Raw genomic sequence first — 72,089 nt, 5'->3', positions numbered from 1 at the left:
CCTGCACTGGGGGACCGTCACTGTATCCTTACAGCCCCCCTTCCCAGCACTTGTTCTGCATCTACCTTGCACTTGCCACCAGCTGGCCTTTATTATTTTTTACGCTACTTACCTTGTACTGCACTTCCCCCCCCCCCTTCCCCTTGCAATTTTCCCCTTCCCCCCACCCCTGCACTTGCGCGATCTGAATGACACCTGGCCTAGTAGGATCGTTGTCTGTCTTCCCCTTGTCCCCCCCCCTGCCTCGTCGCGCCTTGAAACACTTGTGTATAGGCGCGTTACAAATGCCATATCATATCATATCACATCATTACCTGGAAAAGAGTATCCGTAATAAATAATTGCGAGAGACTTTTTACCATGGATCCCTATGAAATCAGCATGCTTTTACCTGGAAAAGCGAATCCGTAATAAATGGAAAAGTGTATCCGTAATAAATGATTGCGGGAGACTTTTTACAATGGATCCCTATGGAATCAGCATGCTTTTACCTGGAAAAGCGTATCCGTAATAAATGATTGCGGGAGACTTTTTACAATGGATCCCTATGAAATCAGCATGCTTTTACCTGGAAAAGCGTATCCGTAATAAATGATTGCTAGAGACATTTTACAATGGATCCCTATGAAATCAGCATGCTTTTACCTGGAAAAGCGTATCCGTAATAAATGGAAAAGCGTATCCGTAATAAATGATTGCGAGAGACTTTTTACAATGGATCCCTATGAAATCAGCATGCTTTGGCCTGGAAAAGCATATCTGTAATAAATGGAAAAGCGTATCCGTAATAAATGATTGCGGGAGACTTTTTACAATGGATCCCTGTGGAATCAGCAAGTTTTTACATGGAAAAGCGTATCCGTAATAAATGATTGCGGGAGACTTTTTACAATGGATCCCTATGGAATCAGCATGCTTTTACCTGGAAAAGCGTATCCGTAATAAATGATTGCGGGAGACTTTTTACAATGGATCCCTATGAAATCAGCATGCTTTTACCTGGAAAAGCGTATCCGTAATAAATGGAAAAGCGTATCCGTAATAAATGTTTGCGAGAGACTTTTTACAATGGATCCCTATGAAATCAGCATGCTTTTACCTGGAAAAGCGTATCCTTAATAAATGGAAAAGCGTATCCCTAATAAATGATTGTGAGAGACTTTTTACAATGGATCCCTATGGAGTCAGCCTGCTTTTACCTGGAAAAGCGTATCCGTAATAAATGATTGCGAGAGACTTTTTACAATGGATCCCAATGAAATCAGCATGCTTTTACCTGGAAAAGCGTATCCGTAATAAATGGAAAAGCGTATCCGTAATAAATGATTGTGGGAGACTTTTTACAATGTATCCCTATGGAATCAGCATGCTTTTACCTGGAAAAGCGTATCCGTAATAAATGATTGCAGGAGACTTTTTACAATGGATCCCTATGGAATCAGCATGCTTTTACCTGGAAAAGCGTATCCGTAATAAATGATTGCGGGAGACTTTTTACAATGGATCCCTATGAAATCAGCATGCTTTTACCTGGAAAAGCGTATCCGTAATAAATGGAAAAGCGTATCCGTAATAAATGATTGTGGGAGACTTTTTACAATGTATCCCTATGGAATCAGCATGCTTTTACCTGGAAAAGCGTATCCGTAATAAATGATTGCAGGAGACTTTTTACAATGGATCCCTATGGAATCAGCATGCTTTTACCTGGAAAAGCGTATCCGTAATAAATGATTGCGGGAGACTTTTTACAATGGATCCCTATGAAATCAGCATGCTTTTACCTGGAAAAGCATATCTGTAATAAATGGAAAAGCGTATCCGTAATAAATGATTGCGAGAGACTTTTTACAATGGATCCCTATGGAGTCAGCCTGCTTTTACCTGGTCCAACTGGGGTCCTTCCTCTCTGACATCTTTTTCTCCTCCTGTGGTGTTCCCCAGGGATCTAACCTCTCTCCCTGGCTTTTCATCCAGTATCTGGCACCCCTTGCCCTCCGCATCGCCGCTCTCTGCCCCAACTTCCAGTGCTATGCGGACGATACCCAGCTCATTTTCAGGCTACCCTCGGCCTCCTCCTCTCCTTCCCTCATCTCTGACTGTCTGTCTGCTATCCAGGAATGGTGTGCCGCCAATGACCTCTGCCTTAATGCCAGTAAGACTGAGATTCTACTTATCGGCACACCCACTCCCTCCTTCCCTGCAGCTCTCTGGCCGGCCTCCCTTGGCCCCCTTCCTGCTCCTACCTGCAAGGCAAAAAACCTCGGGGTCATCTTCGACTCCACACTCTCCTTCTCTCCTCATATATCAGACGTCTCTAAGAAGTCACACTACCAGCTGCACCTCCTCAGAGGTATTCTTCCCTTCCTCTCCTTCCCCCAGAAGCTCACTGTCTCCCGAGCCCTGGTTCTCTCAAAGCTGGACTACTGTAAGAGCCTCTATCTTAATCTGCCTGCCTCCACTCTCCGCCCACTGCAACTCATCCAGAACAGAACTGCGAGACTTTTCCTTGGCCTCAAGCCCAGGGACCGTATCTCTCCAGGACTGAAATCTCTACACTGGCTCCCAGTGGCTGCGAGGATTAAGTTCACAACCCTCTGCATTGTCCACAAGGCCTTCTGGGGCCTGGGGCCCAAATACCTTCAACTCTCTCTTCCTAAATATCTTCCTTCCCGATCCCTTCGCTCATCCGTCTCCAACTCCATCAGGGTCAGCCGCTTCGCGAAGCAACGAGCTGGGGGTATATCTCTCTCTGCAGCAGGGGCCTCCCTCTGGAACAGCCTTCCTGCCTCCCTGAAACTTGAGGAGAACCACCTCCGGTTCCGGAAGCACCTCAAAACCTTCATCTTTGCTTCTGCTTTCTCTCTCCCTCTCCCCTGCTGAACAGCTTTTAATTCTTCACTGAATCTGCTCTCAATCTGCAACTGGGCCACTCTCAGTGACCTCGGTCCAGGGCCCAGCCACTCTCCACTTGCACTGCCTCCCTGTCACCCCCCTGCACTGCGGGACCGTCACTGTAACCTTACAGCCCCCCCTTCCCAGCACTTGTTCTGCATCTACCTTGCACTTGCCACCAGCTGGCCTTATTTATTATTTTTTACGCTACTTACCTTGTACTGCACTTCCCCCCCTCCCCTTCCCCTTGCACTTTTCCCTTCCCCCCACCCCTGCACTTGCGCGATCTGAATGACACCTGGCCTAGTAGGATCGTTGTCTTTCTTCCCCTTGCCCCCCCCCTGCCTCGTCGCGCCTTGAAACACTTGTGTATAGGCGCGTTACAAATGCCATATCATATCATATCACATCATTACCTGGAAAAGCGTATCCGTAATAAATAATTGCGAGAGACTTTTTACCATGGATCCCTATGAAATCAGCATTCTTTTATCTGGAAAAGCGAATCCGTAATAAATGGAAAAGCGAATCCGTAATAAATGATTGCGGGAGACTTTTTACAATGGATCCCTATGGAATCAGCATGCTTTTACCTGGAAAAGCGTATCCGTAATAAATGATTGCGGGAGACTTTTTACAATGGATCCCTATGAAATCAGCATGCTTTTACCTGGAAAAGCGTATCCGTAATAAATGGAAAAGCGTATCCGTAATAAATGATCACGGGAGACTTTTTACAATGGATCCCTATGGAATCAGCATGCTTTTACCTGGAAAAGCGTATCCGTAATAAATGGAAAAGCGTATCCGTAATAAATGATTGTGAGAGACTTTTTACAATGGATCCCTATGGAGTCAGCCTGCTTTTACCTGGAAAAGTGTATCCGTAATAAATGATTGCGAGAGACATTTTACAATGGATCCCTATGAAATCAGCATGCTTTTACCTGGAAAAGCGTATCAGTAATAAATGGAAAAGCGTATCCGTAATAAATGATTGTGGGAGACTTTTTACAATGTATCCCTATGGAATCAGCATGCTTTTACCTGGAAAAGCGTATCCGTAATAAATGATTGCAGGAGACTTTTTACAATGGATCCCTATGGAATCAGCATGCTTTTACCTGGAAAAGCGTATCCGTAATAAATGATTGCGGGAGACTTTTTACAATGGATCCCTATGAAATCAGCATGCTTTTACCTGGAAAAGCGTATCTGTAATAAATGGAAAAGCGTATCCGTAATAAATGATTGCGAGAGACTTTTTACAATGGATCCCTATGGAGTCAGCCTGATTTTACCTGGTCCAACTGGGGTCCTTCCTCTCTGACATCTTTTTCTCCTCCTGTGGTGTTCCCCAGGGATCTAACCTCTCTCCCTGGCTTTTCATCCAGTATCTGGCACCCCTTGCCCTCCGCATCGCCGCTCTCTGCCCCAACTTCCAGTGCTATGCGGACGATACCCAGCTCATTTTCAGGCTACCCTCGGCCTCCTCCTCTCCTTCCCTCATCTCTGACTGTCTGTCTGCTATCCAGGAATGGTGTGCCGCCAATGACCTCTGCCTTAATGCCAGTAAGACTGAGATTCTACTTATCAGCACACCCACTCCCTCCTTCCCTGCAGCTCTCTGGCCGGCCTCCCTTGGCCCCCTTCCTGCTCCTACCTGCAAGGCAAAAAACCTCGGGGTCATCTTCGACTCCACACTCTCCTTCTCTCCTCATATATCAGACGTCTCTAAGAAGTCACACTACCAGCTGCACCTCCTCAGAGGTATTCTTCCCTTCCTCTCCTTCCCCCAGAAGCTCACTGTCTCCCGAGCCCTGGTTCTCTCAAAGCTGGACTACTGTAAGAGCCTCTATCTTAATCTGCCTGCCTCCACTCTCCGCCCACTGCAACTCATCCAGAACAGAACTGCGAGACTTGTCCTTGGCCTCAAGCCCAGGGACCGTATCTCTCCAGGACTGAAATCTCTACACTGGCTCCCAGTGGCTGCGAGGATTAAGTTCACAACCCTCTGCATTGTCCACAAGGCCTTCTGGGGCCTGGGGCCCAAATACCTTCAACTCTCTCTTCCTAAATATCTTCCTTCCCGAGCCCTTCGCTCATCCGTCTCCAACTCCCTCAGGGTCAGCCGCTTCGCGAAGCAACGAGCTGGGGGTATATCTCTCTCTGCAGCAGGGGCCTCCCTCTGGAACAGCCTTCCTGCCTCCCTGAAACTTGAGGAGAACCACCTCCGGTTCGGGAAGCACCTCAAAACCTTCATCTTTGCTTCTGCTTTCTCTCTCCCTCTCCCCTGCTGAACAGCTTTTAATTCTTCACTGAATCTGCTCTCGATCTGCAACTGGGCCACTCTCAGTGACCTCGGTCCAGGGCCCAGCCACTCTCCACTTGCACTGCCTCCCTGTCACCCCCCTGCACTGCGGGACCGTCACTGTAACCTTACAGCCCCCCCTTCCCAGCACTTGTTCTGCATCTACCTTGCACTTGCCACCAGCTGGCCTTATTTATTATTTTTTACGCTACTTACCTTGTACTGCACTTCCCCCCCTCCCCTTCCCCTTGCACTTTTCCCTTCCCCCCACCCCTGCACTTGCGCGATCTGAATGACACCTGGCCTAGTAGGATCGTTGTCTGTCTTCCCCTTGTCCCCCCCCCTGCCTCGTCGCGCCTTGAAACACTTGTGTATAGGCGCTTTACAAATGCCATATCATATCATATCACATCATTACCTGGAAAAGCGTATCCGTAATAAATAATTGCGAGAGACTTTTTACCATGGATCCCTATGAAATCAGCATGCTTTTACCTGGAAAAGCGAATCCGTAATAAATGGAAAAGCGTATCCGTAATAAATGATTGCGGGAGACTTTTTACAATGGATCCCTATGGAATCAGCATGCTTTTACCTGGAAAAGCGTATCCGTAATAAATGATTGCGGGAGACTTTTTACAATGGATCCCTATGAAATCAGCATGCTTTTACCTGGAAAAGCGTATCCGTAATAAATGGAAAAGCATATCCGTAATAAATGATCACGGGAGACTTTTTACAATGGATCCCTATGGAATCAGCATGCTTTTACCTGGAAAAGCGTATCCGTAATAAATGGAAAAGCGTATCCGTAATAAATGATTGTGAGAGACTTTTTACAATGGATCCCTATGGAGTCAGCCTGCTTTTACCTGGAAAAGTGTATCCGTAATAAATGATTGCGAGAGACATTTTACAATGGATCCCTATGAAATCAGCATGCTTTTACCTGGAAAAGCGTATCAGTAATAAATGGAAAAGCGTATCCGTAATAAATGATTGCGAGAGACTTTTTACAATGTATCCCTATGAAATCAGCATGCTCTGGCCTGGAAAAGCATATCTGTAATAAATGGAAAAGCGTATCCGTAATAAATGATTGCGGGAGACTTTTTACAATGGATCCCTATGGAATCAGCATGCTTTTACCTGGAAAAGCGTATCCGTAATAAATGATTGCCGGAGACTTTTTACAATGGATCCCTATGAAATCAGCATGCTTTTACCTGGAAAAGCGTATCGTAATAAATCGAAAAGCATATCCGTAATAAATGATTGCGAGAGACTTTTTACAATGGATCCCTATGAAATCAGCATGCTTTTACCTGGAAAAGCGTATCCGTAATAAATGATTGCGAGAGACTTTTTACAATGGATCCCTATGGAGTCAGCCTGCTTTTACCTGGAAAAGCGTATCCGTAATAAATGATTGCGGGAGACTTTTTACAATGGATCCCTATGAAATCAGCATGCTTTTACCTGGAAAAGCGTATCGGTAATAAATGGAAAAGCGTATCCGTAATAAATGATTGCGAGAGACTTTTTACAATGGATCCCTATGGAGTCAGCCTGCTTTTACCTGGAAAAGCGTATCCGTAATAAATGATTGCGAGAGACTTTTTACCATGGATCCCTATGAAATCACCATGCTTTTACATGGAAAAGCGTATCCGTAATAAATGGAAAAGCGTATCCGTAATAAATGATTGCGGGAGACTTTTTACAATGGATCCCTATGGAATCAGCATGCTTTTACCTGGAAAAGAGTATCCATAATAAATGATTGCGGGAGACTTTTTACAATGGATCCCTATGAAATCAGCATGCTTTTACCTGGAAAAGCGTATCCGTAATAAATGGAAAAGCGTATCCGAAATAAATGATTGCGAGAGACTTTTTTACAATGGATCCCTATGGAGTCAGCCTGCTTTTACCTGGAAAAGCGTATCCGTAATAAATGATTGGGAGAGACTTTTTACAATGGATCCCTATGAAATCAGCATGCTTTTACCTGAAAAAGCGTATCCGTAATAAATGGAAAAGTGTATCAGTAATAAATGATTGTGGGAGACTTTTTACAATGGATCCCTATGGAATAAGCATGCTTTTACCTGGAAAAGCGTATCCGAAATAAATGATTGCGGGAGACTTTTTACAATGGATCCCTATGGAATCAGCATGCTTTTACCTGGAAAAGCGTATCTGTAATAAATGATTGCGGGAGACTTTTTACAATGGATCCCTATGAAATCAGCATGCTTTTACATGGAAAAGCGTATCGGTAATAAATGGAAAAGCGTATCCGTAATAAATGATTGCGAGAGACTTTTTACAATGGATCCCTATGGAGTCAGCCTGCTTTTACCTGGAAAAGCGTATCCGTAATAAATGATTGCGAGAGACTTTTTACCATGGATCCCTATGAAATCAGCATGCTTTTACATGGAAAAGCGTATCCGTAATAAATGGAAAAGCGTATCCGTAATAAATGATTGCGGGAGACTTTTTACAATGGATCCATATGGAATCAGCATGCTTTTACCTGGAAAAGAGTATCCATAATAAATGATTGCGGGAGACTTTTTACAATGGATCCCTATGAAATCAGCATGCTTTTACCTGGAAAAGCGTATCCGTAATAAATGGAAAAGTGTATTAGTAATAAATGATCGCGGGAGACTTTTTACAATGGATCCCTATGGAATCAGCATGCTTTTACCTGGAAAAGCGTATCCGTAATAAATGGAAAAGCGTATCCGTAATAAATGATTGCGAGAGACTTTTTACAATGGATCCCTATGAAATCAGCATGCTTTTACCTGGAAAAGTGTATCCGTAATAAATGATTGCGAGAGACTTTTTAAAATGGCTCCCTATGAAATCAGCATGCTTTTACCTGGAAAAGCGTATCCGTGATAAATGGAAAAGCGTATCCGTAATAAATGATTGCGGGAGACTTTTTACAATGGATCCCTAGGAAATCAGCATGCTTTTACCCTGAAAAGCGTATCCGTAATAAATGATTGCGGGAGACTTTTTACAATGGATCCCTATGGAATCAGCATGCTTTTACCTGGAAAAGCGTATCCGTAATAAATGGAAAAGCGTATCCGTAATAAATGATTGCGAGAGACTTTTTACAATGGATCCCTATGGAGTCAGCCTGCTTTTACCTGGAAAAGCGTATCCATAATAAATGATTGCGAGAGACTTTTTACAATGGATCCCTATGAAATCAGCATGCTTTTACCTGGAAAAGCGTATCCGTAATAAATGGAAAAACGTATCCGTAATAAATGATTGCGGCAGACTTTTTACAATGGATCCCTATGGAATCAGCATGCTTTTACCTGGAAAAGCGTATCCGTAATAAATGATTGCGAGAGACATTTTACAATGGATCCCTATGAAATCAGCATGCTTTTACCTGGAAAAGCGTATCCGTAATAAATGGAAAAGCGTATCCGTAATAAATGATTGTGAGAGACATTTTACAATGTATCCCTATGAAATCAGCATGCTTTGGCCTGGAAAAGCATATCTGTAATAAATGGAAAAGCGTATCCGTAATAAATGATTGCGGGAGACTTTTTACAATGGATCCCTATGGAATCAGCAAGTTTTTACATGGAAAAGCGTATCCGTAATAAATGATTGCGGGAGACTTTTTACAATGGATCCCTATGGAATCAGCATGCTTTTACCTGGAAAAGCGTATCCGTAATAAATGATTGCGGGAGACTTTTTACAATGGATCCCTATGAAATCAGCATGCTTTTACCTGGAAAAGCGTATCCGTAATAAATGGAAAATCGTATCCGTAATAAATGATTGCGAGAGACTTTTTACAATGGATCCCTATGAAATCAGCATGCTTTTACCTGGAAAAGCGTATCCTTAATAAATGGAAAAGCGTATCCCTAATAAATGATTGCGAGAGACTTTTTACAATGGATCCCTATGGAATCAGCATGCTTTTACCTGGAAAAGCGTATCCGTAATAAATGATTGCAGGAGACTTTTTACAATGGATCCCTATGGAATCAGCATGCTTTTACCTGGAAAAGCATATCCGTAATAAATGATTGCGGGAGACTTTTTACAATGGATCCCTATGAAATCAGCATGCTTTTACCTGGAAAAGCGTATCTGTAATAAATGGAAAAGCGTATCCGTAATAAATGATTGCGAGAGACTTTTTACAATGGATCCCTATGGAGTCAGCCTGCTTTTACCTGGTCCAACTGGGGTCCTTCCTCTCTGACATCTTTTTCTCCTCCTGTGGTGTTCCCCAGGGATCTAACCTTTCTCCCTGGCTTTTCATCCAGTATCTGGCACCCCTTTTCCTCCGCATCGCCGCTCTCTGCCCCAACTTCCAGTGCTATGCGGACGATACCCAGCTCATTTTCAGGCTACCCTCGGCCTCCTCCTCTCCTTCCCTCATCTCTGACTGTCTGTCTGCTATCCAGGAATGGTGTGCCGCCAATGACATCTGCCTTAATGCCAGTAAGACTGAGATTCTACTTATCGGCACACCCACTCCCTCCTTCCCTGCAGCTCTCTGGCCGGCCTCCCTTGGCCCCCTTCCTGCTCCTACCTCCAAGGCAAAAAACCTCGGGGTCATCTTCGACTCCACACTCTCCTTCTCTCCTCATATATCAGACGTCTCTAAGAAGTCACACTACCAGCTGCACCTCCTCAGAGGTATTCTTCCCTTCCTCTCCTTCCCCCAGAAGCTCACTGTCTCCCGAGCCCTGGTTCTCTCAAAGCTGGACTACTGTAAGAGCCTCTATCTTAATATGCCTGCCTCCACTCTCCGCCCACTGCAACTCATCCAGAACAGAACTGCGAGACTTGTCCTTGGCCTCAAGCCCAGGGACCGTATCTCTCCAGGACTGAAATCTCTACACTGGCTCCCAGTGGCTGCGAGGATTAAGTTCACAACCCTCTGCATTGTCCACAAGGCCTTCTGGGGCCTGGGGCCCAAATACCTTCAACTCTCTCTTCCTAAATATCTTCCTTCCCTAGCCCTTCGCTCATCCGTCTCCAACTCCCTCAGGGTCAGCCGCTTCGCGAAGCAACGAGCTGGGGGTATATCTCTCTCTGCAGCAGGGGCCTCCCTCTGGAACAGCCTTCCTGCCTCCCTGAAACTTGAGGAGAACCACCTCCGGTTCCGGAAGCACCTCAAAACCTTCATCTTTGCTTCTGCTTTCTCTCTCCCTCTCCCCTGCTGGACAGCTTTTAATTCTTCACTGAATCTGCTCTGAATCTGCAACTGGGCCACTCTCAGTGACCTCGGTCCAGGGCCCAGCCACTCTCCACTTGCACTGCCTCCCTGGCACCCCCCTGCACTGCGGGACCGTCACTGTATCCTTACAGCCCCCCCTTCCCAGCACTTGTTCTGCATCTACCTTGCACTTGCCACCAGCTGGCCTTATTTATTATTTTTTACGCTACTTACCTTGTACTGCACTTCCCCCCCTCCCCTTCCCCTTGCACTTTTCCCTTCCCCCCACCCCTGCACTTGCGCGATCTGAATGACACTTGGCCTAGTAGGATCGTTGTCTGTCTTCCCCTTGTCCCCCCCCCTGCCTCGTCGCGCCTTGAAACACTTGTGTATAGGTGCGTTACAAATGCCATATCATATCATATCACATCATTACCTGGAAAAGCGTATCCGTAATAAATAATTGCGAGAGACTTTTTACCATGGATCCCTATGAAATCAGCATGCTTTTACCTGGAAAAGCGAATCCGTAATAAATGGAAAAGTGTATCCGTAATAAATGATTGCGGGAGACTTTTTACAATGGATCCCTATGGAATCAGCATGCTTTTACCTGGAAAAGCGTATCCGTAATAAATGATTGCGGGAGACTTTTTACAATGGATCCCTATGAAATCAGCATGCTTTTACCTGGAAAAGCGAATCCGTAATAAATGGAAAAGCGTATCCGTAATAAATGATCACGGGAGACTTTTTACAATGGATCCCTATGGAATCAGCATGCTTTTACCTGGAAAAGCGTATCCGTAATAAATGGAAAAGCGTATCCGTAATAAATGATTGTGAGAGACTTTTTACAATGGATCCCTATGGAGACAGCCTGCTTTTACCTGGAAAAGCGTATCCGTAATAAATGATTGCGAGAGACTTTTTACAATGGATCCCTATGAAATCAGCATGCTTTTACCTGGAAAAGCGTATCCGTAATAAATGGAAAAGCGTATCCGTAATAAATGATTGCGAGAGACTTTTTACAATGGATCCCTATGGAGTCAGCCTGCTTTTACCTGGAAAAGCGTATCCTTAATAAATGATTGCGAGAGACTTTTTACAATGGATCCCTATGAAATCAGCATGCTTTTACCTGGAAAAGCGTATCCGTAATAAATGGAAAAGCGTATCCGTAATAAATTATTGTGGGAGACTTTTTACAATGGATCCCTATGGAATCAGCATGCTTTTACCTGGAAAAGCGTATCCGTAATAAATGATTGCAGGAGACTTTTTACAATGGATCCCTATGGAATCAGCATGCTTTTACCTGGTAAAACGTATCCGTAATAAATGATTGCGGGAGACTTTTTACAATGGATCCCTATGAAATCAGCATGCTTTTACCTGGAAAAGCGTATCCGTAATAAATGGAAAAGCGTATCCGTAATAAATGATTGCGAGAGACTTTTTACAATGGATCCCTATGGAGTCAGCCTGCTTTTACCTGGTCCAACTGGGGTCCTTCCTCTCTGACATCTTTTTCTCCTCCTGTGGTGTTCCCCAGGGATCTAACCTCTCTCCCTGGCTTTTCATCCAGTATCTGGCACCCCTTGCCCTCCGCATCGCTGCTCTCTGCCCCAACTTCCAGTGCTATGCGGACGATACCCAGCTCATTTTCAGGCTACCCTCGGCCTCCTCCTCTCCTTCCCTCATCTCTGACTGTCTGTCTGCTATCCAGGAATGGTGTGCTGCCAATGACCTCTGCCTTAATGCCAGTAAGACTGAGATTCTACTTATCGGCACACCCACTCCCTCCTTCCCTGCAGCTCTCTGGCCGGCCTCCCTTGGCCCCCTTCCTGCTCCTACCTGCAAGGCAAAAAGCCTCGGGGTCATCTTCGACTCCACACTCTCCTTCTCTCCTAATATATCAGACGTCTCTAAGAAGTCACACTACCAGCTGCACCTCCTCAGAGGTATTCTTCCCTTCCTCTCCTTCCCCCAGAAGCTCACTGTCTCCCGAGCCCTGGTTCTCTCAAAGCTGGACTACTGTAAGAGCCTCTATCTTAATCTGCCTGCCTCCACTCTCCGCCCACTGCAACTCATCCAGAACAGAACTGCGAGACTTGTCCTTGGCCTCAAGCCCAGGGACCGTATCTCTCCAGGACTGAAATCTCTACACTGGCTCCCAGTGGCTGCGAGGATTAAGTTCACAACCCTCTGCATTGTCCACAAGGCCTTCTGGGGCCCGGGGCCCAAATACCTTCAACTCTCTCTTCCTAAATATCTTCCTTCCCGAGCCCTTCGCTCATCCGTCTCCAACTCCCTCAGGGTCAGCCGCTTCGCGAAGCAACGAGCTGGGGGTATATCTCTCTCTGCAGCAGGGGCCTCCCTCTGGAACAGCCTTCCTGCCTCTCTGAAACTTGAGGAGAACCACCTCCGGTTCCGGAAGCTCCTCAAAACCTTCATCTTTGCTTCTGCTTTCTCTCTCCCTCTCCCCTGCTGAACAGCTTTTAATTCTTCACTGAATCTGCTCTGAATCTGCAACTGGGCCACTCTCAGTGACCTCGGTCCAGGGCCCAGCCACTCTCCACTTGCACTGCCTCCCTGGCACCCCCCTGCACTGCGGGACCGTCACTGTATCCTTACAGCCCCCTCTTCCCAGCACTTGTTCTGCATCTACCTTGCACTTGCCACCAGCTGGCCTTATTTATTATTTTTTACGCTACTTACCTTGTACTGCACTTCCCCCCCTCCCCTTCCCCTTGCACTTTTCCCTTCCCCCCACCCCTGCACTTGCGCGATCTGAATGACACCTGGCCTAGTAGGATCGTTGTCTGTCTTCCCCTTGTCCCCCCCCCTGCCTCGTCGCGCCTTGAAACACTTGTGTATAGGCGCGTTACAAATGCCATATCATATCATATCACATCATTACCTGGAAAAGCGTATCCGTAATAAATAATTGCGAGAGACTTTTTACCATGGATCCCTATGAAATCAGCATGCTTTTACCTGGAAAAGCGAATCCGTAATAAATGGAAAAGCGTATCCGTAATAAATGATTGCGGGAGACTTTTTACAATGGATCCCTATGGAATCAGCATGCTTTTACCTGGAAAAGCGTATCCGTAATAAATGATTGCGGGAGACTTTTTACAATGGATCCCTATGAAATCAGCATGCTTTTACCTAGAAAAGCGTATCCGTAATAAATGGAAAAGCGTATCCGTAATAAATGATCACAGGAGACTTTTTACAATGGATCGCTATGGAATCAGCATGCTTTTACCTGGAAAAGCGTATCCGTAATAAATGGAAAAGCGTATCCGTAATAAATGATTGTGAGAGACTTTTTACAATGGATCCCTATCGAGTCAGCCTGCTTTTACCTGGAAAAGCGTATCCGTAATAAATGATTGCGAGAGACATTTTACAATGGATCCCTATGAAATCAGCATGCTTTTACCTGGAAAAAGCGTATCCGTAATAAATGGAAAAGCGTATCCGTAATAAATGATTGCGGCAGACTTTTTACAATGGATCCCTATGGAATCAGCATGCTTTTACCTGGAAAAGCGTATCCGTAATAAATGATTGCGAGAGACATTTTACAATGGATCCCTATGAAATCAGCATGCTTTTACCTGGAAAAGCGTATCCGTAATAAATGGGAAAGCGTATCCGTAATAAATGATTGCGAGAGACTTTTTACAATGGATCCCTATGAAATCAGCATGCTTTGGCCTGGAAAAGCATATCTGTAATAAATGGAAAAGCGTATCCGTAATAAATGATTGCGGGAGACTTTTTACAATGGATCCCTATGAAATCAGCATGCTTTTACCTGGAAAAGCGTATCCGTAATAAATGGAAAAGCGTATCCGTAATAAATGATTGCGAGAGACTTTTTACAATGGATCCCTATGAAATCAGCATGCTTTTACCTGGAAAAGTGTATCCTTAATAAATGGAAAAGCGTATCCCTAATAAATGATTGCGACAGACTTTTTACAATGGATCCCTATGGAGTCAGCCTGCTTTTACCAGGAAAAGCGTATCCGTAATAAATGATTGCGAGAGACTTTTTACAATGGATCCCTATGAAATCAGCATGCTTTTACCTGGAAAAGCGTATCCGTAATAAATGGAAAAGCGTATCCGTAATAAATGATTATGAGAGACTTTTTACAATGGATCCCTATGGAATCAGCATGCTTTTACCTGGAAAAGCGTATCCGTAATAAATGGAAAAGCGTATCCGTAATAAATGATCACGGGAGACTTTTTACAATGGATCCCTATGGAATCAGCATGCTTTTACCTGGAAAAGCATATCCGTAATAAATGGAAAAGCGTATCCGTAATAAATGATTGTGAGAGACTTTTTACAATGGATCCCTATGGAGTCAGCCTGCTTTTACCTGGAAAAGCGTATCCGTAATAAATGATTGCGAGAGACATTTTACAATGGATCCCTATGAAATCAGCATGCTTTTACCTGGAAAAGCGTATCCGTAATAAATGGAAAAGCGTATCCGTAATAAATGATTGCGAGAGACTTTTTACAATGCATCCCTATGAAATCAGCATGCTCTGGCCTGGAAAAGCATATCTGTTATAAATGGAAAAGCGTATCCATAATAAATGATTGCGGGAGACTTTTTACAATGGATCCCTATGGAATCAGCAAGTTTTTACATGGAAAAGCGTATCCGTAATAAATGATTGCGGGAGACTTTTTACAATGGATCCCTATGAAATCAGCATGCTTTTACCTGGAAAAGCGTATCCATAATAAATGATTGCGGGAGACTTTTTACAATGGATCCCTATGAAATCAGCATGCTTTTACCTGGAAAAGCGTATACGTAATAAATGGAAAAACGTATCCGTAATAAATGATTGCGAGAGACTTTTTACAATGGATCCCTATGAAATCAGCATGCTTTTACCTGGAAAAGCGTATCCTTAATAAATGGAAAAGCGTATCCCTAATAAATGATTGCGAGAGACTTTTTACAATGGATCCCTATGGAGTCAGCCTGCTTTTACCTGGAAAAGCGTATCCGTAATAAATGATTGCGAGAGACTTTTTACAATGGATCCCTATGAAATCAGCATGCTTTTACCTGGAAAAGCGTATCCGTAATAAATGGAAAAGCGTATCCGTAATAAATGATTGCGAGAGACTTTTTACAATGGATCCCTATGGAGTCAGCCTGCTTTTACCTGGAAAAGTGTATCCGTAATAAATGATTGCGAGAGACTTTTTACCATGGATCCCTATGAAATCAGCATGCTTTTACATGGAAAAGCGTATCCGTAATAAATGGAAAAGCGTATCCGTAATAAATGATTGCGGGAGACTTTTTACAATGGATCCCTATGGAATCAGCATGCTTTTACCTGGAAAAGCGTATCCGTAATAAATGGAAAAGCGTATCAGTAATAAATGATTGCGGGAGACTTTTTACAATGGATTCCTATGGAATAAGCATGCTTTTACCTGGAAAAGCGTATCCGAAATAAATGATTGCGGGAGACTTTTTACAATGGATCCCTATGGAATCAGCATGCTTTTACCTGGAAAAGCGTATCTGTAATAAATGATTGCGGGAGACTTTTTACAATGGATCCCTATAAAATCAGCATGCTTTTACCTGGAAAAGCGTATCCGTAATAAATGGAAAAGCGTATCCGTAATAAATGATTGCGAGAGACTTTTTACAATGGATCCCTATGGAGTCAGCCTGCTTTTACCTGGAAAAGCGTATCCGTAATAAATGATTGCGAGAGACTATTTAGCATGGATCCCTATGAAATCAGCATGCTTTTACATGGAAAAGCGTATCCGTAATAAATGGAAAAGCGTATCCGTAATAAATGATTCCGGGAGACTTTTTACAATGGATCCCTATGGAATCAGCATGCTTTTACCTGGAAAAGAGTATCCATAATAAATGATTGCGGGAGACTTTTCACAATGGATCCCTATGAAATCAGCATGCTTTTACCTGGAAAAGCGTATCCGTAATAAATGGAAAAGCGTATCCGTAATAAATGATTGCGAGAGACTTTTTACAATGGATCCCGATGGAGTCAGCCTGCTTTTACCTGGAAAAGCGTATCCGTAATAAATGATTGCGAGAGACTTTTTACAATGGATCCCTATGAAATCAGCATGCTTTTACCTGGAAAAGCGTATCCGTAATAAATGGAAAAGCGTATCAGTAATAAATGATTGCGGGAGACTTTTTACAATGGATCCCTATGGAATAAGCATGCTTTTACCTGGAAAAGCGTATCCGAAATAAATGATTGCGGGAGACTTTTTACAATGGATCCCTATGGAATCAGCATGCTTTTACCTGGAAAAGCGTATCTGTAATAAATGATTGCGGGAGACTTTTTACAATGGATCCCTATGAAATCAGCATGCTTTTACCTGGAAAAGCGTATCGGTAATAAATGGAAAAGCGTATCCGTAATAAATGATTGCGAGAGACTTTTTACAATGGATCCCTATGGAGTCAGCCTGCTTTTACCTGGAAAAGCGTATCCGTAATAAATGATTGCGAGAGACTTTTTACCATGGATCCCTATGAAATCAGCATGCTTTTACATGGAAAAGCGTATCCGTAATAAATGGAAAAGCGTATCCGTAATAAATGATTGCGGGAGACTTTTTACAATGGATCCCTATGGAATCAGCATGCTTTTACCTGGAAAAGAGTATCCATAATAAATGATTGCGGGAGACTTTTTACAATGGATCCCTATGAAATCAGCATGCTTTTACCTGGAAAAGCGTATCCGTAATAAATGGAAAAGCGTATCCGTAATAAATGATTGCGAGAGACTTTTTACAATGGATCCCTATGAAATCAGCATGCTTTTACCTGGAAAAGTATATCCGTAATAAATGATTGCGAGAGAATTTTTAAAATGGATCCCTATGAAATCAGCATGCTTTTACCTGGAAAAGCGTATCCGTAATAAATGGAAAAGCGTATCCGTAATAAATGATTGCGGGAGACTTTTTACAATGGATCCCTAGGGAATCAGCATGCTTTTACCCTGAAAAGCGTATCCGTAATAAATGATTGCGGGAGACTTTTTACAATGGATCCCTATGGAATCAGCATGCTTTTACCTGGAAAAGCGTATCCGTAATAAATGGAAAAGCGTATCCGTAATAAATGATTGCGAGAGACTTTTTACAATGGATCCCTATGGAGTCAGCCTGCTTTTACCTGGAAAAGCGTATCCATAATAAATGATTGCGAGAGACTTTTTACAATGGATCCCTATGAAATCAGCATGCTTTTACCTGGAAAAGCGTATCCGTAATAAATGGAAAAGCGTATCCGTAATAAATGATTGTGGCAGACTTTTTACAATGGATCCCTATGGAATCAGCATGCTTTTACCTGGAAAAGCGTATCCGTAATAAATGATTGCGAGAGACATTTTACAATGGATCCCTATGAAATCAGCATGCTTTTACCTGGAAAAGCGTATCCGTAATAAATGGAAAAGCGTATCCGTAATAAATGATTGCGAGAGACTTTTTACAATGTATCCCTATGAAATCAGCATGCTTTTGCCTGGAAAAGCATATCTGTAATAAATGGAAAAGCGTATCCGTAATAAATGATTGCGGGAGACTTTTTACAATGGATCCCTATGGAATCAGCAAGTTTTTACATGGAAAATCGTATCCGTAATAAATGATTGCGGGAGACTTTTTACAATGGATCCCTATGGAATCAGCATGCTTTAACCTGGAAAAGCGTATCCGTAATAAATGATTGCGGGAGACTTTTTACAATGGATCCCTATGAAATCAGCATGCTTTTACCTGGAAAAGCGTATCCGTAATAAATGGAAAAGCGTATCCGTAATAAATGATTGCGAGAGACTTTTTACAATGGATCCCTATGAAATCAGCATGCTTTTACCTGGAAAAGCGTATCCTTAATAAATGGAAAAGCGTATCCCTAATAAATGATTGCGAGAGACTTTTACAATGGATCCCTATGGAGTCAGCCTGCTTTTACCTGGAAAAGCGTATCCGTAATAAATGATTGCGAGAGACTTTTTACAATGGATCCCTATGAAATCAGCATGCTTTTACCTGGAAAAGCGTATCCGTAATAAATGATTGCAGGAGACTTTTTACAATGGATCCCTATGGAATCAGCATGCTTTTACCTGGAAAAGCGTATCCGTAATAAATGATTGCGGGAGACTTTTTACAATGGATCCCTATGAAATCAGCATGCTTTTACCTGGAAAAGCGTATCTGTAATAAATGGAAAAGCGTATCCGTAATAAATGATTGCGAGAGACTTTTTACAATGGATCCCTATGGAGTCAGCCTGCTTTTACCTGGTCCAACTGGGGTCCTTCCTCTCTGACATCTTTTTCTCCTCCTGTGGTGTTCCCCAGAGATCTAACCTCTCTCCCTGGCTTTTCATCCAGTATCTGGCACCCCTTGCCCTCCGCATCGCCGCTCTCTGCCCCAACTTCCAGTGCTATGCGGATGATACCCAGCTCATTTTCAGGCTACCCTCGGCCTCCTCCTCTCCTTCCCTCATCTCTGACTGTCTGTCTGCTATCCAGGAATGGTGTGCCGCCAATGACCTCTGCCTTAATGCCAGTAAGACTGAGATTCTACTTATCGGCACACCCACTCCCTCCTTCCCTGCAGCTCTCTGGCTGGCCTCCCTTGGCCCCCTTCCTGCTCCTACCTGCAAGGCAAAAAACCTCGGGGTCATCTTCGACTCCACACTCTCCTTCTCTCCTCATATATCAGACGTCTCTAAGAAGTCACACTACCAGCTCCACCTCCTCAGAGGTATTCTTCCCTTCCTCTCCTTCCCCCAGAAGCTCACTGTCTCCCGAGCCCTGGTTCTCTCAAAGCTGGACTACTGTAAGAGCCTCTATCTTAATCTGCCTGCCTCCACTCTCCGCCCACTGCAACTCATCCAGAACAGAACTGCGAGACTTGTCCTTGGCCTCAAGCCCAGGGACCGTATCTCTCCAGGACTGAAATCTCTACACTGGCTCCCAGTGGCTGCGAGGATTAAGTTCACAACCCTCTGCATTGTCCACAAGGCCTTCTGGGGCCTGGGGCCCAAATACCTTCAACTCTCTCTTCCTAAATATCTTCCTTCCCGAGCCCTTCGCTCATCCGTCTCCAACTCCCTCAGGGTCAGCCGCGTCGCGAAGCAACGAGCTGGGGGTATATCTCTCTCTGCAGCAGGGGCCTCCCTCTGGAACAGCCTTCCTGCCTCCCTGAAACTTGAGGAGAACCACCTCCGGTTCCGGAAGCACCTCAAAACCTTCATCTTTGCTTCTGCTTTCTCTCTCCCTCTCCCCTGCTGAACAGCTTTTAATTCTTCACTGAATCTGCTCTGAATCTGCAACTGGGCCACTCTCAGTGACCTCGGTCCAGGGCCCAGCCACTCTCCACTTGCACTGCCTCCCTGGCACCCCCCTGCACTGCGGGACCGTCACTGTATCCTTACAGCCCCCCCTTCCCAGCACTTGTTCTGCATCTACCTTGCACTTGCCACCAGCTGGCCTTTATTATTTTTTACGCTACTTACCTTGTACTGCACTTCCCCCCCATCCCCTTCCCCTTGCACTTTTCCCCTTCCCCCCACCCCTGCACTTGCGCGATCTGAATGACACCTGGCCTAGTAGGATCGTTGTCTGTCTTCCCCTTGTCCCCCCCCCTGCCTCGTCGCGCCTTGAAACACTTGTGTATAGGCGCGTTACAAATGCCATATCATATCATATCACATCATTACCTGGAAAAGCGTATCCGTAATAAATAATTGCGAGAGACTTTTTACCATGGATCCCTATGAAATCAGCATGCTTTTACCTGGAAAAGCGAATCCGTAATAAATGGAAAAGCGTATCCGTAATAAATGATTGCGGGAGACTTTTTACAATGGATCCCTATGGAATCAGCATGCTTTTACCTGGAAAAGCGTATCCGTAATAAATGATTGCGGGAGACTTTTTACAATGGATCCCTATGAAATCAGCATGCTTTTACCTGGAAAAGCGTATCCGTAATAAATGATTGCGAGAGACATTTTACAATAGATCCCTATGAAATCAGCATGCTTTTACCTGGAAAAGCGTATCCGTAATAAATGGAAAAGCGTATCCGTAATAAATGATTGCGAGAGACTTTTTACAATGGATCCCTATGAAATCAGCATGCTTTTACCTGGAAAAGCGTATCCGTAATAAATGGAAAAGCGTATCCGAAATAAATGATTGCGGGAGACTTTTTACAATGGATCCCTATGGAATCAGCATGCTTTTACCTGGAAAAGCGTATCTGTAATAAATGATTGCGGGAGACTTTTTACAATGGATCCCTATGAAATCAGCATGCTTTTACCTGGAAAAGCGTATCGGTAATAAATGGAAAAGCGTATCCGTAATAAATGATTGCGAGAGACTTTTTACAATGGATCCCTATGGAGTCAGCCTGCTTTTACCTGGAAAAGCGTATCCGTAATAAATGATTGCGAGAGACTTTTTACTATGGATCCCTATGAAATCAGCATGCTTTTACATGGAAAAGCGTATCCGTAATAAATGGAAAAGCGTATCCGTAATAAATGATTGCGGGAGACTTTTTACAATGGATCCCTATGGAATCAGCATGCTTTTACCTGGAAAAGAGTATCCATAATAAATGATTGCGGGAGACTTTTTACAATGGATCCCTATGAAATCAGCATGCTTTTACCTGGAAAAGCGTATCCGTAATAAATGAAAAAGTGTATTAGTAATAAATGATCGCGGGAGACTTTTTACAATGGATCCCTATGGAATCAGCATGCTTTTACCTGGAAAAGCGTATCCGTAATAAATGGAAAAGCGTATCCGTAATAAATGATTGCGAGAGACTTTTTACAATGGATCCCTATGAAATCAGCATGCTTTTACCTGGAAAAGTGTATCCGTAATAAATGATTGCGAGAGAATTTTTAAAATGGATCCCTATGAAATCAGCATGCTTTTACCTGGAAAAGCGTATCCGTAATAAATGGAAAAGCGTATCCGTAATAAATGATTGCGGGAGACTTTTTACAATGGATCCCTAGGGAATCAGCATGCTTTTACCCTGAAAAGCGTATCCGTAATAAATGATTGCGGGAGACTTTTTACAATGGATCCCTATGGAATCAGCATGCTTTTACCTGGAAAAGCGTATCCGTAATAAATGGAAAAGCGTATCCGTAATAAATGATTGCGAGAGACTTTTTACAATGGATCCCTATGGAGTCAGCCTGCTTTTACCTGGAAAAGCGTATCCATAATAAATGATTGCGAGAGACTTTTTACAATGGATCCCTATGAAATCAGCATGCTTTTACCTGGAAAAGCGTATCCGTAATAAATGGAAAAGCGTATCCGTAATAAATGATTGTGGCAGACTTTTTACAATGGATCCCTATGGAATCAGCATGCTTTTACCTGGAAAAGCGTATCCGTAATAAATGATTGCGAGAGACATTTTACAATGGATCCCTATGAAATCAGCATGCTTTTACCTGGAAAAGCGTATCCGTAATAAATGGAAAAGCGTATCCGTAATAAATGATTGCGAGAGACTTTTTACAATGTATCCCTATGAAATCAGCATGCTTTTGCCTGGAAAAGCATATCTGTAATAAATGGAAAAGCGTATCCGTAATAAATGATTGCGGGAGACTTTTTACAATGGATCCCTATGGAATTAGCAAGTTTTTACATGGAAAATCGTATCCGTAATAAATGATTGCGGGAGACTTTTTACAATGGATCCCTATGGAATCAGCATGCTTTTACCTGGAAAAGCGTATCCGTAATAAATGATTGCGGGAGACTTTTTACAATGGATCCCTATGAAATCAGCATGCTTTTACCTGGAAAAGCGTATCCGTAATAAATGGAAAAGCGTATCCGTAATAAATGATTGCGAGAGACTTTTTACAATGGATCCCTATGAAATCAGCATGCTTTTACCTGGAAAAGCGTATCCTTAAGAAATGGAAAAGCGTATCCCTAATAAATGATTGCGAGAGACTTTTTACAATGGATCCCTATGGAGTCAGCCTGCTTTTACCTGGAAAAGCGTATCCGTAATAAATGATTGCGAGAGACTTTTTACAATGGATCCCTATGAAATCAGCATGCTTTTACCTGGAAAAGCGTATCCGTAATAAATGGAAAAGCGTATCCGTAATAAATGATTGTGAGAGACTTTTTACAATGGATCCCTATGGAATCAGCATGCTTTTACCTGGAAAAGCGTATCCGTAATAAATGATTGCAGGAGACTTTTTACAATGGATCCCTATGGAATCAGCATGCTTTTACCTGGAAAAGCGTATCCGTAATAAATGATTGCGGGAGACTTTTTACAATGGATCCCTATGAAATCAGCATGCTTTTACCTGGAAAAGCGTATCCTTAAGAAATGGAAAAGCGTATCCCTAATAAATGATTGCGAGAGACTTTTTACAATGGATCCCTATGGAGTCAGCCTGCTTTTACCTGGAAAAGCGTATCCGTAATAAATGATTGCGAGAGACTTTTTACAATGGATCCCTATGAAATCAGCATGCTTTTACCTGGAAAAGCGTATCCGTAATAAATGGAAAAGCGTATCCGTAATAAATGATTGTGAGAGACTTTTTACAATGGATCCCTATGGAATCAGCATGCTTTTACCTGGAAAAGCGTATCCGTAATAAATGATTGCAGGAGACTTTTTACAATGGATCCCTATGGAATCAGCATGCTTTTACCTGGAAAAGCGTATCCGTAATAAATGATTGCGGGAGACTTTTTACAATGGATCCCTATGAAATCAGCATGCTTTTACCTGGAAAAGCGTATCTGTAATAAATGGAAAAGCGTATCCGTAATAAATGATTGCGAGAGACTTTTTACAATGGATCCCTATGGAGTCAGCCTGCTTTTACCTGGTCCAACTGGGGTCCTTCCTCTCTGACATCTTTTTCTCCTCCTGTGGTGTTCCCCAGGGATCTAACCTCTCTCCCTGGCTTTTCATCCAGTATCTGGCACCCCTTGCCCTCCGCATCGCCGCTCTCTGCCCCAACTTCCAGTGCTATGCGGATGATACCCAGCTCATTTTCAGGCTACCCTCGGCCTCCTCCTCTCCTTCCCTCATCTCTGACTGTCTGTCTGCTATCCAGGAATGGTGTGCCGCCAATGACCTCTGCCTTAATGCCAGTAAGACTGAGATTCTACTTATCGGCACACCCACTCCCTCCTTCCCTGCAGCTCTCTGGCCGGCCTCCCTTGGCCCCCTTCCTGCTCCTACCTGCAAGGCAAAAAACCTCGGGGTCATCTTCGACTCCACACTCTCCTTCTCTCCTCATATATCAGACGTCTCTAAGAAGTCACACTACCAGCTCCACCTCCTCAGAGGTATTCTTCCCTTCCTCTCCTTCCCCCAGAAGCTCACTGTCTCCCGAGCCCTGGTTCTCTCAAAGCTGGACTACTGTAAGAGCCTCTATCTTAATCTGCCTGCCTCCACTCTCCGCCCACTGCAACTCATCCAGAACAGAACTGCAAGACTTGTCCTTGGCCTCAAGCCCAGGGACCGTATCTCTCCAGGACTGAAATCTCTACACTGGCTCCCAGTGGCTGCGAGGATTAAGTTCACAACCCTCTGCATTGTCCACAAGGCCTTCTGGGGCCTGGGGCCCAAATACCTTCAACTCTCTCTTCCTAAATATCTTCCTTCCCGAGCCCTTCGCTCATCCGTCTCCAACTCCCTCAGGGTCAGCCGCGTCGCGAAGCAACGAGCTGGGGGTATATCTCTCTCTGCAGCAGGGGCCTCCCTCTGGAACAGCCTTCCTGCCTCCCTGAAACTTGAGGAGAACCACCTCCGGTTCCGGAAGCACCTCAAAACCTTCATCTTTGCTTCTGCTTTCTCTCTCCCTCTCCCCTGCTGAACAGCTTTTAATTCTTCACTGAATCTGCTCTGAATCTGCAACTGGGCCACTCTCAGTGACCTCGGTCCAGGGCCCAGCCACTCTCCACTTGCACTGCCTCCCTGGCACCCCCCTGCACTGCGGGACCGTCACTGTATCCTTACAGCCCCCCCTTCCCAGCACTTGTTCTGCATCTACCTTGCACTTGCCACCAGCTGGCCTTTATTATTTTTTACGCTACTTACCTTGTACTGCACTTCCCCCCCCTCCCCTTCCCCTTGCACTTTTCCCCTTCCCCCCACCCCTGCACTTGCGCGATCTGAATGACACCTGGCGTAGTAGGATCGTTGTCTGTCTTCCCCTTGTCCCCCCCCCTGCCTCGTCGCGCCTTGAAACACTTGTGTATAGGCGCGTTACAAATGCCATATCATATCATATCACATCATTACCTGGAAAAGCGTATCCGTAATAAATAATTGCGAGAGACTTTTTACCATGGATCCCTATGAAATCAGCATGCTTTTACCTGGAAAAGCGAATCCGTAATAAATGGAAAAGCGTATCCGTAATAAATGATTGCGGGAGACTTTTTACAATGGATCCCTATGGAATCAGCATGCTTTTACCTGGAAAAGCGCATCCGTAATAAATGATTGCGGGAGACTTTTTACAATGGATCCCTATGAAATCAGCATGCTTTTACCTGGAAAAGCGTATCCGTAATAAATGATTGCGAGAGACATTTTACAATGGATCCCTATGAAATCAGCATGCTTTTACCTGGAAAAGCGTATCCGTAATAAATGGAAAAGCGTATCCGTAATAAATGATTGCGAGAGACTTTTTACAATGGATCCCTATGAAATCAGCATGCTTTGGCCTGGAAAAGCATATCTGTAATAAATGGAAAAGCGTATCCGTAATAAATGATTGCGGGAGACTTTTTACAATGGATCCCTATGGAATCAGCAAGTTTTTACATGGAAAAGCGTATCCGTAATAAATGATTGCGGGAGACTTTTTACAATGGATCCCTATGGAATCAGCATGCTTTTACCTGGAAAAGCGTATCCGTAATAAATGATTGCGGGAGACTTTTTACAATGGATCCCTATGAAATGAGCATGCTTTTACCTGGAAAAGCGTATCCGTAATAAATGGAAAAGCGTATCCGTAATAAATGATTGCGAGAGACTTTTTACAATGGATCCCTATGAAATCAGCATGCTTTTACCTGGAAAAGCGTATCCTTAATAAATGGAAAAGCGTATCCCTAATAAATGATTGTGAGAGACTTTTTACAATGGATCCCTATGGAGTCAGCCTGCTTTTACCTGGAAAAGCGTATCCGTAATAAATGATTGCGAGAGACTTTTTACAATGGATCCCTATGAAATCAGCATGCTTTTACCTGGAAAAGCGTATCCGTAATAAATGGAAAAGCGTATCCGTAATAAATGATTGCGAGAGACTTTTTACAATGGATCCCTATGAAATCAGCATGCTTTTACCTGGAAAAGCGTATCCTTAATAAATGGAAAAGCGTATCCCTAATAAATGATTGCGGGAGACTTTTTACAATGGATCCCTATGAAATCAGCATGCTTTTACCTGGAAAAGCGTATCCGTAATAAATGGAAAAGCGTATCCGTAATAAATGATTGCGAGAGACTTTTTACAATGGATCCCTATGAAATCAGCATGCTTTGGCCTGGAAAAGCATATCTGTAATAAATGGAAAAGCGTATCCGTAATAAATGATTGCGGGAGACTTTTTACAATGGATCCCTATGGAATCAGCAGGTTTTTACATGGAAAAGCGTATCCGTAATAAATGATTGCGGGAGACTTTTTACAATGGATCCCTATGGAATCAGCATGCTTTTACCTGGAAAAGCGTATCCGTAATAAATGATTGCGGGAGACTTCTTACAATGGATCCCTATGAAATCAGCATGCTTTTACCTGGAAAAGCGTATCCGTAATAAATGGAAAAGCGTATCCGTAATAAATGATTGCGAGAGACTTTTTACAATGGATCCCTATGAAATCAGCATGCTTTTACCTGGAAAAGCGTATCCTTAATAAATGGAAAAGCGTATCCCTAATAAATGATTGTGAGAGACTTTTTACAATGGATCCCTATGGAGTCAGCCTGCTTTTACCTGGAAAAGCGTATCCGTAATAAATGATTGCGAGAGACTTTTTACAATGGATCCCTATGAAATCAGCATGCTTTTACCTGGAAAAGCGTATCCGTAATAAATGGAAAAGCGTATCCGTAATAAATGATTGTGGGAGACTTTTTACAATGTATCCCTATGGAATCAGCATGCTTTTACCTGGAAAAGCGTATCCGTAATAAATGATTGCAGGAGACTTTTTACAATGGATCCCTATGGAATCAGCATGCTTTTACCTGGAAAAGCGTATCCGTAATAAATGATTGCGGGAGACTTTTTACAATGGATCCCTATGAAATCAGCATGCTTTTACCTGGAAAAGCGTATCTGTAATAAATGGAAAAGCGTATCCGTAATAAATGATTGCGAGAGACTTTTTACAATGGATCCCTATGGAGTCAGCCTGCTTTTACCTGGTCCAACTGGGGTCCTTCCTCTCTGACATCTTTTTCTCCTCCTGTGGTGTTCCCCAGGGATCTAACCTCTCTCCCAGGCTTTTCATCCAGTATCTGGCACCCCTTGCCCTCCGCATCGCCGCTCTCTGCCCCAACTTCCAGTGCTATGCGGACGATACCCAGCTCATTTTCAGGCTACCCTCGGCCTCCTCCTCTCCTTCCCTCATCTCTGACTGTCTGTCTGCTATCCAGGAATGGTGTGCCGCCAATGACCTCTGCCTTAATGCCAGTAAGACTGAGATTCTACTTATCGGCACACCCACTCCCTCCTTCCCTGCAGCTCTCTGGCCGGCCTCCCTTGGCCCTCTTCCTGCTCCTACCTGCAAGGCAAAAAACCTCGGGGTCATCTTCGACTCCACACTCTCCTTCTCTCCTCATATATCAGACGTCTCTAAGAAGTCACACTACCAGCTGCACCTCCTCAGAGGTATTCTTCCCTTCCTCTCCTTCCCCCAGAAGCTCACTGTCTCCCGAGCCCTGGTTCTCTCAAAGCTGGACTACTGTAAGAGCCTCTATCTTAATCTGCCTGCCTCCACTCTCCCCCCACTGCAACTCATCCAGAACAGAACTGCGAGACTTGTCCTTGGCCTCAAGCCCAGGGACCGTATCTCTCCAGGACTGAAATCTCTACACTGGCTCCCAGTGGCTGCGAGGATTAAGTTCACAACCCTCTGCATTGTCCACAAGGCCTTCTGGGGCCTGGGGCCCAAATACCTTCAACTCTCTCTTCCTAAATATCTTCCTTCCCGAGCCCTTCGCTCATCCGTCTCCAACTCCCTCAGGGTCAGCCGCTTCGCGAAGCAACGAGCTGGGGGTATATCTCTCTCTGCAGCAGGGGCCTCCCTCTGGAACAGCCTTCCTGCCTCCCTGAAACTTGAGGAGAACCACCTCCGGTTCCGGAAGCACCTCAAAACTTTCATCTTTGCTTCTGCTTTCTCTCTCCCTCTCCCCTGCTGAACAGCTTTTAATTCTTCACTGAATCTGCTCTCGATCTGCAACTGGGCCACTCTCAGTGACCTCGGTCCAGGGCCCAGCCACTCTCCACTTGCACTGCCTCCCTGTCACCCCCCTGCACTGCGGGACCGTCACTGTATCCTTACAGCCCCCCCTTCCCAGCACTTGTTCTGCATCTACCTTGCACTTGCCACCAGCTGGCCTTATTTATTATTTTTTACGCTACTTACCTTGTACTGCACTTCCCCCCCTCCCCTTCCCCTTGCACTTTTCCCTTCCCCCCACCCCTGCACTTGCGCGATCTGAATGACACCTGGCCTAGTAGGATCGCTGTCTGTCTTCCCCTTGTCCCCCCCCCTGCCTCGTCGCGCCTTGAAACACTTGTGTATAGGCGCGTTACAAATGCCATATCATATCATATCACATCATTACCTGGAAAAGCGTATCCGTAATAAATGGAAAAGCGTATCCGTAATAAATGATCACAGGAGACTTTTTACAATGGATCCCTATGGAATCAGCATGCTTTTACCTGGAAAAGCGTATCCGTAATAAATGGAAAAGCGTATCCGTAATAAATGATTGTGAGAGACTTTTTACAATGGATCCCTATGGAGTCAGCCTGCTTTTACCTGGAAAAGCGTATCCGTAATAAATGATTGCGAGAGACATTTTACAATGGATCCCTATGAAATCAGCATGCTTTTACCTGGAAAAAGCGTATCCGTAATAAATGGAAAAGCGTATCCGTAATAAATGATTGCGGCAGACTTTTTACAATGGATCCCTATGGAATCAGCATGCTTTTACCTGGAAAAGCGTATCCGTAATAAATGATTGCGAGAGACATTTTACAATGGATCCCTATGAAATCAGCATGCTTTTACCTGGAAAAGCGTATCCGTAATAAATGGGAAAGCGTATCCGTAATAAATGATTGCGAGAGACTTTTTACAATGGATCCCTATGAAATCAGCATGCTTTGGCCTGGAAAAGAATATCTGTAATAAATGGAAAAGCGTATCCGTAATAAATGATTGCGGGAGACTTTTTACAATGGATCCCTATGAAATCAGCATGCTTTTACCTGGAAAAGCGTATCCTTAATAAATGGAAAAGCGTATCCCTAATAAATGATTGCGAGAGACTTTTTACAATGGATCCCTATGGAGTCAGCCTGCTTTTACCTGGAAAAGCGTATCCGTAATAAATGATTGCGAGAGACTTTTTACAATGGATCCCTATGAAATCAGCATGCTTTTACCTGGAAAAGCGTATCCGTAATAAATGGAAAAGCATATCCGTAATAAATGATTGTGAGAGACTTTTTACAATGGATCCCTATGGAATCAGCATGCTTTTACCTGGAAAAGCGTATCCGTAATAAATGGAAAAGCGTATCCGTAATAAATGATCACGGGAGACTTTTTACAATGGATCCCTATGGAATCAGCATGCTTTTACCTGGAAAAGCATATCCGTAATAAATAGAAAAGCGTATCCGTAACAAATGATTGTGAGAGACTTTTTACAATGGATCCCTATGGAGTCAGCCTGCTTTTACCTGGAAAAGCGTATCCGTAATAAATGATTGCGAGAGACATTTTACAATGGATCCCTATGAAATCAGCATGCTTTTACCTGGAAAAACGTATCCGTAATAAATGGAAAAGCGTATCCGTAATAAATGATTGCGAGAGACTTTTTACAATGCATCCCTATGAAATCAGCATGCTCTGGCCTGGAAAAGCATATCTGTTATAAATGGAAAAGCGTATCCGTAATAAATGATTGCGGGAGACTTTTTACAATGGATCCCTATGGAATCAGCAAGTTTTTACATGGAAAAGCGTATCCGTAATAAATGATTGCGGGAGACTTTTTACAATGGATCCCTATGAAATCAGCATGCTTTTACCTGGAAAAGCGTATCCATAATAAATGATTGCGGGAGACTTTTTACAATGGATCCCTATGAAATCAGCATGCTTTTACCTGGAAAAGCGTATCCGTAATAAATGGAAAAGCGTATCCGTAATAAATGATTGCGAGAGACTTTTTACAATGGATCCCTATGAAATCAGCATGCTTTGGCCTGGAAAAGCATATCTGTTATAAATGGAAAAGCGTATCCGTAATAAATGATTGCGGGAGACTTTTTACAATGGATCCCTATGGAATCAGCAAGTTTTTACATGGAAAAGCGTATCCGTAATAAATGATTGCGGGAGACTTTTTACAATGGATCCCTATGAAATCAGCATGCTTTTACCTGGAAAAGCGTATCCATAATAAATGATTGCGGGAGACTTTTTACAATGGATCCCTATGAAATCAGCATGCTTTTACCTGGAAAAGCGTATCCGTAATAAATGGAAAAGCGTATCCGTAATAAATGATTGCGAGAGACTTTTTACAATGGATCCCTATGAAATCAGCATGCTTTGGCCTGGAAAAGCATATCTGTAATAAATGGAAAAGCGTATCCGTAATAAATGATTGCGGGAGACTTTTTACAATGGATCCCTATGAAATCAGCATGCTTTTACCTGGAAAAGCGTATCCTTAATAAATGGAAAAGCGTATCCCTAATAAATGATTGCTAGAGACTTTTTACAATGGATCCCTATGGAGTCAGCCTGCTTTTACCTGGAAAAGCGTATCCGTAATAAATGATTGCGAGAGACTTTTTACAATGGATCCCTATGAAATCAGCATGCTTTTACCTGGAAAAGCGTATCCGAAATAAATGGAAAAGCATATCCGTAATAAATGATTGTGAGAGACTTTTTACAATGGATCCCTATGGAATCAGCATGCTTTTACCTGGAAAAGCGTATCCGTAATAAATGGAAAAGCGTATCCGTAATAAATGATCACGGGAGACTTTTTACAATGGATCCCTATGGAATCAGCATGCTTTTACCTGGAAAAGCATATGCGTAATAAATGGAAAAGCGTATCCGTAATAAATGATTGTGAGAGACTTTTTACAATGGATCCCTATGGAGTCAGCCTGCTTTTACCTGGAAAAGCGTATCCGTAATAAATGATTGCGAGAGACATTTTACAATGGATCCCTATGAAATCAGCATGCTTTTACCTGGAAAAGCGTATCCGTAATAAATGGAAAAGCGTATCCGTAATAAATGATTGCGAGAGACTTTTTACAATGCATCCCTATGAAATCAGCATGCTCTGGCCTGGAAAAGCATATCTGTTATAAATGGAAAAGCGTATCCGTAATAAATGATTGCGGGAGACTTTTTACAATGGATCCCTATGGAATCAGCAAGTTTTTACATGGAAAAGCGTATCCGTAATAAATGATTGCGGGAGACTTTTTACAATGGATCCCTATGAAATCAGCATGCTTTTACCTGGAAAAGCGTATCCATAATAAATGATTGCGGGAGACTTTTTACAATGGATCCCTATGAAATCAGCATGCTTTTACCTGGAAAAGCGTATCCGTAATAAATGGAAAAGCGTGTCCGTAATAAATGATTGCGAGAGACTTTTTACAATGGATCCCTATGAAATCAGCATGCTTTTACCTGGAAAAGCGTATCCTTAATAAATGGAAAAGCGTATCCCTAATAAATGATTGCGAGAGACTTTTTACAATGGATCCCTATGGAGTCAGCCTGCTTTTACCTGGAAAAGCGTATCCGTAATAAATGATTGCGAGAGACTTTTTACAATGGATCCCTATGAAATCAGCATGCTTTTACCTGGAAAAGCGTATTCGTAATAAATGGAAAAGCGTATCCGTAATAAATGATTGCGAGAGACTTTTTACAATGGATCCCTATGGAGTCAGCCTGCTTTTACCTGGAAAAGTGTATCCGTAATAAATGATTGCGAGAGACTTTTTACCATGGATCCCTATGAAATCAGCATGCTCTTACATGGAAAACCGTATCCGTAATAAATGGAAAAGCGTATCCGTAATAAATGATTGCGGGAGACTTTTTACAATGGATCCCTATGGAATCAGCATGCTTTTACCTGGAAAAGCGTATCCGTAATAAATGGAAAAGCGTATCAGTAATAAATGATTGCGGGAGACTTTTTACAATGGATTCCTATGGAATAAGCATGCTTTTACCTGGAAAAGCGTATCCGAAATAAATGATTGCGGGAGACTTTTTACAATGGATCCCTATGGAATCAGCATGCTTTTACCTGGAAAAGCGTATCTGTAATAAATGATTGCGGGAGACTTTTTACAATGGATCCCTATAAAATCAGCATGCTTTTACCTGGAAAAGCGTATCCGTAATAAATGGAAAAGCGTATCCGTAATAAATGATTGCGAGAGACTTTTTACAATGGATCCCTATGGAGTCAGCCTGCTTTTACCTGGAAAAGCGTATCCGTAATAAATGATTGCGAGAGACTTTTTACCATGGATCCCTATGAAATCAGCATGCTTTTACATGGAAAAGCGTATCCGTAATAAATGGAAAAGCGTATCCGTAATAAATGGTTGCGGGAGACTTTTTACAATGGATCCCTATGGAATCAGCATGCTTTTACCTGGAAAAGAGTATCCATAATAAATGATTGCGGGAGACTTTTTACAATGGATCCCTATGAAATCAGCATGCTTTTACCTGGAAAAGCGTATCCGTAATAAATGGAAAAGCGTATCCGTAATAAATGATTGCGAGAGACTTTTTACAATGGATCCCGATGGAGTCAGCCTGCTTTTACCTGGAAAAGTGTATCCGTAATAAATGATTGCGAGAGACATTTTACAATGGATCCCTATGAAATCAGCATGCTTTTACCTGGAAAAGCGTATCCGTAATAAATGGAAAAGCGTATCCGTAATAAATGATTGCGAGAGACTTTTTACAATGTATCCCTATGAAATCAGCATGCTCTGGCCTGGAAAAGCATATCTGTAATAAATGGAAAAGCGTATCCGTAATAAATGATTGCGGGAGACTTTTTACAATGGATCCCTATGGAATCAGCAAGTTTTTACATGGAAAAGCGTATCCGTAATAAATGATTGCGGGAGACTTTTTACAATGGATCCCTATGGAATCAGCATGCTTTTACCTGGAAAAGCGTATCCGTAATAAATGATTGCGGGAGACTTTTTACAATGGATCCCTATGAAATCAGCATGCTTTTACCTGGAAAAGCGTATCCGTAATAAATGGAAAAGCGTATCCGTAATAAATGATTGCGAGAGACTTTTTACAATGGATCCCTATGAAATCAGCATGCTTTTACCTGGAAAAGCGTATCCTTAATAAATGGAAAAGCGTATCCCTAATAAAGGATTGCGAGAGACTTTTTACAATCGATCCCTATGGAGTCAGCCTGCTTTTACCTGGAAAAGCGTATCCGTAATAAATGATTGCGAGAGACTTTTTACAATGGATCCCTATGAAATCAGCATGCTTTTACCTGGAAAAGCGTATCCGTAATAAATGGAAAAGCGTATCCGTAATAAATGATTGTGAGAGAACTTTTTACAATGGATCCCTATGGAATCAGCATGCTTTTACCTGGAAAAGCGTATCCGTAATAAATGATTGCAGGAGACTTTTTACAATGGATCCCTATGGAATCAGCATGCTTTTACCTGGAAAAGCGTATCCGTAATAAATGATTGAGAGAGACTTTTTACAATGGATCCCTATGGAGTCAGCCTGCTTTTACCTGGTCCAACTGGGGTCCTTCCTCTCTGACATCTTTTTCTCCTCCTGTGGTGGTCCCCAGGGATCTAACCTCTCTCCCTGGCTTTTCATCCAGTATCTGGCACCCCTTGCCCTCCGCATCGCCGCTCTCTGCCCCAACTTCCAGTGCTATGCGGACGATACCCAGCTCATTTTCAGGCTACCCTCGGCCTCCTCCTCTCCTTCCCTCATCTCTGACTGTCTGTCTGCTATCCAGGAATGGTGTGCCGCCAATGACCTCTGCCTTAATGCCAGTAAGACTGAGATTCTACTTATCGGCACACCCACTCCCTCCTTCCCTGCAGCTCTCTGGCCGGCCTCCCTTGGCCCCCTTCCTGCTCCTACCTGCAAGGCAAAAAACCTCGGGGTCATCTTCGACTCCACACTCTCCTTCTCTCCTCATATATCAGACGTCTCTAAGAAGTCACACTACCAGCTGCACCTCCTCAGAGGTATTCTTCCCTTCCTCTCCTTCCCCCAGAAGCTCACTGTCTCCCGAGCCCTGGTTCTCTCAAAGCTGGACTACTGTAAGAGCCTCTATCTTAATCTGCATGCCTCCACTCTCCGCCCACTGCAACTCATCCAGAACAGAACTGCGAGACTTGTCCTTGGCCTCAAGCCCAGGGACCGTATCTCTCCAGGACTGAAATCTCTACACTGGCTCCCAGTGGCTGCGAGGATTAAGTTCACAACCCTCTGCATTGTCCACAAGGCCTTCTGGGGCCTGGGGCCCAAATACCTTCAACTCTCTCTTCCTAAATATCTTCCTTCCCGAGCCCTTCGCTCATCCGTCTCCAACTCCCTCAGGGTCAGCCGCTTCGCGAAGCAACGAGCTGGGGGTATATCTCTCTCTGCAGCAGGGGCCTCCCTCTGGAACAGCCTTCCTGCCTCCCTGAAACTTGAGGAGAACCACCTCCGGTTCCGGAAGCACCTCAAAACCTTCATCTTTGCTTCTGCTTTCTCTCTCCCTCTCCCCTGCTGAACAGCTTTTAATTCTTCACTGAATCTGCTCTGAATCTGCAACTGGGCCACTCTCAGTGACCTCGGTCCAGGGCCCAGCCACTCTCCACTTGCACTGCCTCCCTGGCACCCCCCTGCACTGCGGGACCGTCACTGTATCCTTACAGCCCCCCCTTCCCAGCACTTGTTCTGCATCTACCTTGCACTTGCCACCAGCTGGCCTTTATTATTTTTTACGCTACTTACCTTGTACTGCACTTCCCCCCCCTCCCCTTCCCCTTGCACTTTTCCCCTTCCCCCCACCCCTGCACTTGCGCGATCTGAATGACACCTGGCCTAGTAGGATCGTTGTCTGTCTTCCCCTTGTCCCCCCCCTGCCTCGTCGCTCCTTGAAACACTTGTGTATAGGCGTGTTACAAATGCCATATCATATCATATCACATCATTACCTGGAAAAGCGTATCCGTAATAAATAATTGCGAGAGACTTTTTACCATGGATCCCTATGAAATCAGCATGCTTTTACCTGGAAAAGCGAATCCGTAATAAATGGAAAAGCGTATCCGTAATAAATGATTGCGGGAGACTTTTTACAATGGATCCCTATGGAATCAGCATGCTTTTACGTGGAAAAGCGTATCCGTAATAAATGATTGCGGGAGACTTTTTACAATGGATCCCTATGAAATCAGCATGCTTTTACCTGGAAAAGCGTATCCGTAATAAATGATTGCGAGAGACATTTTACAATGGATCCCTATGAAATCAGCATGCTTTTACCTGGAAAAGCGTATCCGTAATAAATGGAAAAGCGTATCCGTAATAAATGATTGCGAGAGACTTTTTATAATGGATCCCTATGAAATCAGCATGCTTTGGCCTGGAAAAGCATATCTGTAATAAATGGAAAAGCGTATCCGTAATAAATGATTGCGGGAGACTTTTTACAATGGATCCCTATGGAATCAGCAAGTTTTTACATGGAAAAGCGTATCCGTAATAAATGATTGCGGGAGACTTTTTACAATGGATCCCTATGGAATCAGCATGCTTTTACCTGGAAAAGCGTATCCGTAATAAATGATTGCGGGAGACTTTTTACAATGGATCCCTATGAAATCAGCATGCTTTTACCTGGAAAAGCGTATCCGTAATAAATGGAAAAGCGTATCCGTAATAAATGATTGCGAGAGACTTTTTACAATGGATCCCTATGAAATCAGCATGCTTTTACCTGGAAAAGCGTATCCTTAATAAATGGAAAAGCGTATCCCTAATAAATGATTGTGAGAGACTTTTTACAATGGATCCCTATGGAGTCAGCCTGCTTTTACCTGGAAAAGCGTATCCCTAATAAATGATTGCGAGAGACTTTTTACAATGGATCCCTATGGAGTCAGCCTGCTTTTACCTGGAAAAGCGTATCCGTAATAAATGATTGCGAGAGACTTTTTACAATGGATCCCTATGAAATCAGCATGCTTTTACCTGGAAAAGCGTATTCGTAATAAATGGAAAAGCGTATCCGTAATAAATGATTGCGAGAGACTTTTTACAATGGATCCCTATGGAGTCAGCCTGCTTTTACCTGGAAAAGTGTATCCGTAATAAATGATTGCGAGAGACTTTTTACCATGGATCCCTATGAAATCAGCATGCTCTTACATGGAAAACCGTATCCGTAATAAATGGAAAAGCGTATCCGTAATAAATGATTGCGGGAGACTTTTTACAATGGATCCCTATGGAATCAGCATGCTTTTACCTGGAAAAGCGTATCCGTAATAAATGGAAAAGCGTATCAGTAATAAATGATTGCGGGAGACTTTTTACAATGGATTCCTATGGAATAAGCATGCTTTTACCTGGAAAAGCGTATCCGAAATAAATGATTGCGGGAGACTTTTTACAATGGATCCCTATGGAATCAGCATGCTTTTACCTGGAAAAGCGTATCTGTAATAAATGATTGCGGGAGACTTTTTACAATGGATCCCTATAAAATCAGCATGCTTTTACCTGGAAAAGCGTATCCGTAATAAATGGAAAAGCGTATCCGTAATAAATGATTGCGAGAGACTTTTTACAATGGATCCCTATGGAGTCAGCCTGCTTTTACCTGGAAAAGCGTATCCGTAATAAATGATTGCGAGAGACTTTTTACCATGGATCCCTATGAAATCAGCATGCTTTTACATGGAAAAGCGTATCCGTAATAAATGGAAAAGCGTATCCGTAATAAATGGTTGCGGGAGACTTTTTACAATGGATCCCTATGGAATCAGCATGCTTTTACCTGGAAAAGAGTATCCATAATAAATGATTGCGGGAGACTTTTTACAATGGATCCCTATGAAATCAGCATGCTTTTACCTGGAAAAGCGTATCCGTAATAAATGGAAAAGCGTATCCGTAATAAATGATTGCGAGAGACTTTTTACAATGGATCCCGATGGAGTCAGCCTGCTTTTACCTGGAAAAGTGTATCCGTAATAAATGATTGCGAGAGACATTTTACAATGGATCCCTATGAAATCAGCATGCTTTTACCTGGAAAAGCGTATCCGTAATAAATGGAAAAGCGTATCCGTAATAAATGATTGCGAGAGACTTTTTACAATGTATCCCTATGAAATCAGCATGCTCTGGCCTGGAAAAGCATATCTGTAATAAATGGAAAAGCGTATCCGTAATAAATGATTGCGGGAGACTTTTTACAATGGATCCCTATGGAATCAGCAAGTTTTTACATGGAAAAGCGTATCCGTAATAAATGATTGCGGGAGACTTTTTACAATGGATCCCTATGGAATCAGCATGCTTTTACCTGGAAAAGCGTATCCGTAATAAATGATTGCGGGAGACTTTTTACAATGGATCCCTATGAAATCAGCATGCTTTTACCTGGAAAAGCGTATCCGTAATAAATGGAAAAGCGTATCCGTAATAAATGATTGCGAGAGACTTTTTACAATGGATCCCTATGAAATCAGCATGCTTTTACCTGGAAAAGCGTATCCTTAATAAATGGAAAAGCGTATCCCTAATAAAGGATTGCGAGAGACTTTTTACAATCGATCCCTATGGAGTCAGCCTGCTTTTACCTGGAAAAGCGTATCCGTAATAAATGATTGCGAGAGACTTTTTACAATGGATCCCTATGAAATCAGCATGCTTTTACCTGGAAAAGCGTATCCGTAATAAATGGAAAAGCGTATCCGTAATAAATGATTGTGAGAGACTTTTTACAATGGATCCCTATGGAATCAGCATGCTTTTACCTGGAAAAGCGTATCCGTAATAAATGATTGCAGGAGACTTTTTACAATGGATCCCTATGGAATCAGCATGCTTTTACCTGGAAAAGCGTATCCGTAATAAATGATTGAGAGAGACTTTTTACAATGGATCCCTATGGAGTCAGCCTGCTTTTACCTGGTCCAACTGGGGTCCTTCCTCTCTGACATCTTTTTCTCCTCCTGTGGTGGTCCCCAGGGATCTAACCTCTCTCCCTGGCTTTTCATCCAGTATCTGGCACCCCTTGCCCTCCGCATCGCCGCTCTCTGCCCCAACTTCCAGTGCTATGCGGACGATACCCAGCTCATTTTCAGGCTACCCTCGGCCTCCTCCTCTCCTTCCCTCATCTCTGACTGTCTGTCTGCTATCCAGGAATGGTGTGCCGCCAATGACCTCTGCCTTAATGCCAGTAAGACTGAGATTCTACTTATCGGCACACCCACTCCCTCCTTCCCTGCAGCTCTCTGGCCGGCCTCCCTTGGCCCCCTTCCTGCTCCTACCTGCAAGGCAAAAAACCTCGGGGTCATCTTCGACTCCACACTCTCCTTCTCTCCTCATATATCAGACGTCTCTAAGAAGTCACACTACCAGCTGCACCTCCTCAGAGGTATTCTTCCCTTCCTCTCCTTCCCCCAGAAGCTCACTGTCTCCCGAGCCCTGGTTCTCTCAAAGCTGGACTACTGTAAGAGCCTCTATCTTAATCTGCATGCCTCCACTCTCCGCCCACTGCAACTCATCCAGAACAGAACTGCGAGACTTGTCCTTGGCCTCAAGCCCAGGGACCGTATCTCTCCAGGACTGAAATCTCTACACTGGCTCCCAGTGGCTGCGAGGATTAAGTTCACAACCCTCTGCATTGTCCACAAGGCCTTCTGGGGCCTGGGGCCCAAATACCTTCAACTCTCTCTTCCTAAATATCTTCCTTCCCGAGCCCTTCGCTCATCCGTCTCCAACTCCCTCAGGGTCAGCCGCTTCGCGAAGCAACGAGCTGGGGGTATATCTCTCTCTGCAGCAGGGGCCTCCCTCTGGAACAGCCTTCCTGCCTCCCTGAAACTTGAGGAGAACCACCTCCGGTTCCGGAAGCACCTCAAAACCTTCATCTTTGCTTCTGCTTTCTCTCTCCCTCTCCCCTGCTGAACAGCTTTTAATTCTTCACTGAATCTGCTCTGAATCTGCAACTGGGCCACTCTCAGTGACCTCGGTCCAGGGCCCAGCCACTCTCCACTTGCACTGCCTCCCTGGCACCCCCCTGCACTGCGGGACCGTCACTGTATCCTTACAGCCCCCCCTTCCCAGCACTTGTTCTGCATCTACCTTGCACTTGCCACCAGCTGGCCTTTATTATTTTTTACGCTACTTACCTTGTACTGCACTTCCCCCCCCTCCCCTTCCCCTTGCACTTTTCCCCTTCCCCCCACCCCTGCACTTGCGCGATCTGAATGACACCTGGCCTAGTAGGATCGTTGTCTGTCTTCCCCTTGTCCCCCCCCTGCCTCGTCGCGCCTTGAAACACTTGTGTATAGGCGCGTTACAAATGCCATATCATATCATATCACATCATTACCTGGAAAAGCGTATCCGTAATAAATAATTGCGAGAGACTTTTTACCATGGATCCCTATGAAATCAGCATGCTTTTACCTGGAAAAGCGAATCCGTAATAAATGGAAAAGCGTATCCGTAATAAATGATTGCGGGAGACTTTTTACAATGGATCCCTATGGAATCAGCATGCTTTTACGTGGAAAAGCGTATCCGTAATAAATGATTGCGGGAGACTTTTTACAATGGATCCCTATGAAATCAGCATGCTTTTACCTGGAAAAGCGTATCCGTAATAAATGATTGCGAGAGACATTTTACAATGGATCCCTATGAAATCAGCATGCTTTTACCTGGAAAAGCGTATCCGTAATAAATGGAAAAGCGTATCCGTAATAAATGATTGCGAGAGACTTTTTATAATGGATCCCTATGAAATCAGCATGCTTTGGCCTGGAAAAGCATATCTGTAATAAATGGAAAAGCGTATCCGTAATAAATGATTGCGGGAGACTTTTTACAATGGATCCCTATGGAATCAGCAAGTTTTTACATGGAAAAGCGTATCCGTAATAAATGATTGCGGGAGACTTTTTACAATGGATCCCTATGGAATCAGCATGCTTTTACCTGGAAAAGCGTATCCGTAATAAATGATTGCGGGAGACTTTTTACAATGGATCCCTATGAAATCAGCATGCTTTTACCTGGAAAAGCGTATCCGTAATAAATGGAAAAGCGTATCCGTAATAAATGATTGCGAGAGACTTTTTACAATGGATCCCTATGAAATCAGCATGCTTTTACCTGGAAAAGCGTATCCTTAATAAATGGAAAAGCGTATCCCTAATAAATGATTGTGAGAGACTTTTTACAATGGATCCCTATGGAGTCAGCCTGCTTTTACCTGGAAAAGCGTATCCGTAATAAATGATTGCGAGAGACTTTTTACAATGGATCCCTATGAAATCAGCATGCTTTTACCTGGAAAAGCGTATCCGTAATAAATGGAAAAGCGTATCCGTAATAAATGATTGTGGGAGACTTTTTACAATGTATCCCTATGGAATCAGCATGCTTTTACCTGGAAAAGCGTATCCGTAATAAATGATTGCAGGAGACTTTTTACAATGGATCCCTATGGAATCAGCATGCTTTTACCTGGAAAAGCGTATCCGTAATAAATGATTGCGGGAGACTTTTTACAATGGATCCCTATGAAATCAGCATGCTTTTACCTGGAAAAGCGTATCTGTAATAAATGGAAAAGCGTATCCGTAATAAATGATTGCGAGAGACTTTTTACAATGGATCCCTATGAAATCAGCATGCTTTTACCTGGAAAAGCGTATCCGTAATAAATGGAAAAGCGTATCCGTAATAAATGATTGTGGGAGACTTTTTACAATGTATCCCTATGGAATCAGCATGCTTTTACCTGGAAAAGCGTATCCGTAATAAATGATTGCAGGAGACTTTTTACAATGGATCCCTATGGAATCAGCATGCTTTTACCTGGAAAAGCGTATCCGTAATAAATGATTGCGGGAGACTTTTTACAATGGATCCCTATGAAATCAGCATGCTTTTACCTGGAAAAGCGTATCTGTAATAAATGGAAAAGCGTATCCGTAATAAATGATTGCGAGAGACTTTTTACAATGGATCCCTATGGAGTCAGCCTGCTTTTACCTGGTCTAACTGGGGTCCTTCCTCTCTGACATCTTTTTCTCCTCCTGTGGTGTTCCCCAGAGATCTAACCTCTCTCCCTGGCTTTTCATCCAGTATCTGGCACCCCTTGCCCTCCGCATCGCCGCTCTCTGCCCCAACTTCCAGTGCTATGCGGACGATACCCAGCTCATTTTCAGGCTACCCTCGGCCTCCTCCTCTCCTTCCCTCATCTCTGACTGTCTGTCTGCTATCCAGGAATGGTGTGCCGCCAATGACCTCTGCCTTAATGCCAGTAAGACTGAGATTCTACTTATCGGCACACCCACTCCCTCCTTCCCTGCAGCTCTCTGGCCAGCCTCCCTTGGCCCCCTTCCTGCTCCTACCTGCAAGGCAAAAAACCTCGGGGTCATCTTCGACTCCACACTCTCCTTCTCTCCTCATATATCAGACGTCTCTAAGAAGTCACACTACCAGCTGCACCTCCTCAGAGGTATTCTTCCCTTCCTCTCCTTCCCCCAGAAGCTCACTGTCTCCCGAGCCCTGGTTCTCTCAAAGCTGGACTACTGTAAGAGCCTCTATCTTAATCTGCCTGCCTCCACTCTCCCCCCACTGCAACTCATCCAGAACAGAACTGCGAGACTTGTCCTTGGCCTCAAGCCCAGGGACCGTATCTCTCCAGGACTGAAATCTCTACACTGGCTCCCAGTGGCTGCGAGGATTAAGTTCACAACCCTCTGCATTGTCCACAAGGCCTTCTGGGGCCTGGGGCCCAAATACCTTCAACTCTCTCTTCCTAAATATCTTCCTTCCCGAGCCCTTCGCTCATCCGTCTCCAACTCCCTCAGGGTCAGCCGCTTCGCGAAGCAACGAGCTGGGGGTATATCTCTCTCTGCAGCAGGGGCCTCCCTCTGGAACAGCCTTCCTGCCTCCCTGAAACTTGAGGAGAACCACCTCCGGTTCCGGAAGCACCTCAAAACTTTCATCTTTGCTTCTGCTTTCTCTCTCCCTCTCCCCTGCTGAACAGCTTTTAATTCTTCACTGAATCTGCTCTGAATCTGCAACTGGGCCACTCTCAGTGACCTCGGTCCAGGGCCCAGCCACTCTCCACTTGCACTGCCTCCCTGTCACCCCCCTGCACTGCGGGACCGTCACTGTATCCTTACAGCCCCCCCTTCCCAGCACTTGTTCTGCATCTACCTTGCACTTGCCACCAGCTGGCCTTATTTATTATTTTTTACGCTACTTACCTTGTACTGCACTTCCCCCCATCCCTTCCCGTGCACTTTTCCCTTCCCCCCACCCCTGCACTTGCGCGATCTGAATGACACCTGGCCTAGTAGGATCGTTGTCTGTCTTCCCCTTGTCCCCCCCCTGCCTCGTCGCGCCTTGAAACACTTGTGTATAGGCGCGTTACAAATGCCATATCATATCATATCACATCATTACCTGGAAAAGCGTATCCGTAATAAATAATTGCGAGAGACTTTTTACCATGGATCCCTATGAAAACAGCATGCTTTTACCTGGAAAAGCGAATCCGTAATAAATGGAAAAGCGTATCCGTAATAAATGATTGCGGGAGACTTTTTACAATGGATCCCTATGGAATCAGCATGCTTTTACCTGGAAAAGCGTATCCGTAATAAATGATTGCGGGAGACTTTTTACAATGGATCCCTATGAAATCAGCATGCTTTTACCTGGAAAAGCGTATCCGTAATAAATGGAAAAGCATATCCGTAATAAATTATCACGGGAGACTTTTTACAATGGATCCCTATGGAATCAGCATGCTTTTACCTGGAAAAGCGTATCCGTAATAAATGGAAAAGCGTATCCGTAATAAATGATTGTGAGAGACTTTTTACAATGGATCCCTATGGAGTCAGCCTGCTTTTACCTGGAAAAGTGTATCCGTAATAAATGATTGCGAGAGACATTTTACAATGGATCCCTATGAAATCAGCATGCTTTTACATGGAAAAGCGTATCCGTAATAAATGGAAAAGCGTATCCGTAATAAATGATTGCGAGAGACTTTTTACAATGTATCCCTATGAAATCAGCATGCTCTGGCCTGGAAAAGCATATCTGTAATAAATGGAAAAGCGTATCCGTAATAAATGATTGCGGGAGACTTTTTACAATGGATCCCTATGGAATCAGCATGCTTTTACCTGGAAAAGCGTATCCGTAATAAATGATTGCGGGAGACTTTTTACAATGGATCCCTATGAAATCAGCATGCTTTTACCTGGAAAAGCGTATCGTAATAAATCGAAAAGCATATCCGTAATAAATGATTGCGAGAGACTTTTTACAATGGATCCCTATGAAATCAGCATGCTTTTACCTGGAAAAGCGTATCCGTAATAAATGATTGCGAGAGACTTTTTACAATGGATCCCTATGGAGTCAGCCTGCTTTTACCTGGAAAAGCGTATCCGTAATAAATGATTGCGGGAGACTTTTTACAATGGATCCCTATGAAATCAGCATGCTTTTACCTGGAAAAGCGTATCGGTAATAAATGGAAAAGTGTATCCGTAATAAATGATTGCGAGAGACTTTTTACAATGGATCCCTATGGAGTCAGCCTGCTTTTACCTGGAAAAGCGTATCCGTAATAAATGATTGCGAGAGACTTTTTACCATGGATCCCTATGAAATCAGCATGCTTTTACATGGAAAAGCGTATCCGTAATAAATGGAAAAGCGTATCCGTAATAAATGATTGCGGGAGACTTTTTACAATGGATCCCTATGGAATCAGCATGCTTTTACCTGGAAAAGAGTATCCATAATAAATGATTGCGGGAGACTTTTTACAATGGATCCCTATGAAATCAGCATGCTTTTACCTGGAAAAGCGTATCCGTAATAAATGGAAAAGCGTATCCGTAATAAATGATTGCGAGAGACTTTTTACAATGGATCCCTATGGAGTCAGCCTGCTTTTACCTGGAAAAGCGTATCCGTAATAAATGATTGCGAGAGACTTTTTTACAATGGATCCCTATGAAATCAGCATGCTTTTACCTGGAAAAGCGTATCCGTAATAAATGGAAAAGCGTATCAGTAATAAATGATTGCGGGAGACTTTTTACAATGGATCCCTATGGAATAAGCATGCTTTTACCTGGAAAAGCGTATCCGTAATAAATGGAAAAGCGTATCCGTAATAAATGATTGCGGGAGACTTTTTACAATGGATCCCTATGGAATCAGCATGCTTTTACCTGGAAAAGCGTATCCGTAATAAATGATTGCGGGAGACTTTTTACAATGGATCCCTATGAAATCAGCATGCTTTTACCTGGAAAAGCGTATCCGTAATAAATGGAAAAGCATATCCGTAATAAATGATCACGGGAGACTTTTTACAATGGATCCCTATGGAATCAGCATGCTTTTACCTGGAAAAGCGTATCCGTAATAAATGGAAAAGCGTATCCGTAATAAATGATTGTGAGAGACTTTTTACAATGGATCCCTATGGAGTCAGCCTGCTTTTACCTGGAAAAGTGTATCCGTAATAAATGATTGCGAGAGACATTTTACAATGGATCCCTATGAAATCAGCATGCTTTTACCTGGAAAAGCGTATCCGTAATAAATGGAAAAGCGTATCAGTAATAAATGATTGCGAGAGACTTTTTACAATGTATTCCTATGAAATCAGCATGCTCTGGCCTGGAAAAGCATATCTGTAATAAATGGAAAAGCGTATCCGTAATAAATGATTGCGGGAGACTTTTTACAATGGATCCCTATGGAATCAGCATGCTTTTACCTGGAAAAGCGTATCCGTAATAAATGATTGCGGGAGACTTTTTACAATGGATCCCTATGAAATCAGCATGCTTTTACCTGGAAAAGCGTATCGTAATAAATCGAAAAGCATATCCGTAATAAATGATTGCGAGAGACTTTTTACAATGGATCCCTATGAAATCAGCATGCTTTTACCTGGAAAAGCGTATCCGTAATAAATGATTGCGAGAGACTTTTTACAATGGATCCCTATGGAGTCAGCCTGCTTTTACCTGGAAAAGCGTATCCGTAATAAATGATTGCGGGAGACTTTTTACAATGGATCCCTATGAAATCAGCATGCTTTTACCTGGAAAAGCGTATCGGTAATAAATGGAAAAGTGTATCCGTAATAAATGATTGCGAGAGACTTTTTACAATGGATCCCTATGGAGTCAGCCTGCTTTTACCTGGAAAAGCGTATCCGTAATAAATGATTGCGAGAGACTTTTTACCATGGATCCCTATGAAATCAGCATGCTTTTACATGGAAAAGCGTATCCGTAATAAATGGAAAAGCGTATCCGTAATAAATGATTGCGGAAGACTTTTTACAATGGATCCCTATGGAATCAGCATGCTTTTACCTGGAAAAGAGTATCCATAATAAATGATTGCGGGAGACTTTTTACAATGGATCCCTATGAAATCAGCATGCTTTTACCTGGAAAAGCGTATCCGTAATAAATGGAAAAGCGTATCCGTAATAAATGATTGCGAGAGACTTTTTACAATGGATCCCTATGGAGTCAGCCTGCTTTTACCTGGAAAAGCGTATCCGTAATAAATGATTGCGAGAGACTTTTTACAATGGATCCCTATGAAATCAGCATGCTTTTACCTGGAAAAGCGTATCCGTAATAAATGGAAAAGCGTATCAGTAATAAATGATTGCGGGAGACTTTTTACAATGGATCCCTATGGAATAAGCATGCTTTTACCTGGAAAAGCGTATCCGAAATAAATGATTGCGGGAGACTTTTTACAATGGATCCCTATGGAATCAGCATGCTTTTACCTGGAAAAGCGTATCTGTAATAAATGATTGCGGGAGACTTTTTACAATGGATCCCTATGAAATCAGCATGCTTTTACCTGGAAAAGCGTATCGGTAATAAATGGAAAAGCGTATCCGTAATAAATGATTGCGAGAGACTTTTTACAATGGATCCCTATGGAGTCAGCCTGCTTTTACCTGGAAAAGCGTATCCGTAATAAATGATTGCGAGAGACTTTTTACCATGGATCCCTATGAAATCAGCATGCTTTTACATAGAAAAGCGTATCCGTAATAAATGGAAAAGCGTATCCGTAATAAATGATTGCGGGAGACTTTTTACAATGGATCCCTATGGAATCAGCATGCTTTTACCTGGAAAAGAGTATCCATAATAAATGATTGCGGGAGACTTTTTACAATGGATCCCTATGAAATCAGCATGCTTTTACCTGGAAAAGCGTATCCGTAATAAATGGAAAAGTGTATTAGTAATAAATGATCGCGGGAGACTTTTTACAATGGATCCCTATGGAATCAGCATGCTTTTACCTGGAAAAGCGTATCCGTAATAAATGGAAAAGCGTATCCGTAATAAATGATTGCGAGAGACTTTTTACAATGGATCCCTATGAAATCAGCATGCTTTTACCTGGAAAAGTGTATCCGTAATAAATGATTGCGAGAGACTTTTTAAAATGGATCCCTATGAAATCAGCATGCTTTTACCTGGAAAAGCGTATCCGTAATAAATGGAAAAGCGTATCCGTAATAAATGATTGCGGGAGACTTTTTACAATGGATCCCTAGGGAATCAGCATGCTTTTACCCTGAAAAGCGTATCCGTAATAAATGATTGCGGGAGACTTGTTACAATGGATCCCTATGGAATCAGCATGCTTTTACCTGGAAAAGCGTATCCGTAATAAATGGAAAAGCGTATCCGTAATAAATGATTGCGAGAGACTTTTTACAATGGATCCCTATGGAGTCAGCCTGCTTTTACCTGGAAAAGCGTATCCATAATAAATGATTGCGAGAGACTTTTTACAATGGATCCCTATGAAATCAGCATGCTTTTACCTGGAAAAGCGTATCCGTAATAAATGGAAAAACGTATCCGTAATAAATGATTGCGGCAGACTTTTTACAATGGATCCCTATGGAATCAGCATGCTTTTACCTGGAAAAGCGTATCCGTAATAAATGATTGCGAGAGACATTTTACAATGGATCCCTATGAAATCAGCATGCTTTTACCTGGAAAAGCGTATCCGTAATAAATGGAAAAGCGTATCCGTAATAAATGATTGTGAGAGACTTTTTACAATGTATCCCTATGAAATCAGCATGCTTTGGCCTGGAAAAGCATATCTGTAATAAATGGAAAAGCGTATCCGTAATAAATGATTGCGGGAGACTTTTTACAATGGATCCCTATGGAATCAGCAAGCTTTTACATGGAAAAGCGTATCCGTAATAAATGATTGCGGGAGACTTTTTACAATGGATCCCTATGGAATCAGCATGCTTTTACCTTGAAAAGCGTATCCGTAATAAATGATTGCGGGAGACTTTTTACAATGGATCCCTATGAAATCAGCATGCTTTTACCTGGAAAAGCATATCCGTAATAAATGGAAAAGCGTATCCGTAATAAATGATTGCGAGAGACTTTTTACAATGGATCCCTATGAAATCAGCATGCTTTTACCTGGAAAAGCGTATCCTTAATAAATGGAAAAGCGTATCCCTAATAAATGATTGCGAGAGACTTTTTACAATGGATCCCTATGGAATCAGCATGCTTTTACCTGGAAAAGCGTATCCGTAATAAATGATTGCAGGAGACTTTTTACAATGGATCCCTATGGAATCAGCATGCTTTTACCTGGAAAAGCATATCCGTAATAAATGATTGCGGGAGACTTTTTACAATGGATCCCTATGAAATCAGCATGCTTTTACCTGGAAAAGCGTATCTGTAATAAATGGAAAAGCGTATCCGTAATAAATGATTGCGAGAGACTTTTTACAATGGATCCCTATGGAGTCAGCCTGCTTTTACCTGGTCCAACTGGGGTCCTTCCTCTCTGACATCTTTTTCTCCTCCTGTGGTGTTCCCCAGGGATCTAACCTCTCTCCCTGGCTTTTCATCCAGTATCTGGCACCCCTTTCCCTCCGCATCGCCGCTCTCTGCCCCAACTTCCAGTGCTATGCGGACGATACCCAGCTCATTTTCAGGCTACCCTCGGCCTCCTCCTCTCCTTCCCTCATCTCTGACTGTCTGTCTGCTATCCAGGAATGGTGTGCCGCCAATGACCTCTGCCTTAATGCCAGTAAGACTGAGATTCTACTTATCGGCACACCCACTCCCTCCTTCCCTGCAGCTCTCTGGCCGGCCTCCCTTGGCCCCCTTCCTGCTCCTACCTGCAAGGCAAAAAACCTCGGGGTCATCTTCGACTCCACACTCTCCTTCTCTCCTCATATATCAGACGTCTCTAAGAAGTCACACTACCAGCTGCACCTCCTCAGAGGTATTCTTCCCTTCCTCTCCTTCCCCCAGAAGCTCACTGTCTCCCGAGCCCTGGTTCTCTCAAAGCTGGACTACTGTAAGAGCCTCTATCTTAATCTGCCTGCCTCCACTCTCCGCCCACTGCAACTCATCCAGAACAGAACTGCGAGACTTGTCCTTGGCCTCAAGCCCAGGGACCGTATCTCTCCAGGACTGAAATCTCTACACTGGCTCCCAGTGGCTGCGAGGATTAAGTTCACAACCCTCTGCATTGTCCACAAGGCCTTCTGGGGCCTGGGGCCCAAATACCTTCAACTCTCTCTTCCTAAATATCTTCCTTCCCGAGCCCTTCGCTCATCCGTCTCCAACTCCCTCAGGGTCAGCCGCTTCGCGAAGCAACGAGCTGGGGGTATATCTCTCTCTGCAGCAGGGGCCTCCCTCTGGAACAGCCTTCCTGCCTCCCTGAAACTTGAGGAGAACCACCTCCGGTTCCGGAAGCACCTCAAAACCTTCATCTTTGCTTCTGCTTTCTCTCTCCCTCTCCCCTGCTGGACAGCTTTTAATTCTTCACTGAATCTGCTCTGAATCTGCAACTGGGCCACTCTCAGTGACCTCGGTCCAGGGCCCAGCCACTCTCCACTTGCACTGCCTCCCTGGCACCCCCCTGCACTGCGGGACCGTCACTGTATCCTTACAGCCCCCCCTTTCCAGCACTTGTTCTGCATCTACCTTGCACTTGCCACCAGCTGGCCTTATTTATTATTTTTTACGCTACTTACCTTGTACTGCACTTCCCCCCCTCCCCTTCCCCTTGCACTTTTCCCTTCCCCCCACCCCTGCACTTGCGCGATCTGAATGACACCTGGCCTAGTAGGATCGTTGTCTGTCTTCCCCTTGTCCCCCCCCCTGCCTCGTCGCGCCTTGAAACACTTGTGTATAGGTGCGTTACAAATGCCATATCATATCATATCACATCATTACCTGGAAAAGCGTATCCGTAATAAATAATTGCGAGAGACTTTTTACCATGGATCCCTATGAAATCAGCATGCTTTTACCTGGAAAAGCGAATCCATAATAAATGGAAAAGTGTTTCCGTAATAAATGATTGCGGGAGACTTTTTACAATGGATCCCTATGGAATCAGCATGCTTTTACCTGGAAAAGCGTATCCGTAATAAATGATTGCGGGAGACTTTTTACAATGGATCCCTATGAAATCAGCATGCTTTTACCTGGAAAAGCGTATCCGTAATAAATGGAAAAGCGTATCCGTAATAAATGATCACGGGAGACTTTTTACAATGGATCCCTATGGAATCAGCATGCTTTTACCTGGAAAAGCGTATCCGTAATAAATGGAAAAGCGTATCCGTAATAAATGATTGTGAGAGACTTTTTACAATGGATCCCTATGGAGACAGCCTGCTTTTACCTGGAAAAGCGTATCCGTAATAAATGATTGCGAGAGACTTTTTACATTTGATCCCTATGAAATCAGCATGCTTTTACCTGGAAAAGCGTATCCGTAATAAATGGAAAAGCGTATCCGTAATAAATGATTGCGAGAGACTTTTTACAATGGATCCCTATGGAGTCAGCCTGCTTTTACCTGGAAAAGCGTATCCGTAATAAATGATTGCGAGAGACTTTTTACAATGGATCCCTATGAAATCAGCATGCTTTTACCTGGAAAAGCGAATCCGTAATAAATGGAAAAGCGTATCCGTAATAAATTATTGTGGGAGACTTTTTACAATGGATCCCTATGGAATCAGCATGCTTTTACCTGGAAAAGCGTATCCGTAATATATGATTGTGGGAGACTTTTTACAATGGATCCCTATGAAATCAGCATGCTTTTACCTGGAAAAGCGTATCCGTAATAAATGATTGCGAGAGACTTTTTACAATGGATCCCTATGAAATCAGCATGCTTTTACCTGGAAAAGCGTATCCTTAATAAATGGAAAAGCGTATCCGTAATAAATAATTGCGAGAGACTTTTTACCATGGATCCCTATGAAATCAGCATGCTTTTACCTGGAAAAGCGAATCCGTAATAAATGGAAAAGCGTATCCGTAATAAATGATTGCGGGAGACTTTTTACAATGGATCCCTATGGAATCAGCATGCTTTTACCTGGAAAAGCGTATCCGTAATAAATGATTGCGAGAGACTTTTTACAATGGATCCCTATGAAATCAGCATGCTTTTACCTGGAAAAGCGTATCCGTAATAAATGGAAAAGCGTATCCGTAATAAATGATTGCAGGAGACTTTTTACAATGGATCCCTATGGAATCAGCATGCTTTTACCTGGAAAAGCGTATCCGTAATAAATGATTGCGGGAGACTTTTTACAATGGATCCCTATGAAATCAGCATGCTTTTACCTGGAAAAGCGTATCTGTAATAAATGGAAAAGCGTATCCGTAATAAATGATTGCGAGAGACTTTTTACAATGAATCCCTATGGAGTCAGCCTGCTTTTACCTGGTCCAACTGGGGTCCTTCCTCTCTGACATCTTTTTCTCCTCCTGTGGTGTTCCCCAGGGATCTAACCTCTCTCCCTGGCTTTTCATCCAGTATCTGGCACCCCTTGCCCTCCGCATCGCCGCTCTCTGCCCCAACTTCCAGTGCTATGCGGACGATACCCAGCTCATTTTCAGGCTACCCTCGGCCTCCTCCTCTCCTTCCCTCATCTCTGACTGTCTGTCTGCTATCCAGGAATGGTGTGCCGCCAATGACCTCTGCCTTAATGCCAGTAAGACTGAGATTCTACTTATCGGCACACCCACTCCCTCCTTCCCTGCAGCTCTCTGGCCGGCCTCCCTTGGCCCCCTTCCTGCTCCTACCTGCAAGGCAAAAAGCCTCGGGGTCATCTTCGACTCCACACTCTCCTTCTCTCCTCATATATCAGACGTCTCTAAGAAGTCACACTACCAGCTGCACCTCCTCAGAGGTATTCTTCCCTTCCTCTCCTTCCCCCAGAAGCTCACTGTCTCCCGAGCCCTGGTTCTCTCAAAGCTGGACTACTGTAAGAGCCTCTATCTTAATCTGCCTGCCTCCACTCTCCTCCCACTGCAACTCATCCAGACCAGAACTGCGAGACTTGTCCTTGGCCTCAAGCCCAGGGACCGTATCTCTCCAGGACTGAAATCTCTACACTGGCTCCCAGTGGCTGCGAGGATTAAGTTCACAACCCTCTGCATTGTCCACAAGGCCTTCTGGGGCCTGGGGCCCAAATACCTTCAACTCTCTCTTCCTAAATATCTTCCTTCCCGAGCCCTTCGCTCATCCGTCTCCAACTCCCTCAGGGTCAGCCGCTTCGCGAAGCAACGAGCTGGGGGTATATCTCTCTCTGCAGCAGGGGCCTCCCTCTGGAACAGCCTTCCTGCCTCCCTGAAACTTGAGGAGAACCACCTCCGGTTCCGGAAGCACCTCAAAACCTTCATCTTTGCTTCTGCTTTCTCTCTCCCTCTCCCCTGCTGGACAGCTTTTAATTATTCACTGAATCTGCTCTGAATCTGCAACTGGGCCACTCTCAGTGACCTCGGTCCAGGGCCCAGCCACTCTCCACTTGCACTGCCTCCCTGGCACCCCCCTGCACTGCGGGACCGTCACTGTATCCTTACAGCCCCCCCTTTCCAGCACTTGTTCTGCATCTACCTTGCACTTGCCACCAGCTGGCCTTATTTATTATTTTTTACGCTACTTACCTTGTACTGCACTTCCCCCCCCTCCCCTTCCCCTTGCACTTTTCCCTTCCCCCCACCCCTGCACTTGCGCGATCTGAATGACACCTGGCCTAGTAGGATCGTTGTCTGTCTTCCCCTTGTCCCCCCCCCCTGCCTCGTCGCGCCTTGAAACACTTGTGTATAGGTGCGTTACAAATGCCATATCATATCATATCACATCATTACCTGGAAAAGCGTATCCGTAATAAATAATTGCGAGAGACTTTTTACCATGGATCCCTATGAAATCAGCATGCTTTTACCTGGAAAAGCGAATCCATAATAAATGGAAAAGTGTATCCGTAATAAATGATTGCGGGAGACTTTTTACAATGGATCCCTATGGAATCAGCATGCTTTTACCTGGAAAAGCGTATCCGTAATAAATGATTGCGGGAGACTTTTTACAATGGATCCCTATGAAATCAGCATGCTTTTACCGGGAAAAGCGTATCCGTAATAAATGGAAAAGCGTATCCGTAATAAATGATCACGGGAGACTTTTTACAATGGATCCCTATGGAATCAGCATGCTTTTACCTGGAAAAGCGTATCCGTAATAAATGGAAAAGCGTATCCGTAATAAATGATTGTGAGAGACTTTTTACAATGGATCCCTATGGAGACAGCCTGCTTTTACCTGGAAAAGCGTATCCGTAATAAATGATTGCGAGAGACTTTTTACATTTGATCCCTATGAAATCAGCATGCTTTTACCTGGAAAAGCGTATCCGTAATAAATGGAAAAGCGTATCCGTAATAAATGATTGCGAGAGACTTTTTACAATGGATCCCTATGGAGTCAGCCTGCTTTTACCAGGAAAAGCGTATCCGTAATAAATGATTGCGAGAGACTTTTTACAATGGATCCCTATAAAATCAGCATGCTTTTACCTGGAAAAGCGTATCCGTAATAAATGGAAAAGCGTATCCGTAATAAATTATTGTGGGAGACTTTTTACAATGGATCCCTATGGAATCAGCATGCTTTTACCTGGAAAAGCGTATCCGTAATAAATGATTGCAGGAGACTTTTTACAATGGATCCCTATGGAATCAGCATGCTTTTACCTGGAAAAACGTATCCGTAATAAATGATTGCGGGAGACTTTTTACAATGGATCCCTATGAAATCAGCATGCTTTTACCTGGAAAAGCGAATCCGTAATAAATGGAAAAGCGTATCCGTAATAAATGATTGCGGGAGACTTTTTACAATGGATCCCTATGGAATCAGCATGCTTTTACCTGGAAAAGCGTATCCGTAATAAATGATTGCGGGAGACTTTTTACAATGGATCCCTATGAAATCAGCATGCTTTTACCTGGAAAAGCGTATCCGTAATAAATGATCACAGGAGACTTTTTACAATGGATCCCTATGGAATCAGCATGCTTTTACCTGGAAAAGCGTATCCGTAATAAATGGAAAAGCGTATCCGTAATAAATGATTGTGAGAGACTTTTTACAATGGATCCCTATGGAGTCAGCCTGCTTTTACCTGGAAAAGCGTATCCGTAATAAATGATTGCGAGAGACATTTTACAATGGATCCCTATGAAATCAGCATGCTTTTACCTGGAAAAAGCGTATCCGTAATAAATGGAAAAGCGTATCCGTAATAAATGATTGCGGCAGACTTTTTACAATGGATCCCTATGGAATCAGCATGCTTTTACCTGGAAAAGCGTATCCGTAATAAATGATTGCGAGAGACATTTTACAATGGATCCCTATGAAATCAGCATGCTTTTACCTGGAAAAGCGTATCCGTAATAAATGGGAAAGTGTATCCGTAATAAATGATTGCGAGAGACTTTTTACAATGGATCCCTATGAAATCAGCATGCTTTGGCCTGGAAAAGCATATCTGTAATAAATGGAAAAGCGTATCCGTAATAAATGATTGCGGGAGACTTTTTACAATGGATCCCTATGGAATCAGCAAGTTTTTACATGGAAAAGCTTATCCGTAATAAATGATTGCGGGAGACTTTTTACAATGGATCCCTATGGAATCAGCATGCTTTTACCTGGAAAAGCGTATCCGTAATAAATGATTGCGGGAGACTTTTTACAATGGATCCCTATGAAATCAGCATGCTTTTACCTGGAAAAGCGTATCCGTAATAAATGATTGCGAGAGACTTTTTACAATGGATCCCTATGAAATCAGCATGCTTTGGCCTGGAAAAGCATATCTGTAATAAATGGAAAAGCGTATCCGTAATAAATGATTGCGGGAGACTTTTTACAATGGATCCCTATGGAATCAGCAAGTTTTTACATGGAAAAGCGTATCCGTAATAAATGATTGCGGGAGACTTTTTACAATGGATCCCTATGGAATCAGCATGCTTTTACCTGGAAAAGCGTATCCGTAATAAATGATTGCGGGAGACTTTTTACAATGGATCCCTATGAAATCAGCATGCTTTTACCTGGAAAAGCGTATCCGTAATAAATGATTGCGAGAGACTTTTTACAATGGATCCCTCTGAAATCAGCATGCTTTTACCTGGAAAAGCGTATCCTTAATAAATGGAAAAGCGTATCCGTAATAAATAATTGCGAGAGACTTTTTACCATGGATCCCTATGAAATCAGCATGCTTTTACCTGGAAAAGCGAATCCGTAATAAATGGAAAAGCGTATCCGTAATAAATGATTGCGGGAGACTTTTTACAATGGATCCCTATGGAATCAGCATGCTTTTACCTGGAAAAGCGTATCCGTAATAAATGATTGCGAGAGACTTTTTACAATGGATCCCTATGAAATCAGCATGCTTTTACCTGGAAAAGCGTATCCGTAATAAATGGAAAAGCGTATCCGTAATAAATGATTGGAGGAGACTTTTTACAATGGATCCCTATGGAATCAGCATGCTTTTACCTGGAAAAGCGTATCCGTAATAAATGATTGCGGGAGACTTTTTACAATGGATCCCTATGAAATCAGCATGCTTTTACCTGGAAAAGCGTATCTGTAATAAATGGAAAAGCGTATCCGTAATAAATGATTGCGAGAGACTTTTTACAATGGATCCCTATGGAGTCAGCCTGCTTTTACCTGGTCCAACTGGGGTCCTTCCTCTCTGACATCTTTTTCTCCTCCTGTGGTGTTCCCCAGGGATCTAACCTCTCTCCCTGGCTTTTCATCCAGTATCTGGCACCCCTTGCCCTCCGCATCGCCGCTCTCTGCCCCAACTTCCAGTGCTATGCGGACGATACCCAGCTCATTTTCAGGCTACCCTCGGCCTCCTCCTCTCCTTCCCTCATCTCTGACTGTCTGTCTGCTATCCAGGAATGGTGTGCCGCCAATGACCTCTGCCTTAATGCCAGTAAGACTGAGATTCTACTTATCGGCACACCCACTCCCTCCTTCCCTGCAGCTCTCTGGCCGGCCTCCCTTGGCCCCCTTCCTGCTCCTACCTGCAAGGCAAAAACCCTCGGGGTCATCTTCGACTCCACACTCTCCTTCTCTCCTCATATATCAGACGTCTCTAAGAAGTCACACTACCAGCTGCACCTCCTCAGAGGTATTCTTCCCTTCCTCTCCTTCCCCCAGAAGCTCACTGTCTCCCGAGCCCTGGTTCTCTCAAAGCTGGACTACTGTAAGAGCCTCTATCTTAATCTGCCTGCCTCCACTCTCCGCCCACTGCAACTCATCCAGAACAGAACTGCGAGACTTGTCCTTGGCCTCAAGCCCAAGGACCGTATCTCTCCAGGACTGAAATCTCTACACTGGCTCCCAGTGGCTGCGAGGATTAAGTTCACAACCCTCTGCATTGTCCACAAGGCCTTCTGGGGCCTGGGGCCCAAATACCTTCAACTCTCTCTTCCTAAATATCTTCTTTCCCGAGCCCTTCGCTCATCCGTCTCCAACTCCCTCAGGGTCAGCCGCTTCGCGAAGCAACGAGCTGGGGGTATATCTCTCTCTGCAGCAGGGGCCTCCCTCTGGAACAGCCTTCCTGCCTCCCTGAAACTTGAGGAGAACCACCTCCGGTTCCGGAAGCACCTCAAAACCTTCATCTTTGCTTCTGCTTTCTCTCTCCCTCTCCCCTGCTGAACAGCTTTTAATTCTTCACTGAATCTGCTCTGAATCTGCAACTGGGCCACTCTCAGTGACCTCGGTCCAGGGCCCAGCCACTCTCCACTTGCACTGCCTCCCTGGCAACCCCCTGCACTGCGGGACCGTCACTGTATCCTTACAGCCCCCCCTTCCCAGCACTTGTTCTGTATCTACCTTGCACTTGCCACCAGCTGGCCTTATTTATTATTTTTTACGCTACTTACCTTGTACTGCACTTCCCCCCTCCCCTTGCACTTTTCCCTTCCCCCCACCCCTGCACTTGCGCGATCTAAATGACACCTGGCCTAGTAGGATCGTTGTCTGTCTTCCCCTTGTTCCCCCCCCTGCCTCGTCGCGCCTTGAAACACTTGTGTATAGGCGCGTTACAAATGCCATATCATATCATATCACATCATTACCTGGAAAAGCGTATCCGTAATAAATAATTGCGAGAGACTTTTTACCATGGATCCCTATGAAATCAGCATGCTTTTACCTGGAAAAGCGAATCCGTAATAAATGGAAAAGCGTATCCGTAATAAATGATTGCGGGAGACTTTTTACAATGGATCCCTATGGAATCAGCATGCTTTTACCTGGAAAAGCGTATCTGTAATAAATGATTGCGGGAGACTTTTTACAATGGATCCCTATGAAATCAGCATGCTTTTACCTGGAAAAGCGTATCCGTAATAAATGGAAAAGCGTATCCGTAATAAATGATCACGGGAGACTTTTTACAATGGATCCCTATGGAATCAGCATGCTTTTACCTGGAAAAGCGTATCCGTAATAAATGGAAAAGCGTATCCGTAATAAATGATTGTGAGAGACTTTTTACAATGGATCCCTATGGAGTCAGCCTGCTTTTACCTGGAAAAGCGTATCCGTAATAAATGATTGCGAGAGACATTTTACAATGGATCCCTATGAAATCAGCATGCTTTTACCTGGAAAAGCGTATCCGTAATAAATGGAAAAGCGTATCCGTAATAAATGATTGCGAGAGACTTTTTACAATGTATCCCTATGAAATCAGCATGCTCTGGCCTGGAAAAGCATATCTGTAATAAATGGAAAAGCGTATCCGTAATAAATGATTGCGGGAGACTTTTTACAATGGATCCCTATGGAATCAGCATGCTTTTACCTGGAAAAGCGTATCCGTAATAAATGATTGCGGGAGACTTTTTACAATGGATCCCTATGAAATCAGCATGCTTTTACCTGGAAAAGCGTATCGTAATAAATCGAAAAGCATATCCGTAATAAATGATTGCGAGAGACTTTTTACAATGGATCCCTATGAAATCAGCATGCTTTTACCTGGAAAAGCGTATCCGTAATAAATGATTGCGAGAGACTTTTTACAATGGATCCCTATGGAGTCAGCCTGCTTTTACCTGGAAAAGCGTATCCGTAATAAATGATTGCGGGAGACTTTTTACAATGGACCCCTATGAAATCAGCATGCTTTTACCTGGAAAAGCGTATCCGTAATAAATGGAAAAGCGTATCCGTAATAAATGATCACGAGAGACTTTTTACAATGGATCCCTATGAAATCAGCATGCTTTTACCTGGAAAAGCGTATCCGTAATAAATGATTGCGAGAGACTTTTTACAATGGATCCCTATGGAGTCAGCCTGCTTTTACCTGGAAAAGCGTATCCGTAATAAATGATTGCGAGAGACTTTTTACAATGGATCCCTATGAAATCAGCATGTTTTACCTAGAAAAGCGTATCCGTAATAAATGGAAAAGCGTATCCGTAATAAATGATTGCGAGAGACTTTTTACAATGGATCCCTATGGAGTCAGCCTGCTTTTACCTGGAAAAGCGTATCCGTAATAAATGATTGCGAGAGACTTTTTACAATGGATCCCTATGAAATCAGCATGCTTTTACCTGGAAAAGCGTATCCGTAATAAATGGAAAAGCGTATCCATAATAAATGATTGTGGGAGACTTTTTACAATGGATCCCTATGTAATCAGCATGCTTTTACCTGGAAAAGCGTATCCATAATAAATGATTGCAGGAGACTTTTTACAATGGATCCCTATGGAATCAGCATGCTTTTACCTGGAAAAGCGTATCCATAATAAATGTTTGCGGGAGACTTTTTACAATGGATCCCTATGAAATCAGCATGCTTTTACCTGGAAAAGCGTATCTGTAATAAATGGAAAAGCGTATCCGTAATAAATGATTGCGAGAGACTTTTTACAATGGATCCCTATGGAGTCAGCCTGCTTTTACCTGGTCCAACTGGGGTCCTTCCTCTCTGACATCTTTTTCTCCTCCTGTGGTGTTCCCCAGGGATCTAACCTCTCTCCCTGGCTTTTCATCCAGTATCTGGCACCCCTTGCCATCCGCATCGCTGCTCTCTGCCCCAACTTCCAGTGCTATGCGGACGATACCCAGCTCATTTTCAGGCTACCCTCAGCCTCCTCCTCTCCTTCCCTCATCTCTGACTGTCTGTCTGCTATCCAGGAATGGTGTGCCGCCAATGACCTCTGCCTTAATGCCAGTAAGACTGAGATTCTACTTATCGGCACATCCACTCCCTCCTTCCCTGCAGCTCTCTGGCCGGCCTCCCTTGGCCCCCTTCCTGCTCCTACCTGCAAGGCAAAAAACCTCGGGGTCATCTTCGACTCCACACTCTCCTTCTCTCCTCATATATCAGATGTCTCTAAGAAGTCACACTACCAGCTGCACCTCCTCAGAGGTATTCTTCCCTTCCTCTCCTTCCCCCAGAAGCTCACTGTCTCCCGAGCCCTGGTTCTCTCAAAGCTGGACTACTGTAAGAGCCTCTATCTTAATCTGCCTGCCTCCACTCTCCACCCACTGCAACTCATCCAGAACAGAACTGCGAGACTTGTCCTTGGCCTCAAGCCCAGGGACCGTATCTCTCCAGGACTGAAATCTCTACACTGGCTCCCAGTGGCTGCGAGGATTAAGTTCACAACCCTCTGCATTGTCCACAAGGCCTTCTGGGGCCCGGGGCCCAAATACCTTCAACTCTCTCTTCCTAAATATCTTCCTTCCCGAGCCCTTCGCTCATCCGTCTCCAACTCCCTCAGGGTCAGCCGCTTCGCGAAGCAACGAGCTGGGGGTATATCTCTCTCTGCAGCAGGGGCCTCCCTCTGGAACAGCCTTCCTGCCTCCCTGAAACTTGAGGAGAACCACCTCCGGTTCCGGAAGCACCTCAAAACCTTCATCTTTGCTTCTGCTTTCTCTCTCCCTCTCCCCTGCTGGACAGCTTTTAATTCTTCACTGAATCTGCTCTGAATCTGCAACTGGGCCACTCTCAGTGACCTCGGTCCAGGGCCCAGCCACTCTCCACTTGCACTGCCTCCCTGGCACCCCCCTGCACTGCGGGACCGTCACTGTATCCTTACAGCCCCCCCTTTCCAGCACTTGTTCTGCATCTACCTTGCACTTGCCACCAGCTGGCCTTATTTATTATTTTTTACGCTACTTACCTTGTACTGCACTTCCCCCCCTCCCCTTCCCCTTGCACTTTTCCCTTCCCCCCACCCCTGCACTTGCGCGATCTGAATGACACCTGGCCTAGTAGGATCGTTGTCTGTCTTCCCCTTGTCCCCCCCCCTGCCTCGTCGCGCCTTGAAACACTTGTGTATAGGTGCGTTACAAATGCCATATCATATCATATCACATCATTACCTGGAAAAGCGTATCCGTAATAAATAATTGCGAGAGACTTTTTACCATGGATCCCTATGAAATCAGCATGCTTTTACCTGGAAAAGCGAATCCATAATAAATGGAAAAGTGTTTCCGTAATAAATGATTGCGGGAGACTTTTTACAATGGATCCCTATGGAATCAGCATGCTTTTACCTGGAAAAGCGTATCCGTAATAAATGATTGCGGGAGACTTTTTACAATGGATCCCTATGAAATCAGCATGCTTTTACCTGGAAAAGCGTATCCGTAATAAATGGAAAAGCGTATCCGTAATAAATGATCACGGGAGACTTTTTACAATGGATCCCTATGGAATCAGCATGCTTTTACCTGGAAAAGCGTATCCGTAATAAATGGAAAAGCGTATCCGTAATAAATGATTGTGAGAGACTTTTTACAATGGATCCCTATGGAGACAGCCTGCTTTTACCTGGAAAAGCGTATCCGTAATAAATGATTGCGAGAGACTTTTTACATTTGATCCCTATGAAATCAGCATGCTTTTACCTGGAAAAGCGTATCCGTAATAAATGGAAAAGCGTATCCGTAATAAATGATTGCGAGAGACTTTTTACAATGGATCCCTATGGAGTCAGCCTGCTTTTACCTGGAAAAGCGTATCCGTAATAAATGATTGCGAGAGACTTTTTACAATGGATCCCTATGAAATCAGCATGCTTTTACCTGGAAAAGCGAATCCGTAATAAATGGAAAAGCGTATCCGTAATAAATTATTGTGGGAGACTTTTTACAATGGATCCCTATGGAATCAGCATGCTTTTACCTGGAAAAGCGTATCCGTAATATATGATTGTGGGAGACTTTTTACAATGGATCCCTATGAAATCAGCATGCTTTTACCTGGAAAAGCGTATCCGTAATAAATGATTGCGAGAGACTTTTTACAATGGATCCCTATGAAATCAGCATGCTTTTACCTGGAAAAGCGTATCCTTAATAAATGGAAAAGCGTATCCGTAATAAATAATTGCGAGAGACTTTTTACCATGGATCCCTATGAAATCAGCATGCTTTTACCTGGAAAAGCGAATCCGTAATAAATGGAAAAGCGTATCCGTAATAAATGATTGCGGGAGACTTTTTACAATGGATCCCTATGGAATCAGCATGCTTTTACCTGGAAAAGCGTATCCGTAATAAATGATTGCGAGAGACTTTTTACAATGGATCCCTATGAAATCAGCATGCTTTTACCTGGAAAAGCGTATCCGTAATAAATGGAAAAGCGTATCCGTAATAAATGATTGCAGGAGACTTTTTACAATGGATCCCTATGGAATCAGCATGCTTTTACCTGGAAAAGCGTATCCGTAATAAATGATTGCGGGAGACTTTTTACAATGGATCCCTATGAAATCAGCATGCTTTTACCTGGAAAAGCGTATCTGTAATAAATGGAAAAGCGTATCCGTAATAAATGATTGCGAGAGACTTTTTACAATGAATCCCTATGGAGTCAGCCTGCTTTTACCTGGTCCAACTGGGGTCCTTCCTCTCTGACATCTTTTTCTCCTCCTGTGGTGTTCCCCAGGGATCTAACCTCTCTCCCTGGCTTTTCATCCAGTATCTGGCACCCCTTGCCCTCCGCATCGCCGCTCTCTGCCCCAACTTCCAGTGCTATGCGGACGATACCCAGCTCATTTTCAGGCTACCCTCGGCCTCCTCCTCTCCTTCCCTCATCTCTGACTGTCTGTCTGCTATCCAGGAATGGTGTGCCGCCAATGACCTCTGCCTTAATGCCAGTAAGACTGAGATTCTACTTATCGGCACACCCACTCCCTCCTTCCCTGCAGCTCTCTGGCCGGCCTCCCTTGGCCCCCTTCCTGCTCCTACCTGCAAGGCAAAAAGCCTCGGGGTCATCTTCGACTCCACACTCTCCTTCTCTCCTCATATATCAGACGTCTCTAAGAAGTCACACTACCAGCTGCACCTCCTCAGAGGTATTCTTCCCTTCCTCTCCTTCCCCCAGAAGCTCACTGTCTCCCGAGCCCTGGTTCTCTCAAAGCTGGACTACTGTAAGAGCCTCTATCTTAATCTGCCTGCCTCCACTCTCCTCCCACTGCAACTCATCCAGACCAGAACTGCGAGACTTGTCCTTGGCCTCAAGCCCAGGGACCGTATCTCTCCAGGACTGAAATCTCTACACTGGCTCCCAGTGGCTGCGAGGATTAAGTTCACAACCCTCTGCATTGTCCACAAGGCCTTCTGGGGCCTGGGGCCCAAATACCTTCAACTCTCTCTTCCTAAATATCTTCCTTCCCGAGCCCTTCGCTCATCCGTCTCCAACTCCCTCAGGGTCAGCCGCTTCGCGAAGCAACGAGCTGGGGGTATATCTCTCTCTGCAGCAGGGGCCTCCCTCTGGAACAGCCTTCCTGCCTCCCTGAAACTTGAGGAGAACCACCTCCGGTTCCGGAAGCACCTCAAAACCTTCATCTTTGCTTCTGCTTTCTCTCTCCCTCTCCCCTGCTGGACAGCTTTTAATTATTCACTGAATCTGCTCTGAATCTGCAACTGGGCCACTCTCAGTGACCTCGGTCCAGGGCCCAGCCACTCTCCACTTGCACTGCCTCCCTGGCACCCCCCTGCACTGCGGGACCGTCACTGTATCCTTACAGCCCCCCCTTTCCAGCACTTGTTCTGCATCTACCTTGCACTTGCCACCAGCTGGCCTTATTTATTATTTTTTACGCTACTTACCTTGTACTGCACTTCCCCCCCCTCCCCTTCCCCTTGCACTTTTCCCTTCCCCCCACCCCTGCACTTGCGCGATCTGAATGACACCTGGCCTAGTAGGATCGTTGTCTGTCTTCCCCTTGTCCCCCCCCCCTGCCTCGTCGCGCCTTGAAACACTTGTGTATAGGTGCGTTACAAATGCCATATCATATCATATCACATCATTACCTGGAAAAGCGTATCCGTAATAAATAATTGCGAGAGACTTTTTACCATGGATCCCTATGAAATCAGCATGCTTTTACCTGGAAAAGCGAATCCATAATAAATGGAAAAGTGTATCCGTAATAAATGATTGCGGGAGACTTTTTACAATGGATCCCTATGGAATCAGCATGCTTTTACCTGGAAAAGCGTATCCGTAATAAATGATTGCGGGAGACTTTTTACAATGGATCCCTATGAAATCAGCATGCTTTTACCGGGAAAAGCGTATCCGTAATAAATGGAAAAGCGTATCCGTAATAAATGATCACGGGAGACTTTTTACAATGGATCCCTATGGAATCAGCATGCTTTTACCTGGAAAAGCGTATCCGTAATAAATGGAAAAGCGTATCCGTAATAAATGATTGTGAGAGACTTTTTACAATGGATCCCTATGGAGACAGCCTGCTTTTACCTGGAAAAGCGTATCCGTAATAAATGATTGCGAGAGACTTTTTACATTTGATCCCTATGAAATCAGCATGCTTTTACCTGGAAAAGCGTATCCGTAATAAATGGAAAAGCGTATCCGTAATAAATGATTGCGAGAGACTTTTTACAATGGATCCCTATGGAGTCAGCCTGCTTTTACCAGGAAAAGCGTATCCGTAATAAATGATTGCGAGAGACTTTTTACAATGGATCCCTATAAAATCAGCATGCTTTTACCTGGAAAAGCGTATCCGTAATAAATGGAAAAGCGTATCCGTAATAAATTATTGTGGGAGACTTTTTACAATGGATCCCTATGGAATCAGCATGCTTTTACCTGGAAAAGCGTATCCGTAATAAATGATTGCAGGAGACTTTTTACAATGGATCCCTATGGAATCAGCATGCTTTTACCTGGAAAAACGTATCCGTAATAAATGATTGCGGGAGACTTTTTACAATGGATCCCTATGAAATCAGCATGCTTTTACCTGGAAAAGCGAATCCGTAATAAATGGAAAAGCGTATCCGTAATAAATGATTGCGGGAGACTTTTTACAATGGATCCCTATGGAATCAGCATGCTTTTACCTGGAAAAGCGTATCCGTAATAAATGATTGCGGGAGACTTTTTACAATGGATCCCTATGAAATCAGCATGCTTTTACCTGGAAAAGCGTATCCGTAATAAATGATCACAGGAGACTTTTTACAATGGATCCCTATGGAATCAGCATGCTTTTACCTGGAAAAGCGTATCCGTAATAAATGGAAAAGCGTATCCGTAATAAATGATTGTGAGAGACTTTTTACAATGGATCCCTATGGAGTCAGCCTGCTTTTACCTGGAAAAGCGTATCCGTAATAAATGATTGCGAGAGACATTTTACAATGGATCCCTATGAAATCAGCATGCTTTTACCTGGAAAAAGCGTATCCGTAATAAATGGAAAAGCGTATCCGTAATAAATGATTGCGGCAGACTTTTTACAATGGATCCCTATGGAATCAGCATGCTTTTACCTGGAAAAGCGTATCCGTAATAAATGATTGCGAGAGACATTTTACAATGGATCCCTATGAAATCAGCATGCTTTTACCTGGAAAAGCGTATCCGTAATAAATGGGAAAGTGTATCCGTAATAAATGATTGCGAGAGACTTTTTACAATGGATCCCTATGAAATCAGCATGCTTTGGCCTGGAAAAGCATATCTGTAATAAATGGAAAAGCGTATCCGTAATAAATGATTGCGGGAGACTTTTTACAATGGATCCCTATGGAATCAGCAAGTTTTTACATGGAAAAGCTTATCCGTAATAAATGATTGCGGGAGACTTTTTACAATGGATCCCTATGGAATCAGCATGCTTTTACCTGGAAAAGCGTATCCGTAATAAATGATTGCGGGAGACTTTTTACAATGGATCCCTATGAAATCAGCATGCTTTTACCTGGAAAAGCGTATCCGTAATAAATGATTGCGAGAGACTTTTTACAATGGATCCCTATGAAATCAGCATGCTTTGGCCTGGAAAAGCATATCTGTAATAAATGGAAAAGCGTATCCGTAATAAATGATTGCGGGAGACTTTTTACAATGGATCCCTATGGAATCAGCAAGTTTTTACATGGAAAAGCGTATCCGTAATAAATGATTGCGGGAGACTTTTTACAATGGATCCCTATGGAATCAGCATGCTTTTACCTGGAAAAGCGTATCCGTAATAAATGATTGCGGGAGACTTTTTACAATGGATCCCTATGAAATCAGCATGCTTTTACCTGGAAAAGCGTATCCGTAATAAATGATTGCGAGAGACTTTTTACAATGGATCCCTCTGAAATCAGCATGCTTTTACCTGGAAAAGCGTATCCTTAATAAATGGAAAAGCGTATCCGTAATAAATAATTGCGAGAGACTTTTTACCATGGATCCCTATGAAATCAGCATGCTTTTACCTGGAAAAGCGAATCCGTAATAAATGGAAAAGCGTATCCGTAATAAATGATTGCGGGAGACTTTTTACAATGGATCCCTATGGAATCAGCATGCTTTTACCTGGAAAAGCGTATCCGTAATAAATGATTGCGAGAGACTTTTTACAATGGATCCCTATGAAATCAGCATGCTTTTACCTGGAAAAGCGTATCCGTAATAAATGGAAAAGCGTATCCGTAATAAATGATTGGAGGAGACTTTTTACAATGGATCCCTATGGAATCAGCATGCTTTTACCTGGAAAAGCGTATCCGTAATAAATGATTGCGGGAGACTTTTTACAATGGATCCCTATGAAATCAGCATGCTTTTACCTGGAAAAGCGTATCTGTAATAAATGGAAAAGCGTATCCGTAATAAATGATTGCGAGAGACTTTTTACAATGGATCCCTATGGAGTCAGCCTGCTTTTACCTGGTCCAACTGGGGTCCTTCCTCTCTGACATCTTTTTCTCCTCCTGTGGTGTTCCCCAGGGATCTAACCTCTCTCCCTGGCTTTTCATCCAGTATCTGGCACCCCTTGCCCTCCGCATCGCCGCTCTCTGCCCCAACTTCCAGTGCTATGCGGACGATACCCAGCTCATTTTCAGGCTACCCTCGGCCTCCTCCTCTCCTTCCCTCATCTCTGACTGTCTGTCTGCTATCCAGGAATGGTGTGCCGCCAATGACCTCTGCCTTAATGCCAGTAAGACTGAGATTCTACTTATCGGCACACCCACTCCCTCCTTCCCTGCAGCTCTCTGGCCGGCCTCCCTTGGCCCCCTTCCTGCTCCTACCTGCAAGGCAAAAACCCTCGGGGTCATCTTCGACTCCACACTCTCCTTCTCTCCTCATATATCAGACGTCTCTAAGAAGTCACACTACCAGCTGCACCTCCTCAGAGGTATTCTTCCCTTCCTCTCCTTCCCCCAGAAGCTCACTGTCTCCCGAGCCCTGGTTCTCTCAAAGCTGGACTACTGTAAGAGCCTCTATCTTAATCTGCCTGCCTCCACTCTCCGCCCACTGCAACTCATCCAGAACAGAACTGCGAGACTTGTCCTTGGCCTCAAGCCCAAGGACCGTATCTCTCCAGGACTGAAATCTCTACACTGGCTCCCAGTGGCTGCGAGGATTAAGTTCACAACCCTCTGCATTGTCCACAAGGCCTTCTGGGGCCTGGGGCCCAAATACCTTCAACTCTCTCTTCCTAAATATCTTCTTTCCCGAGCCCTTCGCTCATCCGTCTCCAACTCCCTCAGGGTCAGCCGCTTCGCGAAGCAACGAGCTGGGGGTATATCTCTCTCTGCAGCAGGGGCCTCCCTCTGGAACAGCCTTCCTGCCTCCCTGAAACTTGAGGAGAACCACCTCCGGTTCCGGAAGCACCTCAAAACCTTCATCTTTGCTTCTGCTTTCTCTCTCCCTCTCCCCTGCTGAACAGCTTTTAATTCTTCACTGAATCTGCTCTGAATCTGCAACTGGGCCACTCTCAGTGACCTCGGTCCAGGGCCCAGCCACTCTCCACTTGCACTGCCTCCCTGGCAACCCCCTGCACTGCGGGACCGTCACTGTATCCTTACAGCCCCCCCTTCCCAGCACTTGTTCTGTATCTACCTTGCACTTGCCACCAGCTGGCCTTATTTATTATTTTTTACGCTACTTACCTTGTACTGCACTTCCCCCCTCCCCTTGCACTTTTCCCTTCCCCCCACCCCTGCACTTGCGCGATCTAAATGACACCTGGCCTAGTAGGATCGTTGTCTGTCTTCCCCTTGTTCCCCCCCCTGCCTCGTCGCGCCTTGAAACACTTGTGTATAGGCGCGTTACAAATGCCATATCATATCATATCACATCATTACCTGGAAAAGCGTATCCGTAATAAATAATTGCGAGAGACTTTTTACCATGGATCCCTATGAAATCAGCATGCTTTTACCTGGAAAAGCGAATCCGTAATAAATGGAAAAGCGTATCCGTAATAAATGATTGCGGGAGACTTTTTACAATGGATCCCTATGGAATCAGCATGCTTTTACCTGGAAAAGCGTATCTGTAATAAATGATTGCGGGAGACTTTTTACAATGGATCCCTATGAAATCAGCATGCTTTTACCTGGAAAAGCGTATCCGTAATAAATGGAAAAGCGTATCCGTAATAAATGATCACGGGAGACTTTTTACAATGGATCCCTATGGAATCAGCATGCTTTTACCTGGAAAAGCGTATCCGTAATAAATGGAAAAGCGTATCCGTAATAAATGATTGTGAGAGACTTTTTACAATGGATCCCTATGGAGTCAGCCTGCTTTTACCTGGAAAAGCGTATCCGTAATAAATGATTGCGAGAGACATTTTACAATGGATCCCTATGAAATCAGCATGCTTTTACCTGGAAAAGCGTATCCGTAATAAATGGAAAAGCGTATCCGTAATAAATGATTGCGAGAGACTTTTTACAATGTATCCCTATGAAATCAGCATGCTCTGGCCTGGAAAAGCATATCTGTAATAAATGGAAAAGCGTATCCGTAATAAATGATTGCGGGAGACTTTTTACAATGGATCCCTATGGAATCAGCATGCTTTTACCTGGAAAAGCGTATCCGTAATAAATGATTGCGGGAGACTTTTTACAATGGATCCCTATGAAATCAGCATGCTTTTACCTGGAAAAGCGTATCGTAATAAATCGAAAAGCATATCCGTAATAAATGATTGCGAGAGACTTTTTACAATGGATCCCTATGAAATCAGCATGCTTTTACCTGGAAAAGCGTATCCATAATAAATGATTGCGAGAGACTTTTTACAATGGATCCCTATGGAGTCAGCCTGCTTTTACCTGGAAAAGCGTATCCGTAATAAATGATTGCGGGAGACTTTTTACAATGGACCCCTATGAAATCAGCATGCTTTTACCTGGAAAAGCGTATCCGTAATAAATGGAAAAGCGTATCCGTAATAAATGATCACGAGAGACTTTTTACAATGGATCCCTATGAAATCAGCATGCTTTTACCTGGAAAAGCGTATCCGTAATAAATGATTGCGAGAGACTTTTTACAATGGATCCCTATGGAGTCAGCCTGCTTTTACCTGGAAAAGCGTATCCGTAATAAATGATTGCGAGAGACTTTTTACAATGGATCCCTATGAAATCAGCATGTTTTACCTAGAAAAGCGTATCCGTAATAAATGGAAAAGCGTATCCGTAATAAATGATTGCGAGAGACTTTTTACAATGGATCCCTATGGAGTCAGCCTGCTTTTACCTGGAAAAGCGTATCCGTAATAAATGATTGCGAGAGACTTTTTACAATGGATCCCTATGAAATCAGCATGCTTTTACCTGGAAAAGCGTATCCGTAATAAATGGAAAAGCGTATCCATAATAAATGATTGTGGGAGACTTTTTACAATGGATCCCTATGTAATCAGCATGCTTTTACCTGGAAAAGCGTATCCATAATAAATGATTGCAGGAGACTTTTTACAATGGATCCCTATGGAATCAGCATGCTTTTACCTGGAAAAGCGTATCCATAATAAATGTTTGCGGGAGACTTTTTACAATGGATCCCTATGAAATCAGCATGCTTTTACCTGGAAAAGCGTATCTGTAATAAATGGAAAAGCGTATCCGTAATAAATGATTGCGAGAGACTTTTTACAATGGATCCCTATGGAGTCAGCCTGCTTTTACCTGGTCCAACTGGGGTCCTTCCTCTCTGACATCTTTTTCTCCTCCTGTGGTGTTCCCCAGGGATCTAACCTCTCTCCCTGGCTTTTCATCCAGTATCTGGCACCCCTTGCCATCCGCATCGCTGCTCTCTGCCCCAACTTCCAGTGCTATGCGGACGATACCCAGCTCATTTTCAGGCTACCCTCAGCCTCCTCCTCTCCTTCCCTCATCTCTGACTGTCTGTCTGCTATCCAGGAATGGTGTGCCGCCAATGACCTCTGCCTTAATGCCAGTAAGACTGAGATTCTACTTATCGGCACATCCACTCCCTCCTTCCCTGCAGCTCTCTGGCCGGCCTCCCTTGGCCCCCTTCCTGCTCCTACCTGCAAGGCAAAAAACCTCGGGGTCATCTTCGACTCCACACTCTCCTTCTCTCCTCATATATCAGATGTCTCTAAGAAGTCACACTACCAGCTGCACCTCCTCAGAGGTATTCTTCCCTTCCTCTCCTTCCCCCAGAAGCTCACTGTCTCCCGAGCCCTGGTTCTCTCAAAGCTGGACTACTGTAAGAGCCTCTATCTTAATCTGCCTGCCTCCACTCTCCACCCACTGCAACTCATCCAGAACAGAACTGCGAGACTTGTCCTTGGCCTCAAGCCCAGGGACCGTATCTCTCCAGGACTGAAATCTCTACACTGGCTCCCAGTGGCTGCGAGGATTAAGTTCACAACCCTCTGCATTGTCCACAAGGCCTTCTGGGGCCCGGGGCCCAAATACCTTCAACTCTCTCTTCCTAAATATCTTCCTTCCCGAGCCCTTCGCTCATCCGTCTCCAACTCCCTCAGGGTCAGCCGCTTCGTGAAGCAACGAGCTGGGGGTATATCTCTCTCTGCAGCAGGGGCCTCCCTCTGGAACAGCCTTCCTGCCTCCCTGAAACTTGAGGAGAACCACCTCCGGTTCCGGAAGCTCCTCAAAACCTTCATCTTTGCTTCTGCTTTCTCTCTCCCTCTCCCCTGCTGAACAGCTTTTAATTCTTCACTGAATCTGCTCTGAATCTGCAACTGGGCCACTCTCAGTGACCTCGGTCCAGGGCCCAGCCACTCTCCACTTGCACTGCCTCCCTGGCACCTCCCTGCACTGCGGGACCGTCACTGTATCCTTACAGCCCCCCCTTCCCAGCACTTGTTCTGCATCTACCTTGCACTTGCCACCAGCTGGCCTTATTTATTATTTTTTACGCTACTTACCTTGTACTGCACTTCCCCCCCTCCCCTTCCCCTTGCACTTTTCCCTTCCCCCCACCCCTGCACTTGCGCGATCTGAATGACACCTGGCCTAGTAGGATCGTTGTCTGTCTTCCCCTTGTCCCCCCCACTGCCTCGTCGCGCCTTGAAACACTTGTGTATAGGCGCGTTACAAATGCCATATCATATCATATCACATCATTACCTGGAAAAGCGTATCCGTAATAAATAATTGCGAGAGACTTTTTACCATGGATCCCTATGAAATCAGCATGCTTTTACCTGGAAAAGCGAATCCGTAATAAATGGAAAAGCGTATCCGTAATAAATGATTGCGGGAGACTTTTTACAATGGATCCCTATGGAATCAGCATGCTTTTACCTGGAAAAGCGTATCCGTAATAAATGATTGCGGGAGACTTTTTACAATGGATCCCTATGAAATCAGCATGCTTTTACCTGGAAAAGTGTATCCGTAATAAATGGAAAAGCGTATCCGTAATAAATGATCACGGGAGACTTTTTACAATGGATCCCTATGGAATCAGCATGCTTTTACCTGGAAAAGCGTATCCGTAATAAATGGAAAAGCGTATCCGTAATAAATGATTGTGAGAGACGTTTTACAATGGATCCCTATGGAGTCAGCCTGCTTTTACCTGGAAAAGCGTATCCGTAATAAATGATTGCGAGAGACATTTTACAATGGATCCCTATGAAATCAGCATGCTTTTACCTGGAAAAAGCGTATCCGTAATAAATGGAAAAGCGTATCCGTAATAAATGATTGCGGCAGACTTTTTACAATGGATCCCTATGGAATCAGCATGCTTTTACCTGGAAAAGCGTATCCGTAATAAATGATTGCGAGAGACATTTTACAATGGATCCCTATGAAATCAGCATGCTTTTACCTGGAAAAGCGTATCCGTAATAAATGGGAAAGCGTATCCGTAATAAATGATTGCGAGAGACTTTTTACAATGGATCCCTATGAAATCAGCATGCTTTTACCTGGAAAAGCGTATCCGTAATAAATGGAAAAGCGTATCCATAATAAATGATTGTGGGAGACTTTTTACAATGTATCCCTATGGAATCAGCATGCTTTTACCTGGAAAAGCGTATCCGTAATAAATGATTGCAGGAGACTTTTTACAATGGATCCCTATGGAATCAGCATGCTTTTACCTGGAAAAGCGTATCCGTAATAAATGATTGCGGGAGACTTTTTACAATGGATCCCTATGAAATCAGCATGCTTTTACCTGGAAAAGCGTATCTGTAATAAATGGAAAAGCGTATCCGTAATAAATGATTGCGAGAGACTTTTTACAATGGATCCCTATGGAGTCAGCCTGCTTTTACCTGGTCCAACTGGGGTCCTTCCTCTCTGACATCTTTTTCTCCTCCTGTGGTGTTCCCCAGGGATCTAACCTCTCTCCCTGGCTTTTCATCCAGTATCTGGCACCCCTTGCCCTCCGCATCGCCGCTCTCTGCCCCAACTTCCAGTGCTATGCGGACGATACCCAGCTCATTTTCAGGCTACCCTCGGCCTCCTCCTCTCCTTCCCTCATCTCTGACTGTCTGTCTGCTATCCAGGAATGGTGCGCCGCCAATGACCTCTGCCTTAATGGCAGTAAGACTGAGATTCTACTTATCGGCACACCCACTCCCTCCTTCCCTGCAGCTCTCTGGCCGGCCTCCCTTGGCCCCCTTCCTGCTCCTACCTGCGAGGCAAAAAACCTCGGGGTCATCTTCGACTCC

Source organism: Ambystoma mexicanum, chromosome 13 (genome assembly GCF_040938575.1).
Source record: "Ambystoma mexicanum isolate Mex_15411 chromosome 13, UKY_AmexF1_1, whole genome shotgun sequence".
NCBI lineage: Eukaryota > Metazoa > Chordata > Amphibia > Caudata > Ambystomatidae > Ambystoma > Ambystoma mexicanum.
Note: the sequence above shows the minus strand (reverse complement) of the source record.